Here is a 72,089-nt window from a genome sequence, read left to right on the forward strand (position 1 = left end):
AAAAAATTAAAAAAGAATTAAAAAAGAGAAATGAGACAGAAACCAGGGGCTGGTACGACGCTGTTGCCGCCCTTGTCACCCTCCCGACTAGCCCCTGTTAGCCTCTTGACCAGCCTCCTGACCAACTCTCTTTCAGCCCACCTACAGCCACCCAAATCTCACCTAATTGAAGCTCTTTAAAATCAACAGACGAACTCTTCCCCCTTCTTCTCTCTGGGCTCTCTAACAAAAAAAAAAAGAAAAAAACCCATTTGATCTACCCACGAAAACCCTCGAGCTCAGACGAACTCTTTCCCTTTCAAAACACCCTCAACAGCCCTAGATAGACCTTCATTCCCATGCATAAGAAACCAAATTTCACACAACCCAAAAAAAAAAACACCTAAATCAAAAACGAAACAGATCTGCACAAATCATAAAAAAAAACACTGTCCTCCCCGTAGGGAGGAACCTAGCACCAAGCTACCTGCAAGAAGGAAGACAAATCAATTTTTGTTCACAACAAAAAAAAAAAAGAAAGAAAAGATGAGAGATCCGAAACTTTGAAGACAGACTCGCGACGGTTAAGCCACTTTTAGGCCAAGCGAAGGTCGGATCTGGAAAGAGGGCGTCCAGAGGAATTTTCGGTGACTTTCTGACCATTTTTCGATCACCGACGACCACCGTCGATGATGACTCACACGACGATCGGTGCAGGCACGACGTCGGATTCCGGTGAGACCAGAAACCCCCCCTCAGAGCCTTTTTTTCTGTGAAACCAAACAGACTGAGGAAAGAAAAAAAAATCTGACTTTTATAGAAAAGATAGGACCAAAACGATATCGTTTTGAGCATAGGACCAAAACGACGTCTTTTCAAGTGTAGAGGATCCGCGCGTGGATCGAACCAAACCCGAGATCCCCGTAACCTGACCCAACGACCCGCTTCAGCCAGCCTTGAACCGATTCAGACGAATCGCCAGTGAATCGGTCTGAACCGCTGGTCGCCTGAACTGCCAATTCGGTCAGATCGCCCGAACTATCGATCCAACCTCCGAACTGATCAGACTGCTCAGACCAGCATTGACCGGATCGTTGACCCGTCCGGTTCAGGTAAAAAAAAATTTTTTTTCTAAATTTTTTTTATATATTATTATTTTTGTTATTTTATATTTATGCATGATAAATGTTTAAATTTATTAGGATAAATATCTAATTATTATTAATAATAATAAAATGAAAACAATATAAAGTAATAACTAAAAAATATATTAAAAATGTTTAAATAATATAGTAATAATGGAATAAGCGTTTTATTTTCCCTGTCTAGATGTTGGAAGGAATAAAAAATATTTTTTCAAATAAATAATTTCGCCTAGATGTTGAAGAATTATTATGAATAAATTTTCATTAAAAAAAAAACACAAGAAATTTTTAATTAGTTTTCAAAAATTATAAAAAAAAAATTGAACTTGCTCCGAAAGTCCGCCTAGATGATGAGAATTTTTAGAGATGTTTGTGTTTTACTTAAACCCTAAATACTTTTTTTTTAATTTTCAAAATTTTAAGTTTTAAAACCCCTAAAAATAAAAAATCCCTTAAGATTCAAAACCTCTTAAAATCCAAAGTCCTAATAATCCTAAGGACACGTATAAAAATTCTATTTGAAGCAATTTTTTTCCCGAATGCCTCCTAGATGATGGGGTATTTAGAAAATTTTACTTCGTTAAGTCTTTTCACACGAGTTCTTAATTCACATTAATAATAAGATTAATAAATAAAAGTATAATAAAATTAGGATATTAAATATAAACAGTCGCACCTAAGCTCTGCCTAGATGTTGGAGAGTCTGGGTGGTCTCATTATACTTAAGAATCCAACTCTTAAATTGCATTTCCTTGTAAATGACATTCATTAGCATACATACGTTGACATATTATCATCGATAATTGATTGCATTATTCTTTCTTTAATTTGTTGTTCGATGATAAAATATTTTATAGTAAAAAAAAAAAGGGATAATACTTTAAAAAAAAAGAAAAAAAATATTTTAGTGATATTATAAAATAAAACAAAAATAACATTCTGAATGAAATAATTCTTGGTACCCTACCTAGATGTTGAAAAGTCACTAACAATTATTTTCTATAAAGATTGTTACTTCATTTTAAGGATTATTGTGTTAAATCTTAGGCGAAAAGAATTATTTTAAATTCTGCCTAGGCGATGGAGAATTTTAAGATAATTCTTTAACTTAAAAGATTTTCTTAATAGTTCTAAATAAATATTTTAGCAAAATTTTATTTTTTTTTCAAGTGAAGGGAATTAGTGTTAAATTCCAAATTAAAACTATTTTTATCCAACACCGAAAATAGAGCGTAATTAAATGGTACCAATTTATGGGCGTTGTGGGGGTGTTAATCCTTCCCCACGCGTAAACAACTCCTGGACCCAACCGGATTTTTCGTAGACTGAAATTTATCTTTTTGATAAATTTTAAACCCGTTTTTATAGTTTTATTAAAAGGATAACCTTTTGGGTGGTCAATCACACCCTAACAAAGATTGGTGACGACTCTTTTTATTTCTCTCGATTTTAAAACTCGTTTTACTTCTGACAGTCCCAAAACCGTTATGACAGTTTGGCGACTCCGCTGGAGATGCTCACCTGGGTTCATAGCCACACCACGCACCTTAGGCCAGCAGTTCCTGTTCACCTTAAACTTGTGGTAAGCAATGCCAGCCTTAAGAAGAGGTTTCTCGGTCCTACCACCTCCTGCAACCTGGCCAACCATGGCACGACAGCCGCTTGGAACAATCTTCTTGGCACCAGATGGAAGCTTGATCCTAGTTGTGTCGTTATCAGGGTTGTGACTGATAACAATAGCATAATCACCAGAAGACCTAACGAAAACACCACGATCACCAACGTGATGTTCGACGTTGCAAACGACAGCTCCTTCAGGGATAGATCTAAGAGGCAACACATTTTCGACCATAAGAGTAGCCTTCTTACCACAGTACACGAACTGTCCAGTGTACATACCCTCGGCAGCAACGAACAGTTCCTTCTACTTCTTGTAACGGAAAGGTGACGGAAGACCACGCTGGCTAAGGGCGCGCCATGGCCCGGGTCGTGGATGACTTCAGTGAGCACGCCTTTTAGGTAACCATTTCGTTCGCCGAAGTCGAGATTGCGAAAACGGGCGGGACCCTTGCGGTGGTGGGTGTGGGCCTTGAAGACGGAACCCGCACCCTTACGTTGAGCTCGGATGACACGACCCATTCGGTGAAAGTTTGTGCGGCTACGAGGAGACCTCTCTCTCGCAGGCGGCCGATGGCAGCGAGCAGTGAAATGGGGGTTGAAGGAAAATTTTTTATAAATAATCTAATACATTAATAATATTATTTTTTTTTTTCAATTTTTAAAGCATTACTATTCTTAATACCTTAAATCTCCATAATCGGACAAAAAATTTATTTTTCATCATTTTTATTATTTTTTAAATTAATTTTTATTTTATTTAATAATTATTTAGTTAATTTTTATTTTTGTTTAATAAAAAATATTTTTATTATATTAAAAAACTTTTATAAATATTTTAATACGTTGATAATATTTAAAAAAATAATCTTCTTAGAAATTATTAAAGCATTATTACTCTGAATACTTTAAAATCTCATTTTCAAATAAAAATTTCTTTTTTTATATTTTTTCATTATTTTTATTTATTTTTGGTTACTTTTTTTATTTTCTAAATTTAAAAATATCAAAAATTTAGAAATCAATTTCATTTTTTTAATTATTGTTAGTATTATTTTCTTTAAGTGCTATTTATTATATTATTTTATGAGATTTATTTTAATTTTTTAACTAAATTATCAAGAATTCATTGTTTATCTTCGCTTATTTTTTGTTTTCACTTTTATTATTATTATTATTGAAATATAAATAAAATAAATATTTATTTTAACAAATTTAAAATTTTAAAAATACATAAATAATAATAATATTAAAAATATTAAAAATAATATTAAAAATTAAAAAAAAATTTAAACTTAATCAAACAACTGTATCAACAGTGCGGTACAATTCAAGGTCGGTCTGCCGGTCTAAAACCCTTTTTTGCAATTCAAACCAGTTCAACGCCGGTTCAGTCAGATTGGTCAATGCTGGTCAATTGCAGCATCTTCGAGTTAGGTCGCCCTAATCTTCAAGTCGGGACTCCGGTTCGCGATGATCGTCCCACTCCCAAAATGGCATCGTTTCGATTCTAACCTTTTTTTTTAACTATAAAAACCCAACGTTTTTTATCAAACCATTTCAGCCTTCCTTTTAAAAAAAAAAACTTCAAGCTCAACCAAAAAACTCTAGGCTATCCCCAGGAAAATGGCTCGTAGCTGCCGTGGTCCGTTGCTGTAACTAGTCATTGGTCGCCATGTCGGTTGCCAGAAAACTTCCAAAGCCACCCACAAACTCCTTTCAAACTCTCGATTCTCGTTCTAACCTTCTTTTTCCTTGAAATCACCTAGAAACTCCTAAATCAGCCTGTAAACTTTCGACCACATCCCTCTTTTCTTTGGTTTTTTTTTTTATTTGTTTCTTTTTCTGGGGTTGGTTCCCCACTCCACAGAATGTGGATTTTGGGTTTTTTTTTTTTTTGGCAGGTTAGGGAAATGGTTTTTTTAGTAAAGGTTTTTTTTTTGTTTTTTTTTTTTAACGGAGGCTATCCCTCTTTTTTCCTTCTTTTTCGTGGTGCTTAAGCTCTAAATTTATAGAGCTGGGAAGAATGACGAAATCCAGGATTTCTATGATTTTTGGGGTGTTCAACGTGTCGCTGGCAGCCTTTACGCTGCTAGGGCGACGACGCCTGATGTGACTTCTGTTTATTTTTTGTCTTTTTTTTCATTTTAGCTTAGACCATGTTTCTTGGAGACTTTGCCCTAACTGCCGTTGTTGAAAAGGAAGGGTGAGCCTAGTGATGCTCCTAGTGTGAAGGGCTACAGTCAGAGGGGGCTCGTGGGTGCCAGTGCGGTGCACGGCACCCACAGCCACAGGCTCTCTTTTATTTAATTAATTAATTAATTATTATTATTATTATTATTATTATTATCATTAGTCAAAGTTTGGTCCTTTATCTGGATTTTGGGCTAAAGTTAAATTTTGGATTTTAAGCCTAGTTGACATGAATTTTGGGCTCAATATCTACAGAAATGAAACCGAGGCCCATTTCTGAATTTGAATAAAATCAAATGTCTACAACATATATACATCTTTGACTCGTGGTTTAATCCCGGTCATTTCATTCTCTGACTTACGATTCAGTCCCAGTCATCTTTATTCTTTGGCTCGCGGTTTAATCTCGGTCATTTCATTAATTTTCTGACTTGTGGTTTAGTCTTAGTCATCTTTAATCTTTGGCTCGTGGTTTAATCCCGGTCATTTCATTAATTTTTTGACTTGCGGTTCAGTCCCAGTCATCTTTAATCTTTGGCTCGCGATTTAATCTCGATCATTTCATTAATTTTTTGACTTGCGGTTCAGTTCCAGTCATCTTTAATCTTTGACTCATGATTTAATCCTGATCATTTCATTCTCTAACTTGTGGTTCAGTCCCAGTCATCTTTAATCTTTAACTTATGGTTTAATCCCGATCATTTCATTAATTTTTTGATTTGTGATTTTGTCCCAGTCATCTTTAATCTTTGGCTCGTGGTTTAATCTTGATCATTTCATTAATTCTCTGACTTACGATTCAGTTTTAGTCGTCTTTCATCTTTGACTCATGGTTTAATCCCGATCATTTCATTCTCTGACTTGCGGTTCAGTCCCAGTCATCTTTAGTCTTTGACTTATGGTTTAATCCTGATCATTTCATTAATTTTTTGGCTTGTGGTTTAGTCCCAGTCATCTTTAATCTTTGGCTCGTGGTTTAATCTCGATCATTTCATTAATTCTCTCGACTTGCGATTCAGTCCTAATCATCTTTAATCTTTGACTCACGATTTAATCCTGATCATTTCATTAATTCCCTCGACTTGTGGTTCAGTCCCAGTCATCTTTATTTTTTGACTCACGGTTTAATCCCGATCATTTCATTAATTCCCTCGACTTGCAGTTCAATCTCAGTCATCTTTAATCTTTGACTCGCGGTGTCGTCCCGATCACTTTCTTTTATTCGACTTTAGGTGTTGCCTTAATTGATTCTTTTATTTTTCAACTCATAATGTCGCTTTCTTTATCACTTAACCTAACCTGTAAAAAATATATATTCATGATTTAATTTCGGACAAAATCGTTGTCTTTATCTTTGCCCTATTCTTGATTCTTAGTAATGTGCAAAGAAGAGCAGCTGTAAACATCGATTTTGTCCGGGTCTATTGTTTCCATTTTAAGTATAATAATAATAATAATAATAATAATAATAATAATAATAAATATTTAAAAATATATAATAATTAAAAAAATTAAAAAAGAATTAAAAAAAGAGAAATGAGACAAAAACTAGGGGCTGGTACGACACTGCTGTCGCCCCTGTCAGCCTCCCGACCAGCCCCTGTTAGCCTCCTGACCAGCCCTTTGACCAACTCTCTTTCAGCCCACCTACAGCCACCCAAATCTCATCTAATTGAAGCTCTTTAAAATCAATAGACGAACTCTTCCCCCTTCTTCTCTCTGGCTCTCTAACAAAAAAAAAAAAAAACCCATTCGATCTACCCACGAAAATCCTCGAGCTCAGACGAACTCTTCCCCCCTCAAAACACCCTCAACAGCCCCAGACAGATCCTCATTCCCATGCATAAGAAACCAAATTTCACGTAACCTAAAAAAAAAACACCCAAACCAAAAACGAAATAGGTCTACACAAATCATAAAAAAAAACACAGTCCTCCCCGTAGGAAGGAACCTAGCACCAAGCTACCTGCAAGAAGGAAGACAAATCAGTTTTTGTTCACAACAAAAACAAAAAGAAAAGATGAGAGATCCGAAACTTTGAAGATAGACTCGCGACAGTTAAGCCATTTTTAGGCCAAGCGAAGGTCGGATCTGGAAAGAGGGCGTCCAGAGGAATTTTCGGTGACTTTTTGACCATTTTTTGATCACCGAAGACCACCGTCGATGACGACTCACACGACGGCCGGTGCAGGCACGACGTTAGATTTCGGTGAGACCAGAAACCCCCTCTCAGAGCCTTTTTTTTTTTTGTGAAACCAAACAGACTGAGGAAAGAAAAAAAATCTGACTTTTATAGAAAAGATAGGACCAAAACGACGTCGTTTTGAGCATAGGACCAAAACGACGTCGTTTTGAGCATAGGACCAAAACGACGCCGTTTCAAATGTAGAGGATCCACACGTGGATCGAACCAGATCCGAGATCCCCATAACCCGACCCAACGACCCGTTTCAGCCAGCCTTGAACCGGTTTAGACGAACCGCCAGTGAATCGGTCTGAACCGCTGGTCGCCTGAACTGCCAATTCGGTCAGATCGCCCGAACTATCGATCCAACCTCCGAACCGATCAAACCGCCTAGATCAACGTTGACCGGATCATTGACCCGTCCGATTCAGGTAAAAAAAATTTTTTTAATTTTTTTTATATATTATTATTTTTGTTATTTTATATTTATGCATGATAAATGTTTAAATTTATTAGGATAAATATCTAATTATTATTATTAATAATAAAATGAAAACAATAAAAAGTAATAACTAAAAAATATATTAAAAATGTTTAAATAATAATAGTAATAATGGAATAAGCGTTTTATTTTTCCTACCTAGATGTTGGAAGGAATAAAAAAATATTTTTTCAAACAAATAATTTCGCTTAGATGTTGGAGAATTATTATGAATAAATTTTCATTAAAAAAAAACATAAGAAATTTTTAATTAGCTTTCAAAAATTATAAAAAAAAATTGAACTTGCTCCGAAAGTCCACCTAGATGATGGAAATTTTTAGAGATATTCGTGTTTTACTTAAACCCTAAACACTTTTTTTTTAATTTTCAAAATTTTAAGTTTTAAAACCCCTAAAAATCCAAAATTTCTTAAGATTCAAAACCTCTTAAAATCCAAAGTCCTAAAAATCCTAAGGATACGTATGAAAATTTTATTCGAAACAATTTATTCCCGAATGCCTCCTAGATGATAGGGTATTTAAGAAATTTTACTTCGTTAAGTCTTTTCACACGAGTTCTTAATTCACATTAATAATAAGATTAATAAATAAAGTATAATAAAATTGGGATCTTAAATATAAACAGTCACACCTAAGCTCTGCTTAGATGTTGGAGAGTCGAGGTGGTCTCATTATACTTAAGAATCCAACTCTTAAATTGCATTTCATTGTAAATGACATTCATTAGCATACATACGTTGACATATTATTATCGATAATTGATTGCATTATTCTCTCTTTAATTTGCTGTTCGATGATAAAATATTTTATAGTAAAAAACAAAAAAAAAGGATAATACTTTAAAAAAAAAAAGAAAAAAAATCTTTTAGTGATATTATAAAATAAAACAAAAATAACATTCCGAATTAAATAATTCTTAGTACTCTACCTAGATGTTGGAAAGTCACTAACAATTATTTTCTATAAAGATTGTTATTTCATTTTAAGGATTATTGTATTAAATCTTAGGCGAAAAGAATTATTTTAAATTCTGCCTAGGCGATGGAGAATTTTAAGATAATTCTTTAACTTAAAAGATTTTCTCAATAGTTCTAAATAAATATTTTAGCAAAATTTTATTTTTTTTCAAGTGAAGGGAATTAGTGTTAAATTTCAAATTAAAACTATTTTTATCCAACACCGAAAATAGAGCGTAATTAAATGGTACCAATTTATGGGCGTTGTGGGGGTGCTAATCCTTCCCCACGTGTAACCAACTCCTGAACCCAACCTGATTTTTCATAGACTGAAATTTATCTTTTTGATAAATTTTATATCCATTTTTATAGTTTTATTAAAAGGATAACCTTTTGGGTAGTCAATCACACCCTAACAAAGATTGGCGGTGACTCTTTTTATTTCTCTCGATTTTAAAAATCGTTTTACGTCTGACAGTCCCAAAACCGTTATGACAGTTTGGCGACTCCTCTGGAGATGCTCACCTGAGTTCATAGCCACACCACGCACCTTAGGCCAGCAGTTCCTCTTCACCTTAAACTTGTGGTAAGCATTGCCAGCCTTAAGAAGAGGTTTCTCGGTCCTACCACCTCCTGCAACCTGGCCAACCATGGCACGACAGCCGCTTGGAACAATCTTCTTGGCACCAGATGGAAGCTTGATCCTAGTTGTGTCGTTATCAGGGTTGTGACTGATAACAATAGCATAATCACCAGAAGACCTAGCGAAAACACCACGATCACCAACGTGATGTTCGACGTTGCAAACGACAGCTCCTTCAGGGATAGATCTAAGAGGCAACACATTTTCGACCATAAGAGTAGCCTTCTTACCACAGTACACAAACTGTCCAGTGTACATACCCTCGGCAGCAACGAACAGTTCCTTCTACTTCTTGTAACGGAAAGGGTGACGGAAGACCACGCGGGCTAAGGGCGCGCCACGGCCCGGGTCGTGGATGACTTCGGTGAGCACACCTTTTAGGTAACCATTTCGTTCGTCGAAGTCGAGACTGCGAAAACGGGCGGGACCCTTGCGGTGGTGGGTGTGGGCCTTGAAGACGGAACCAACACCCTTACGTTGAGCTCGGATGACACGACCCATTCGGTGAAAGTTTGTGCGGCTATGAGGAGACCTCTCTCTCGTAGGCGGCCGATGGCAGCGAGCAGTGAAATGGGGGTTGAAGGAAAATTTTTTATAAATAATCTAATACATTAATAATATTAAAAAAAAAATTTCAATTTTTAAAGCATTACTATTCTTAATACCTTAAATCTCCATAATCGGACAAAAAATTTATTTTTCATCATTTTTATTATTTTTAAAATTAATTTTTATTTTATTTAATAATTGTTTAGTTAATTTTTATTTTTGTTTAATAAAAAATATTTTTATTATATTAAAAAAATTTTATAAATATTTTAATACGTTGATAATATTTAAAAAAATAATCTTCTCACTTAAAAATTATTAAAATATTATTACTCTGAATACTTTAAAATCTTATTTTCAAATAAAAATTTCTTTTTTTATATTTTTTCATTATTTTTATTTATTTTTGGTTACTTTTTTTTTAATTTTCAAATTTAAAAATATCAAAAATTTAGAAATCAATTTCATTTTTTTAATTATTGTTAGTATTATTTTCTTTAGGTGCTATTTATTATATTATTTTATGAGCTTTATTTTAATTTTTTAACTAAATTATCAAGAATTCATTGTTTATCTTCGCTTATTTTTTGTTTTCACTTTTATTATTATTATTAAAATATAAATAAAATAAATATTTATTTTAACAAATTTAAAATTTTAAAAATACATAAATAATAATAATATTAAAAATAATATTAAAAATTAAAAATAATATTAAACTTAATCAGACAACTGTATCAACAGTGCGGTATAGTTCAAGGTCGGTCTGCCGGTCTAGAACCCTTTTTTGCAATTCAAACTAGTTCGACGTCGGTTCAGTCAGATTGGTCAATGCTGGTCAGCTGCAGCATCTTCGAGTTAGGTCGCGCTAATCTTCAAGTTGGGTCTCGGGTTCGCGATGATCGTCCTATTCCCAAAATGGCATCGTTTCGATTCTAACCTTTTTTTTTAACTATAAAAACCCAACGTTTTTTATCAAACCATTTCAGCCTTCCTTTTAAAAAAAAAAACTTCAAGCTCAACCAAAAAACTCTGGGCTATCCCCAGGAAAATGGCTCGTAGCTGCCGTGGTCCGTTGCTGTAACTAGTCATTGGTCGCCATGTCGGTTGCCAGAAAACTTCCAAAGCCACCCACAAACTCCTTTCAAACTCTCGATTCTCGTTCTAACTTTCTTTTTCCTTGAAATCACCTAGAAACTCCTAAATCAGCCTGTAAACTTTCGACCACATCCCTCTTTTCTTTGGTTTTTTTTTTTATTTGTTTCTTTTTCTGGGGTTGGTTCCCCACTCCACAGAATTTGGATTTTGGGTTTTTTTTTTTTTTTTTGGCAGGTTAGGGAAATGGTTTTTTTAGTAAAGGTTTCTTTTTTTGTTTTTTTTTTTTTAATGGAGGTTATCCCTCTTTTTTCCTTCTTTGTCGTGGTGCTTAAGCTCTAAATTTATAGAGCTGGGAAGAATGACGAAATCCAAGATTTCTATGATTTTTGGGGTGTTCAACGTGTCGCTGGCAGGGCAGCGATGCCTGATGTGACTTCTGTTTATTTTTTGTCCTTTTTTTCATTTTAGCTTAAACCATGTTTTTTGGAGACTTTGCCCTACCTGCCGTTGTTGAAAAGGAAGGGTGAGCCTAGTGATGCTCCTAGTGTGAAAGGCTAAAGTCAGAGGGGGCTCGTGGGTGCCAGTGCGGTGCACGGCACCCACAGCCACGGGCTCTCCTTTTTTTAATTAATTAATTAATTAATTATTATTATTATTATTATTATTATTAGTCAAAGTTTGGTCCTTTATCTGGATTTTGGGCTAAAGGTAAAATTTGGATTTTAAGCCTAGTTGACATGAATTTTGGGCTCAATATCTACAGAAATGAAACCGAGGCCCATTTTTGAATTTGAATAAAATCAAATGTCTACAACATATATACATATACATATATATATATGTATATGTATATATGTATGTATTTGCTAGAAAGGAAAGCAACCTGGCTGCATGCCTAATATAATTTTACTGCCTCATATTATGTTCTGAATATAGTATTGTATGTAATACATGTCTGGCTGTTTCTCAAATATAGAATGTCCCTAAACCCTTACCAAATAAAGAAAAGAAATATTTATTATTTATTTATTTATTTAAACTATTTGGATTTACAAGTGAATGATTTTGTCTTCTTATGATTCGACAGTAACTTCTTTATATTTGGCTCTTGGGATTAGATTCTCATTCATTAATTTCTTTTAACAATGCGGTGTAGAGTTAATTATACATTTGACATTTTAATTTTCAAAAAATGTATAAATTAATATTTCAAAAAAAATATATGTACAATTTGCAACATAAATTTTTGAATCATGTAATGTTAACCCAAACTCAAACATAAACCCATCAATACTCCTTTTAATCCAATTAAAACTAAATTTTATTTGTTTTGCCTAAGTGGTAAAAATCCTATCCAAAATCAGTTAATTCCTGGATGTGCCATGTGGATGTAGTCCTATTACCTCAGTATTTCATCATTTAATCCTGCAAATGAAAATTATAATTACCTTCTATGAAATGGGACTGCATTACCAAAAAAAAAAAAAAAATTACTCCTATTAACTCACTATTTCACCATTTAGTCCTGCAAATAAATTGCTTCAACCCTATAAATATGTACTCTGTTCAAGCCTTCAACAGACTTACAGCAAACAAAAACATTAGCAAAATCAAGAGTGAAGGAGACTCTGAGACAGAGAGTATTGAGTGGAGTGATGGAGGGGATTGGTTCAAAGAGAATGATGGTGAACATGATGGTGTTGATGATGGTTGTTCTAACTTATGGGCGAGGTGAGTTAGCAGATGTTCATCCAGCTACCTCGAAAAAACTCTGTGCTAAAATGTGTCTTGTCAAGTGCGTGATTCGCCTCATTCCTGCCCGCATTGCACTTTGTGTTGGTCTCTGCATGGTAGGCTGCGAACTTAATCCCTCAGAAGTTGTCTATAATTGTACAAGCGATTGTGCAACCTCCATGGTCAATGCTCACAATCCTACTGGTAAAAACACTAAAATCTATCTTTATACCCTACATTTTTAAATCTAAGAATTATAGCAATTCTTTTCTCCATTTAATTTCCTTCAAACAATATTTTTATGGGTTTTTTTTCTCTTTCTGATTTTGCAGATGCTGAGAAAGTCGAAAACTTTGTTGGTTCCTGCTATGACACTTGCAAGCAGAAGAACAACTAGGCGCTCTTTTCTTCTTTTTTTTTTTTATCACCGTTGAACAGTAAATAAGTGGAACTAAAAGTACCCAGAATGAAGTAAAATGTTATTGAGTCACCTAGACAGCTCAAGTGTTTGGGTTGAAAATAAAGTTTTAATTATATTGTTGGATTGGAGTTGTATAATTGTTTTTCCATTGCACCAAAAAAGAGAAACGTACTCTTTTATTTATGCAATCGTAATTTTAACTTTCAAGTATATGATTGTTTGATTTTCCTTTGCTTTTGGTTTCGTTTAATGAATAATAGAGAACATTAATTAATTAATTAATTAATTAATTAATATATATATATATTTCTTAGTACATTTTTCATCTTTTATGGCTCTCAACATTTCTCAATCAATCAAGGCTAAAGCATTGAACATATTTTTATATCAATTTAAAACAATCGATTTTAGTTCAATATAATGTCTACTATAAATTACTATTTAAACAAATTCATTACCATTTTATTTTATTTTATTTTTCTATTTTGTGGAGCCAATCTCTCTCCTCCTTACCCGTGCCCTGGTTCTCTACTTTATTTTCGAAGATCATTGCACATATTTTATTTTTCCTTATTTTGTTTAAAACTATTTTCATTTTCTTCATCATCTAGGAAAACAGAAGAAACAAAAATCCGGAAGATTGGCCATAACAGTAATTCATGATTGCTTCCATAAAATTGCCCCAATTCACATTTTAAGAACTTTTTAAAAAGTGCATAAATTACCGTGAAAAAAATTGTTAGAAAATAATCTTGGGCTTTGTAGTAATTAATCAATAACTCCAATCCCATGTTAATAAGAGGGAAAAGGCGGGACAAATGGTCTGTTTTAAGTGGATGGATTGCATTCATATCAACATGGAGAATATGAAGAACAAATGAAAATTTTTTATCATAAGCACATGTGAGATAGAGGAATAAAAAGGAATAATTATTTTTTCACGGAATTGGAATTTTAATTTTAGCACTCTATTAAAAAATTACGTGATTGTTGAAAAAAAAAAAAAAAAAGCGAGAATTATGGAAAGAGTAAAAATGGGAAAAGAGTAAGATCATGAGAGAGAGGATTGCCAGGTAGGTATAATTGACTTTCATTAATGTGGGCGATTAGTTGACTATCTCGGGACCATTGATTCCGGACCATTGGATTAAAGAAATATCAATGGTCAAAATTTAGTGTAAAATTGTAATATTTTACTCTGGTTCCTTCCCAGATAGTGGTAATTAGTGTAGTAACTTGCCACATATGGCTTGTGGTTTCGTTAATAATATCAACAAATCTGTTGGTAATGTAGTTTCCAGTATATTTTTAATTTTTAATTTTTTTCAAAAATTTTGTAAAAAGTGATTACAAATTTTTTTTACAAAATTTTCGTGAGAAATCTTTTTTTTTTCAACGAATTTCATGTAGTGAAAACAAATCAACTGTATTATTGAAGGAATTTCATCTTAAAAATATTTTTAGATTATTAAAAATTTCTTTGAAAAATTGGTTGGCGAATTTTCTAATGGAAATTAGATTGGATCAAATTCCGGCGTGAATAACCGATGATTTTGGTGTATTACTGACGATGTTTTGTCGCTAGTATTTTTCTTATGGTTTCTGCTTTCATCAATATTGTCAGATAATTCCGTTGAAAAAATCACGTTAGTCATTATTTTCCTACAAAAGTTTGTTGTTTTCTTGTTCAAAACTGAATTGGAGATAACGATTTATGTAGCTAATAAGTCAATTTGTTAATAAACCGATGGTGATAATAATAAATTTGTTATTCTTTCATGTTGATGCCGATGCTTTGAAAATTGGTTGCAGATGTTGTTGTGCTCTGCTTTTCTCGTGCTTGAGATGGCGTGATAGGGAAATCTAGTCGTTTAGAGTTTGGGCATCATCGGATTTGCTTTGGTTGCAGTTGCTTGTGTATGCTGTGTTTTGTTCCTTAGGGTTTATTTATTTTAAACAAAATTATTTATTTGATATATTATGTTTCTTTGTATTTTTATTTATGAATTGATAAAATTTATAATTTTATAAGTTTTATTAGTACATGTCTTGTATACATATAAATATATATTTATAAGTTTTATTAGTACATGTCTTGTATACATATAAATATATATTTATATTACTAATATAATAGGATAAATTAATAAAAAATTAAATTTTAATATAATAGTAATTGTTCCCCTCAAAATTAAATGTAAAAATTTGCTAGTGGCTGTTGATGTCTTTTTGGATTGGGACTCTATGTTTCCATTTTCTTTTACTTTGTTTATATGGTTTGCACTGGGATTTCCCGTTCGTTGGGAACTTGACTCTCCTTTTTTCTTAATAAAACCTTTTTTTTTTGTTAACAAAAAAAAAGAATTTACAGGGGACTGATAGGGCCAGCGCATGCCGAATATATACCTTTTTATGGCATTCAAAAAATACTCACCCTGACAAGTTCAATTTTCTTGAATGACTCTAGCATGGTACAGTGCTTCAGCAATTAATCCAATATTTTTTTCTTGCATTAAAAATTTTGGATTAATTAGATAAAACTACATAAAAAAAAATTAACTATATTATAATTAAAAATCAATAAATCAAAAGTTGGTATATGGTTTGATCAAAAATTAAGATTTATGATTTAACTAATTGTTAAAATTTTTTCACAAGGTATAAAAAAACAAAAGAAATTAATAAAGCAATGAAATGCCATTTGGATCTTTTTTTCTTCTAAATTATTGATCTAATTTATGATTTTATGGTTGAAAAGTTGGCCGAAAGTTGAATAAGATATTAAACGTGACATGTTTTAAAGGAAAAGGTTAAAGATACCAAAAATGATATATGATATATGTTTCGATACTTAAATCAATATGGTAATTGAAGAAAAATGGAATAAGAGAGGAAAAAGAAGAGAAAGAAAATAGATATATGATTAGAGGAAAAAAAGAGAGTAGAGTTGAAAATATGCCACAGCCCAATTTGACTCTACTTTTATACCTTATAAACATTTATCATTAAATAAATAAAATATATGGTATATACATTTATCATTAAATAAATAAAATATTGAAGTTAAAACAATGAAACTTTTGGAAGATACTTAGTCGAACAGAAAAATAATTATTTCTCTAAAAAGTCTTGAAAAATAAGACCACAACATGTCATCAATCATTATATTGACATAGAAACATACTATTTTGTTCGAATTTAATGATACGAATTTCAATCCAGCTAACTCAAATTATAATTAACATTCACCCCTATCATTTTTACTAGGATGTTAAAGTAAAATTTTATTGTTTAAAATAGTTGAACTATGAAATATTATGATTGTTTAAGTATAATATCATTTGTAAACAATGAAGAATATGAAATATATAATATTCTTTTTACTTGTTAGATAAATAAAATAAGTAAAACTAAATTTATATCTTTTTTACTATTCACTTGTTAATATTTTACTCTTTTTCTTAATTCTTAAAAAATTTTTCTTATTACTTTTGTAAATTTTCATGAAATATCATTATATCTCATGCTCCATTGATATATTGTGAGCTTACCAAATTTCATTTGTAAGCATAACCGTAGTGGAGCACATGCAATGCCAACCAGTTAAAATCTATATAAACGTCTCTCGTACAATAGAAATTAGAGCCACCAAGATTTCCATCCATATACTTTCTTTTTGCAAACAAAAGGAAAAGGAAAGCAAAGAAAAATGGAGGAAAGAGGAGCATAGTCGGTCTTTATGGTTTGTTTGGTATTTGGGATTCTAGCTGGGCAGTCCATAGCTCAACTAGGTCCTATAGCCTTGTCCTACGTGAATTGTTTCATTCCGTGCGCCATTCAATACGAAGCTAGATTTTGCGCTGTCAACTGCTTCAAGGACTGTATCCTTCCCTCCGATTCTACTGTGAGCACTATCCAAGACACCAAGCCTTCTGCAGGCTTGGTTGTGCTACTGCATTGTGCTCAGATATCAGCACCAAAGAAAATCCTGGTAACTATTTATTTTCTCTCCCCCTTTTAAGTAGACACAAGAATAAACTCATTTTTTTAATCATTTGGTTTAAATTCCTTAGCGGAGGAGAAAGTTGGATGGTGTTTGGATGATTGCTCAAAGAAATGCGCCGGAAACAACTGATCAATTACCAGATAAGAGATCGTTCGTGAATGAATAAAGCCCTATTGAATATATTTGAGTTAATCCCAATTAATGTATTTAAAATAATGACACTGTCAAAATTATGTTAACAGCTGCTGCTCCTTACTTCCTCTGTGAAGGAATGAATGAATAAAGCCTGTCAAATATTCGGGTTAATCTGAATGTAAAAATATTGGGGCTATAACTTCTGTTTATGTAATAAATATGACTCTATGCCACCAAAGACTAATGATTTGTCTGCTTTCCACTGATGAATTGTTATTTGGAGGGTCAGACTCATGTTCCCAAATTTAAATTTGCTTGTCATTAATCATGCATAAAGTTCTGTAAGAATTTCATAGCGTGCTATAAACAAAAGCATGGTGACTAAATCATGGGAAAAAGATAGTAGCAAGTTGGAGAAAATGGGGCATTCAAAACGCATGGTTACCAGACACCGCTTCCAGGCTACGTCACGTAATGTGCATGGTTTTATGTTCTCCTGTGTGTCGTAACGTTTTTGGGACCGTCAGACGTAAATTGAGTTTTTAAAATCGAGAAAAATAAAATGGAGTCGCCACTAATCTTTGTTAAGGTGTGATTGATCACCCAAAAGTTTATCTTCTTAATAAAACTATAAAAACAAGTTTAAAGTTTATCAAAATAATAAATTTCGATCTGCGAAAAAACATGTTGGGTTCGAGAGTCGATTACGTATGGGGAAGGATTAGCACTCCCACAACACCCAAAAATTGGTACCATTTAATTACGCATTATTTTCGGCGTTGGATAAAAATGGTTTCAATTTGAAATTTAACACTAATTCCTTTCATTTGGAAAAATAAAATTTTGCTAAAAATTTTTATTTAGAAATATTGAGAAAATCTTTAAGTTAAAGAATTATCTTAAAATTCTCCAACATCTAGGCAGAATTTAAAATAGCTCTTTTCGCTTAAAATTTTACACAATAATCCTTAAAAAGAAATAACAATCTTTATAAAAAATAAATGTTAGTGACTCTCCAACATCGAGACAAAGTACCAAGAATTATTTCTTTCGAAATATTATTTTTATTTTATTTTATAATATCACAATTTTTTTAAAAGTATTATTCTTTTTTTATTATAAAATATTTTATCATCAAATAGTAAATGAAAATTAAAGACAGAATAATGCAAATAATTACCAATGGTAACACACTGACGGATGTATGCCAATGAATGTTATGTGGAATGAGATGCAATTTTAAAGTTGGGTTCTTAAGTATAATGAGACCACCCCAACTCTCCAACATCTAGGCAAAGCTTAGGTGCGACTGTTTATATTTAAGATCCCATTACTATTATACTTTTTATTTAATAGTCTTATTATTAATGCGAATTAAGAAATCGTGTGAAAAGACTTAACGAAGTAAAATTTCCTAAATACCCCATCATCTAGGATTTTTAGGAGGTTTTGAGTAAAGGCTTGAGTAGAGGTTTTGAATATTTGATTTTAAGGTTTAGAGGGTTTTAAGGCTTGAATTTTAGGATATGGAAGGTTTAGGGTTTTGATTTTAAAGTTTGGAGATTTTAGGATTTGGGTTTTAGGGTTTGGAGTTTTGATTTAAGGGTTTGGATTTTAGGGACTTTGGATTTTAGGCGTTTCGAATTTTAAGGGTTCGGATTTAAGAGATTTTAGATTTTTAGGGGTTTGGATTTTAGTAGGTTTTGGATTTTAGGGGTTTTAGAAACCTAGGATTTTGAAAATTAAAAATTAGTGTTTAAGGTTTCGTTTTTAAGAAAATACGAACATCTCTAAAAATCTCCAACATCTAGGCGAATTTTCGAAGCAAGTTCGATTTTAATGATTTTTAAAAATTAATTTAAAATTTTCTTATATTTATTTTTTATAAAAATTTATTAATAATAATTTCCCAACATCTAAGCAAAATTATTTCTTTAAAAAAATATTTTTTATTCCCTCTAACATCTAGGCCAGAAAAATAATAATTTTTTTAGCATTTTTAATATGTATTTTTAATTATTACTTGTTTTCAATTTTATTATTATTAAAACAATTAAAAATCTATCATAACAAATTTAAGAACTTATCATGCATAAATATGTAAAAATACCTAAAATAACAAAAATAATAATATATATAAAAAATTTAGAAAATTCAAAAAATAAAAATAAAAATTTTTTTTACCTGAACCGGATCGGTCAACGGTCCGATCAACGCTGGTCTGGATCAGTCTGACCGGTTCGGTTCAATAAGTGACTTGGGCGATCCAGAGGTTCGGACCGGTTCACTTGCGGTTCGTCCGAACCGACTAGAGGGTGGCTCAGACGGGTTGGCGGGTCGGTTTGTGCGAATCTCGAATCAGGTTCGATCCACGCGCGGATCCTCTTATGCTTGAAACGACGTCGTTTTGGCCCTATGTTCAAAATGACGTCATTTTACTTTTATACCTTTTTTATAAAAGTAACCCTTTTTTTTGTTTCAGTACATTTTTTTGTTTCTGAGGAAAAAAAAAGGAAAGAAGAGCTCTGGGCAGAGGTCTGGTGCCCTCACCGTCCGGGCGTCGGAGCACCACGCCGGCCGCCGCCTAGTCCGTCGTCGCCGGTGGTCGAAAACTTCAAAAGTGACCAGAAGGTTCCTTTCGACGCGATCTTTTCAGATCTGATCTTCTCTTCATCGAAAATGATCTCGATCGACGTAGATCGGAGTTCTAAGTTTTCTGTTCTTTTTCTCTTTTTTTTTTTATAAAAAATACTCAAACTAATAACCTTTCTTTTTTTGTTGTAGGTACCTTCCTAGCGCTGGGTTCTTCGTCGATTCGACGAGGATTGTGGTTTCTGTTTTATTTTTTTTAGTGTGTTTTGGTAGTTTATTTTTGCAGCGTTACTCCCATTCTATCTCTTTTTTTTTTTTATGTTTTGGCTAAGAGCTCTATTTATAGAGCTCCAACCATGCATATTTGGGGGAAAGGCATAGAGCTTAGCATGAGGTGTAAGCACGAGCCCCATGCCTCTTTATTTCTTCTGTATTTTCTGGTAGTAGGGTAAGATGAACAGGGTATGGGATAAACAGGGTATGGGATAAACAGGGTATGGGATGGGTGGTGGGCCTAGTGGCAGTGGTACCGGGGATGGCACCACTGCCATCCTCGATTTTTTTTTATTTTTTGCTGTTCTTTTTCTTTTTGTTTTGTATTTTATATTATTATTTTTATTTTTTTTAGGACAAAATTGATGTCAACAACTGCCCCTTTTTGCATATTACTGAGAATTAGGAATAGGGCAAAGACAAAGACAACAATTTTGTCCGAAAACAGATCGTGGATTTTTTTTTTAAATAAAACAATTGGGATGACACCGCAAGTTAAAAAATAATGAATCGATCGAGATAATAGTGCGAATTGAATTTATGCCTAAAGGTCTTAAAAATCATACCCGGAGGTCTTACAGAATCGACTGGGATAACATCACAAGTCAAAAGATAAGAAATTGATCGGGATAACACCGCGAATCAAAATTATGCCCGGAGGTCTTACAGAATTGCCCGGAGGTCTTAGAAATCATGTCCGAAGGTCTTACAGAAATGACTGGGATAACACCGTAAGTTAAAAATAAAAAATCGATCGGGACAGCATCGTAAATCGAAATTATACCCGAAGGTTTTAGAAATCATGCCCGGAGGTCTTACAGAATCATGCCCGAAAGTTTTAGAATCGATTGGGATAACACCGTAAGTCAAAAGATAAAGAATCGATCGAGATAACACCGCGAATCGAATTTATGCCCGGAGGTCTTCGAAATCATGCATGGAGGTCTTACAAAATCATGCCCGAAAGTCTTACAGAATCGACTGGGATAACACCAAAAGTCAAAAGATAAAGAATCGATCGGGATAACACCACGAATCGAATTTATGTCCAGAGGTCTTAGAAATCATGCCCGAAGGTCTTATAGAATTGACTGAGATAACACCGTAAGTCAAAAAGAAAAAATTGATTGGGACAATACTGCGAATCGAAATTATGCCCTAAGGTATTAGAGATTATGCCTGGAAGTCTTACAAATCTCAAAATCTTTGAATGCTCCTCATAATCAGAGGCAATGAAACTTTAAAATTTAAAAATCTTTTAATCTTGAAAGTCATGCACAGAGGCTTTTAGAAATTATGCCCGAAGGTCTTACAAATCTCAAAATCTTTGAATACTCCTCATAATCAGAGGCAATGAAACTTTAAAAACTTGAAAATCTTTTTAAACATGGCTTTTGCCTGATCAGAGATTTTTGATACTCTAAAAGTCTTTCTTTGAGGAAGGTTCCCTCTAAACAGAGGCTTTGAAATCTTGATTGAAATTGATTCCTCTTAAACAAAGGCTTTCAAATCTTGATTAAAAACGGTTCTTTTTAAACAGAGACTTTAAAACTTTAAAAACATGCCCCTTTTTTTTTGGTTTTTAATTCTTACAAAGTTGATAAATGCAAACATGATACAAATGTCTATTCTTATCAAATGATGCTAATGGAAATGTCGATGCAAATGTCAATGCCAACGTAAGAATGCAAATGCTTGATACATTTGACTTTTTCACAATGTAAATGACAATGTCCTTTTCATGTAGATGCCCTTACAAATACCTTTTCTTAAAATACAAATGCTATGATGCAAATTCTTCTTATGGTGTGAATGCAAATGTCTTATACAAATGCCAATGCAAGTGATGCAAATACGAATGTCTTTCTTGTGATACAGATGCAAGCGATGCAAATGCAAAGACTTTTCTTGCCCTCTCTTTTTTTTTTGAAAAATTTCTATTTAAATTTTCATTGTTTCATTTTCACCCAAAAAATGATCTCAGTATTATGTACAAAATGCTTCAATAATCTTGAAAATTTTCAAAAGTGATAAAAAATTACCCCACATAAAGTATTTTCATAATTAATGAAAAATTTAGAACTCAAGACTTTTGAATCTCTTAGAAGTCGGTGATCACTATTTGGAAAGCTTATGGATGGAAGGGTAATTGACAATTCAACTCTTTTTACTAGTGGGCATATCTCATGAAAAGGCTCGACAATGGTTGCAAGGATTTCATCTTGGGCTCGTAAAAAAAGATAATTTTTAAAACATCTTTTTTTATTGAAAACGTGACACTCCAATGTGAGTCAAAACTAGCCATTACTTTTCAAACAAGATTTGAGAATAAGATAAGGTTGGCCATTTTTTTTTTAAGGAAGGTCTTTAATGGGTACTAGTCCTTCAAGAGGCTTTGTATCGGGACCTTTTATTTCGGATAGAACCTTGGAACTATGAAATTCATTATGAGGCCTCAAAAATGACTTTAGCTCTAAACTACCCTTTTAGGGTTTTCACCTTAGAGCTATTTTTTTTTTTATCAATGAAGAATTCAACAAGTATATACAAATTCAAGGATGTTGCTTTTCAATCCAAGTATCCACATTTGATCAAAATGGGCTTTTCAGGGTGTGTAATGTAGGCTGAGGTTAAGGGTTTTGAAAGAAAGGATAGGTAGGCTCAAAATATGTTATTCAAGGTGATTAGGCCAAGGATCCTGATGAGCATTCTCTGACTTTCTTCTTTTGACCCTTTTTTTTTTGAAACATTTGGCTTTAATTTTAGCAACTTTACTCACCCTTTTTCTTTTGCCTTGAATTTTCATTTTCAAGGTACATATTTTCTCTTTTTTTATTTTTTTTTATTTTTTGAATTCTGATTAAAGCCTAAGATTCTTATCTCCAAAGTTTCTTTACTCTTTCTTGGAAATACCCAACTTTATCTTTAGCTGTTCACTTTCCTGAATCTTGAGATTTCAATTGAAGCATTGTTCACTTTTTATCCTAGACTTTCACATTCGAAGGGCATGTTAGATGCTTTCAATTATATGATACTTTTGTATCTTAATTTTGTCCCCTTAATGTTGAAAATGATCCTTGGCTAGGGTTTATTTTGGAACAAAAAATTTAATAGGCTCAAATGGCTAGCAAATGGATAACTTTTTTATATACGAGAAGGATAGAGAAAGATGGTCATTCTTCATTTCAAACATGATCACTTGGCTAGAAGAGCAAATCATTGAATATGTCCCTTTTGTTTATTTTTTTCTCTTTTTTTTATTTTTTTTATTTTATTTTTGATGCCCCATCTTTTTTTACTCAAGGTTCTAACGATGATTAAGTCGTATAGGATCGATCGCATAGTTCAAAAAGGCTCTTTGGGCTCTAAAATATTTTTGGCATTTTCTTGGTGAAAAGAAGAGAAAAGGTATAAAGGTATGAAATAAATTGTCTTAGGCATAAAGGGATTCTTTTTTTTTTTTCTCAATATGCCTTAAGACATAGAACAAAGGTTATTTAAGAAAAAGGCTCAAGTGCTTTTGTATCTATGGTCATAGCAAAATTTTGACACACATTGGACTATCAATGGAAAAATTTGAAAGAATATCTAATTTTTTAAATTCAAAACAAACTTTCAAAATTAATCTCTTTTGTTCTTTACCTAGGAAAAGATTATCGACCCTTTAAGGTTTGAACTCAAACTCACATTCCTTGAAAGGTTATGGTTGATGAGTCCAATCATTTAAGTGATTAAGAACATGAAAGTATTTGAAAAGGTGTGGAGGTATTTGATCAGCTTTTTCCTAACAGTAATCACCATTTCCTTTAAGAATCCTTCCATCTTTATTACAAAATAAAACTTTTTTTCTCTTTTTTTTTTGAAAGTTACTTATGTGGGACTTTTATCCAAACAAATGTATAAAGAGAAAATTTCATGAAAAAGATCCAAAGTATTCAATTCTTTCAAAATAAGTTAAATAACTCCTAGAGACACAATCCACATGTCCTACATACATAGTAAAAAAAAAATCATCCTATCTTGATTTTCAAAACTTGACACCTCCATCTTCATCTCAACTTCTCACATCTGACAATTAAATGGAGTCAACAACTTTCATTGTTCTATTACCTCTAGAGTCAGAATACCATTCTTGATAAGATCTTTAACTTTTTCTTTCAACTGTCTGTATTTTTCAGTTGAGTGGCCAATTGCCCCCATATGGTAATCACACTTGTCATTAGGATTGTAACTCCTTACTGATGGATTTGGTGTTTGTTTTCAAAGGCACAGGAGTGAGATATCGACCTTTTATTAGCAAAGACAAAAGGTGAAAAATAGGGATGGGTAATTTTTCTTGATTATTCCTTTGTCTTTTTCGATTCTTTGTTGGTCGGGTGGTGGATTCAAATGTAAGAACAAGATCATGAATGACCACTTGAGGATGAAAGTTTGCTAGAAAGCTTAAATGCTGACTTGGTTGGCAAAGATATGGGTTTTGAGAAATATGGCTTATGATAAGGTGATGAGGTTGATAAGCAAGATAAGGATTGTACGGGATAAAGCTATTAGGTATATGCCCCTATATTGAGACTACTTGCACTTTTTTTTTATTTTGTTCTGATGTACTTTTCTCTTCAACATCTGTCGCATCTTTTAACTTAATCCTACCACTCTTGATTGCATTTTTTATAATTTCACCAAAAATTATCATGTCCGAAAAGTTTTTGGAGATACTCCCAATCATTCTTTCATAATAGGAAGTGTCCAAAGAATTGATAAATAGAACACTAATTTCTTTCTCTGACAAGGGTGGTTGTACTTGAACTGCTACGTCTCTCCATCTATGTGCATATTCTTTGAATGTTTCAGTTTATCTTTTCTTCATGTTCTGTAAGGATAACTTACCTCGCACCATATCTTCAACATGCTTGTATTGTGCTAGAAATGTCCTAGCCAATTCATTCCAAGAACAAACCTTAATTCGGTCTAACTGAGCATACCATCTTACTGTAGGTCCAGTAAGACTATCTTAAAAGTAATGGATCAATAATTTATCACCATAAGTGTAGCCTATCATCTTTCGACAGTACATGGTAATGTGTGTTAAAGGGCATTTCATTCCATCATACTTCTCGAAACCTGGGGCTTTGAATTTTAATGGAATAACAAGATCAAGTACTAGACTAAGTTCACTGGCGCCAACATTCTTGTACATATCATGGCTTTCAATTGCTTTCAATCTCTCTTCTAACAGATCATACTTATCTTTCATCATTATATCTTCTAATGGATCTGGCACCTTCTTCAATTTCTTCAATTTTTTATGATCATCTATATTAGTCATAGTAATGAAGTCGTGAGGAGTATGCCCAGGATTGATATTTGTCTGAACTGATGGTAACTTGGCAAAATGGCCAATATAAGGTTGATCAGTTATTGGAGGTGCTTGTGACACATGGGGATCTTGAACATATGTGAACCCAAATGGATATAATGGTGTCTCGACAGTTGTTTCCTCTATTGTCCTGTACATCTAAACAACTTCTTTTCCTTTTGTCAATTCCACTATCATCTGTTTTAATTCTGTCAGTTTTCTGTTCAAGTTTTGCTGCATTCCCGTAACTATTTCACTGATCTCTCCTTGGGTTTTTTCTACTATATCCATTCGACTGGCATCTTTATTTTTCATGATTCTGGTATTGACTCGAGTGCTATAAGTGTGCAGACTCAACTGACCTCTTTTCCTAGGATAACTATCCTTGAACCTTTTACTAATCATCAGAAGTCAGAAATGCATGGCATGAATTCTATTGTATATAAAAAAATTGCTTCGAAGGTTTGACGAAAGTATATTTACAATTATCATTTCTTGTCTTTAGCTGGTATGAAAAGTAATGAATTCAAGCAAATGATGCATAACATGCAAGTCAAATTTTGTTATTTTGGTGAGGGGAAACTTGAATTCCATCCTATATTCAAAATGGGTCATCTAGATATATCCCTTCTATCTGAAAAGTTTGGTGAAAATATACTTACAACCATCATTCTTTCTTATACTCTTTTAGACACGCCAATAAAATAAATAGATGCATCAATTCATAGAAAATCTAGGTTAAAAGAAGTTTCTATTCATTTCCAAAAGCATCAAGTTTACAAATCATGAACTATTCCAGGGCTGGGGCCAAAAAGTGCCAAACCTATTCCAACTTCCTTTTGTCTCTCCTGAAAAATAGTTGACTATGATTACTAGAGATGATAACTCTTTGCTTAAAAAAGCTTTTTATTCATCATCCTGACTAACCTTACTATTGCCTGCAGCACTACCTACAATTTCGACATGGATCAAAGAAAGGTTCTCGTGAATAGCTGGCTTCATTTTGGCATCAAAACTCAGATATCCAACTTTTATCAATCCCTACACCCTATGTTTCAAAGCTGTGCAGTCTTCCAAAGAATGGCCCACAACACCAAAATGGTATTCACATTGAGCATTAGGGTTATACCATTTAGGGAAAGGTGGTTTGCGAGGTTTACCAGGGATAGGGGCAATGAGATAATTTTTTAAAAGTAATAGGTACAACTCTGTGTAGGACATGGGTATCAAATCAACAGAAATTTTTTCTTTGGTGTTACCAAAGTTTTTCTATCCTATGGTTAGTTTGCTTTGCTAAAAAAGTCTTGAAGTGAATTGAGAAACTTTGGGTTAAAGATTGGGTTCAAAAGGTAGTGACGGTATAGCACGCTAAACAGGTAATTATGAAATATGAGATGGTGGACATGGGTTCAGGTGTGAAATTCTTGGTGGTTGCATGAAAATTGAGGGCCTAATCTTAGGTACTTGGAAATGAGGTTGAAAATGGTCATAATAAGGATTTGGGTGCGAGTTTAGACTCGGGATATGAAGGTTGTTTGAAGCCAGCTGGCTTATTTTTGAAAATCAAACTTTTGAGCTTAGTCATTTGCATGGCCAGTTCACGCATTTCTCTTTTAAGTTTGCCCAAACCTTGATCATTGTTCAAATCACCCAATGCTTTAGCATGCTCTGGCAGAGTGCTAGAACTAATGAGAGCCAATTGACCTTGACTTGACAGAAGTGACAACGGTCTTTGAGGAGCAACTAACTCAACCATACCACTACTTTTAACCATTTCTATTAATTGAGCCATTTATCATTTCATCTCTCGAAGCTCAAGCCATAATTTCTCTTGATTCAACTCCAAAGCACTAATCCTTGCTTCCAATTGATCTCCCATTTTTGTGACTCTAATTCCCATCATGACAGACAACTTATTCCAGGACTTAGACAAAAAATTCTAGATTACTACCCTTATTGAATGAATATCACAAAAATAATGACACACGAAGTATGAATACATGAATATGATGGCTAAATAATGTCATGAAATGTGTATATGCCTATGACAATGAATTTTTATATGTACAAATGACCCAAATGAAAATTTTTATCAACCATGACTGTGTATGTAAGGAATATTATATTGCAGGGATAGTGGGATATGAAATGCAACGTTTGTTCCATATGACCCCACAATTCATGAATTTATATGCATGAAATGCAATAACATGTTTACATGAATGATGAGATGTATTCCTATGACTAATACAGCATACTTGTATGGAATGCATGAACCTATCAAGTGCATGTTATATTTTTACATGGAATACAATGCTTGTATTATGCCAACCTAGTGAAACTAACACTACCTTTTATGATGCATATGGAATGGGATACATGTATTATTTTTTATGATGTATGAAATGCAAAAGATGAAACAAAATAAAAAAAAAAAATTTAGAGGGAAAAACAAAATAACTAGGACATGAAAATTGATTTTTTTTATTGGGCCAATAAACAAAGAATTTAAGAAAAATCTTTAATTTTTTGAAAACCCCTTTTTTTTGTTGGCCTGTTGGATAATCTTTAAAAAAAAATCACTTTATTCTAAAATACTTTATGAAATTGTAAAATTTGAACAATTACCAAATGAATGAACCACAAGTAAAGAGAAAATTTATATATATATATATATTTTTAAGAAAATGCTTTTCTTTTATCATCCATTTTTGGTTATTTCTATAAAAAGATCGGCAAGATTCATATGGCTTACGATATGCTGGGTTAAGGTTTATGCATCTAATGGCTCCCAGACTATTCCTCACATCATTGTCTATATAGACTAGTAAGGTTCTCCAATCCTCACCCATTATAGGTTACTAACGAAAAGGGTTCAATCTGAGTGGAAGTGTTTCACTAGCAAATGCGGAGGTTATCACCTCACGAGAGCGTAGCTACTTCACTTCCTCCTAAAAGGGAAAGAGCTCGGGTCTAGAGCTCATGTATGCGAATAAATATGCAAAGTGTGTGCAAAGTAATGTATTAATCAAAATAACATGAATAAATCATAAACACAAAATCAAAATAAAGTAATAGCTAACAAGCAATTTATTTTATTTATTAACTTGTATGTATATTTTGACAAATTAAAATAAAGAGAATTAAATTAAATATCAAATAACACTAATTAAATCCAACAGCTATTAATAGCGTATAACTAAAATTTGGCCTGACTTTCAAAAGTTTCCAGTGGAGTCGCCAAGCTGTCGTAACGATTTTGGGACCGTTAGACATAAATTGAGTTTTTAAAATCGAGAAAAATAAAATGAAGTCACCACCAATCTTTGTTAGGGAGTGATTGGCCACCCAAAAGTTTATCTTCTTAATAAAACTATAAAAACGAGTTTAAAGTTTACCAAAAAGATAAATTTCGATCTGTGAAAAAACATGTTGGGTTTGGGAGTCGATTACGTATGGGGAAGGATTAGCACCCCCACAATGCCCAAAAATTAGTACCATTTAATTACGCGCTATTTTCGGTGTTGGATAAAAATGGTTTCAATTTGAAATTTAACACTAATTCCTTTCATTTGGAAAAATAAAATTTTGATAAAAATTTTTATTTAGAAATATTGAGAAAATCTTTAAGTTAAAGAATTATCTTAAAATTCTCCAACATCTAGGCAGAATTTAAAATAGCTTTTTTCGCTTAAGATTTTATATAATAATCCTTAAAAAGAAATAACAATCTTTATAGAAAATAATTGTTAGTGACTCTCCAATATCGAGGCAGAGTACCAAGAATTATTTCTTTCGGAATATTATTTTTATTTTATTTTATAATATCATAATTTTTTTTAAAAGTATTATTCTTTTTTTTATTATAAAATATTTTATCATCAAATAGTAAATGAAAATTAAAGACAGAATAATGCAAATAATTACCAATGGTAACACGCTGACGGATGTATGCCAATGAATGTTATGTGGAATGAGATGCAATTTTAAAGTTGGGTTCTTAAGTATAATGAGACCACCCCAACTCTCCAACATCTAGGCAAAGCTTAGGTGCGACTGTTTATATTTAAGATCCCAATTTACTATTATAATTTTTATTTAATAATCTTATTATTAATGCGAATTAAGAAATCATGTGAAAAGACTTAACGAAGTAAAATTTCCTAAATACCCCATCATCTAGGATTTTTAGGAGGTTTTGAGTAAGAGCTTGAGTAGAGGTTTTGAATATTTGGTTTTAAGGTTTAGAGGGTTTTAAGGCTTGAATTTTAGGATATGGAAGGTTTAGGGTTTTGATTTTAGAGTTTGGAGATTTTAGGATTTGGGTTTTGGGGTTTAGAGTTTTGATTTAAGGGTTTGGATTTTAGGGATTTTGAATTTTGGGGTTTAGATTTTAGGCGTTTAGAATTTTAGGGGTTCGGATTTAAGAGATTTTAGATTTTTAGGGGTTTGGATTTTAGCAGGTTTTGGACTTTAGGGGTTTTAGAAACCTAAGATTTTGAAAATTAAAAATTAGTGTTTAAGGTTTCGTTTTTAAAAAAATACGACAATCTCTAAAAATCTCCAACATCTAGGCGGATTTTCGAAGCAAGTTCGATTTTAATGATTTTTAAAAAATAATTTAAAATTTTCTTATATTTATTTTTTATGAAAATTTATTAATAATAATTCCCCAACATCTAGGCAAAATTATTTCTTTAGAAAAATATTTTTTATTCCCTCTAACATCTAGGCAAGAAAAATAATAATAATTTTTTTTAGCATTTTTAATATGTATTTTTAATTATTACTTGTTTTCAATTTTATTATTATTAAAACAATTAAAAATCTATCATAACAAATTTAAGAACTTATCATGCATAAATATGTAAAAATACCTAAAATAACAATTATAATAATAATATATATAAAAAATTTATAAAATTCAAAAAAAAAAATTTTTTTTACCTGAACCGGATCGGTCAACGGTCCGATCAACGCTGGTCTAGACCGGTCTGACCGATTCGGTTCAATAAGCGGCTCAGGCGATCCAGAGGTTCGGATCGATTCACTGGCGGTTTGTCCGAACTGACTGGAGGGTGGCTGAGGCGAGTTGGTGGGTCGGTTTGCACGGATCTCGAGTCAGGTTCGGTCTACGCACGGATCCTCTTATGCTTGAAATGGCGTCGTTTTGGCCTTATGCTCAAAATGACGTCGTTTTACTTTTATGATTTCTTTATGAAAGCAGCCTTTTTTTTGTTTCAGTTCATTTTTTTTTGTTTCTGAGAAAAAAAAAAAAGAAAGGCTCTGGGCAGAGGTCTGGCACCCTTGCCGTCCGGGCTCTGGTGCACCGTGACGACCGCCGCCTGGTCCGCCGTTTTCGGTGGTCGAAAACTTCAAAAGTGACCAGGAAGTTCCTTTCGACGCGGTCTTTCTAGATCTGATCACCTCTTCATCGAAAACGGCCTCAATCGACGTAGATCGGGGTTTTAAGTTTTCTGTTCTTCTTCTTTTATTTTTTTATAAAAAATACTCAAACTAATAACCTTTCTTTTTTTGTTGCAGGTACCTTCCTGGCGTTGGGTTCTTCGTTGATTCGACGAGGACTGTGGTTTCTGTTTTTTTTTTTTTGTGTGTTTTGGCAGTTTATTTTTGTAGCGTTACTCCTTTTCTATCTCTCTTTTTTTTTTTTGGCTAGGAGCTCTATTTATAGAGCTCCAACCGTGCATATTTGGGGGGAAAGGCATGGGGCTCGGCATGGGGTGTACACACGAGCCCCATGCGTCTTTATTTCTTCTGTATTTTTTGATAGTAGGATAGAATGAACAGGGTATGGGATGGGTGGTGAGCCTGGTGGCAGTGGTGCCGGGGATGGCACCACTGCCATCCTTGATTTTTTTTTTTCTGCTGTTCTTCTTCTTTTTGTTTTATTTATTTTTTCGTATTTTGTAATATTATTTTTATTTTTTTTTGGGACAAAATTGATGTCAACACTGTGGATGGGTAGTTCTACGGGTTACTGGTAGCCCGTCAGGTGTCACGGTTCGCATCTTAATATATATATATATATATATATATTGCCAAATCCGTAAGATAGTTTAGAGTTGGCATTTTGGCATATGCCTTGGTTGCAGTTGCTTTTGTATGCTATGTTTTGATCCTCAAGCCTGGTTTAGATCACTTTGAAATCTAAAATCTCTGTTTCTTTTTTCTTGCACGTTTGTTTTTCTGGTTTGTACGGAGATTTTTAATGATTTATATCATTTTTAGCAAAAAATTAAAGGCATATTTAAATATAAAATCTTTAAAAATTTGAATAGGATAGCGTATATCCAATATGTCCCACTTGGAGTAACTGAGAGAGCATTAAGTAAAATTTGACAAAATCCCCGTGATACAAACAAGCACATTTAAGACAATTATTATTATTATTATTATTATTATTATTATTAAAAAGTTATTAATTGTATTTCGTGTGACATATTTTGTTTGAAATTTCACACTTATTTTATTTTATTTTATTTTGTATTTTACTAGTACAATATTTCAATCAATGCCTAAAGATTATGTCATCCCAAAGCATTCTTAGTAAGACATTTACAAAATCAAAGCACAATATTGTGGCAAGTGTGTTTAATTGAATTTCTATGGGCAATTAATTGATGTTTTTAAGATTAGTTAATCGGGATATTTTGGATAATTGGCAGTCAAAATTTTTATTGGTTGATACAAAACCGTCTGTTTTTGTGCTTTGGGCTACTGAACAGTTTAGTTCATATATATCTATTTTAGGGCAATTAATGAATCTTTGACATTGCTAAATTACATATGATAATATTATATAAATATGATACAAAATATATATATTATAAAATTTAAAATTTTAATAATAATTATGTATATAATTTAATAAAATTAAAAAATATATTTTATATTTTTATATTGATAAGAATTACGGATAATTAATACATTTTTATTTTGAATTTTAAAAATCAGAATCAATAGTATTTGCCCATTATATGTTCACTTGAAATTAGAAGTGAAAGAGGATTCAGTAAAAATTGACAAAACCCCACCAGCATACATACGAGCATAATTAAGCCCATTAGTATATTAAAATATATATTCTAATCTTATTTTGTGGCATGTATCATTGTCCACCAGAATTGGCATGTATTATTGTCGAAATAAAACACAACTACATGATGCATCATATAAAATTAAAAAAACACAAATTCATTTCTTAATGAAGACAAAACACTAATATATTAATTCAATGTAATAAAAAAAAAACGTCAAATAAAGTGGAACAAAAGGGCAATGAGTTGCCTACATTTTTTTCTTTCATTTATTAAATTAAAATAAACTCAATTGATGGCCAAAAAAGAAAACTCAATTATTCACAATTCACAAATTAACATCATTAACGGGGTTTATTTAAGTTAATATAATGTATGTAATGCCACTTTGATCCATTGGTGGGCTTATCGGTGATTATAGTCTTGTTTAAGTGTTATGGATTTCTTTAATATTGCCAACTTAACTTGATTTTCATTTGTAAGCATAAATGAAGTCGAGCACAATGTAGTTACCATTTAAAATCTATATAAACCTCTCTCAAATTTCTTTCTATATATATATATATATATATATATATATATATATATATATCAATCTTCTAAGTCTTGCTGCAAACAAAAGAAAAAGGAAAGGAAAGGAAAATGGAGAAAAGAGGAGTCTCACTGATCTTGATGGTCTATTTGGTGATGAGCACTCTAGTAGAGCAATCCAGAGCTCAAGGTGGAATTGTGGTCCCCATTGGCGTTGCAGCAATCTGCTTTGGGGCCTGCTTTGTCCCATGCGTTCTTCTACCTGGAACAACAGCTGGCTCTTGCTCTATCGATTGCATTAAGAACTGTCTCTCCAAATCTACTGCGGGCGGTGTCAAAGACACCCAATACTTCTGCAACCTTGGTTGTTCTACCGCCTTGTGCTCAAGTTTCAGCACCAAAGAAAATCCTGGTAATTTCTTTTTCCTCTCTACTTTTGGAAACATACAGAGACAAGATCAACAAACTCAAGGTTTTGTTTTGCTTTTTTTGTTTTTATTAATTCCATAGCTGCAAAGAAAGTTGGAAGCTGTATGGAATCTTGCTCAGCAACATGCGCCAAGAAGAACTGATCAATTCCCATATAAGAGATCCTTCATGAATGAATAAAGAACATGGCCTGTTCAGTGATTTGGGATTTAATCCCAATTAATGTATTTAAAATAATGACTGCATGTATGTCAAAATCCTTAACTGCTGCTACTCATTCTCTCAATGTGGGAATGAATTAATGACGCTTCTTAAATATTTTGGTTAATATGAATGTAAAATATTTGGTTGGGATATATATATATATATGTATGTATGTTTGTATGTATATATGTATGCAATTGAATAAGTTCAGTAAAATATCTTAAAAAATTTGAGATTGTCATTTACCGTATTTATTTTGTATTTATTTTATATTATATGCCACCTGCATATACCATATTTATCATTTACTTTATTACACAATTACAACAAGTGATTTTAGATAAAATGTCTATTTTTATATATTACCATTCCATGTTACAAATTATTCCGTTCTATTAAGGATAAAACATATTCAGTAAAATTATTTTTAAAAATTGATCAAAATTTATTTAATATTTGATTGATTAATCAAATTAAAAGAGATTTGATTTATTAACTCAATTAAAATCAAATTCACCTCTATAGATTATAGTGACTATTTGTGTAACAACAGACAAACTCCCACCTCACCCCACCCCCAACCCACGATAAAAGCTCACTTAAACCCACCCCAACCCATGATATAAGCCCACTTAAACCCATTACTTCCTCCTCCTTAAAATGTTTGTCATGTATTATTTTCATAAAATTTAAAAATAAGTTTTTTATTTTAATGTATTTAATATTAAATTTAGTATTACATTAAAAATTTTCTTTGTCTCATTTTCTGTGACAATTTTTTGTTCGACATTTCAAATTTTCAATAATGTTGTTTTGGCAATATATAATTTCACATATGATAATATTTTTTTAATATACTGTAGACATCGGTTTTGTCCGAGTCTAATGTTTTCATTTTAAGTATATTAATAATAATAATAATAATAATAATAATAAATATTTTTAAAAATATAATAATTAAAAAATTAAAAAATAATTAAAATAAAAAGAGAAATGAGACAAAAACCAGGGGTTGGTACGGCGCTGCTGTCACCCCTGTCAGCCTCCCGACCAGCCCCCTGTCAGCCTCCTGATCAGCCCCCTAACACCCCCTAACCAGCTCTCTTTCAGCCCACCTACAGCTACCCTACAGCCACCTAAATCCCACCTAATTGAAGCTCTTTAAAATCAACGGACGAACTTTTTCCCCTTCTCTCTGGGCTTTCTAACCAAAAAAAAGAAAAAAACCCATTCGATCTACCCATGAAAACCCTCGAGCTCAAACAAACTCTTCCCCCTCTCAAAACACCCTCAATAGCCCTAGACAGACCTTCATTCCCACGCATAAAAAACCAAATTTCACACAACCCCCTAAAAAAAAAACACCCAAACCGAAAACGAAATAGATCTACACAAATCACAAAACAAAAAACACAGTCCTCCCTGTAGGGAGGAACCCAACGCTAAGCTACCTGTAAGAAAGAAGACAAATCAGTTTTTGTTCACAACAAAAAATAAAAAAGAAAGAAAAGATAAGAGATCCGAAACTTTGAAGACAGATTCACGACGGTCAAGCCACTTTCAGGCCAAGCGAAGGTCGGATCTGGAAAAAGGACGTCCAAAGGAATTTTTGGTGACTTTTCTAACCATTTTCTGGTCACCGACGTCCACCGCCGACGGTGACTCACACGGCGGCCGGGGCAGGCATGGCGTCGAATTTCGACGAGACCAGAGACCCCCCCTTAGAGCCTTTTTTTTCTGTGAAACCAAATAGACTGAGGAAAAAAAAATCTGACTTTTATAGAAAACATAGGACCAAAACGACGTCATTTTGAGCATAGGACCAAAATGATGCCGTTTTAAGAGTAAAGGATCCGCGCGTGGACCGAACCCGACCCGAGATCCTGGTAACCCGACCCACTTCAACCAACCTTGAACAGATTCAAACGAACCGCCAGTGAATCGATCTGAACCGTTGGTCGCCCGAACCGTCGATCCAACCGTCCTTTATTTTGATTTTTTAAAAAATATATATATGTTAATGAATAAAACAAATTGTATGATTTTGTGGTTATGATTTATTCATGTTATTTTAATTAGTACATTAATTTGCACACACTTTGCATATTCATGCATGAGCTCTAAACCCGGGCTCTATCCCTTTTAGGAGGAAGTGAAGTAGCTACGCTCTTATGAGGTGATAACCTTCATATTTGCTAGCGAAACACTTCCACTTAGATTGAACCTTTTCCGTTAGTAGCCTATAATGGGTGAGGATCGGAGAGCCTTACTGGTCTATAATGGATGATGATGTGAGGAATAGTCTGGAAACCTTTAGACATGTAAATCTCAACCCGGCATATAGTGAGCCGTAAGGTCCAATTTTAGGATAGAGCCATACTGTCCCTTTTACGAGAAAATTACCGAAATTAGGATACAATGTATATTTTGTTATGACGTATGTTCATTCATTTACTCATTTTTATTTATTTGTTTTATTTACATTATTGATTTGTTTTATTGTCTTCAATTTTGTTGCATGCATCATATAGGTACCATATTTTTAGAGGGTATTATTTTGGACCAATCTTCAGTAAGAAAAAACTTTCAGAAAACCTAAAGGATATTGTCTGTGTGTAAGAGCTACTTAGAGGTCAAGAGCCATTCAGAAGGTACTCAAAGGAAAGAAAGAGATTGCTTAGTAGATGGTCACATATCGGTGCTACCACAGTCAGTGCATATGGATCTCAGTCAGAATAATATATCAGAATTAAAAGCCATTTATAAACAGTAGAGAACAGAGAGAAAAAAATCTTTTTCTAAGAAATACGGGGATGTGACACTGCTTATGTTAGTGAAGGTTGATGAACAGTTGATGAGAGCCGTAACATAGTTTTGAGATCCATCTTATCGATGCTTTGTGTTCAACCAAGAAGACTTAACCCCCACGATCAAAAAATATTCTTCTTTACTCTGGATAGAGTCTACCAATCAAGATAAGATTTATTGGAAAGAGCATAAGACTATCAGATATAGAAAGAAATTAGTCAATTTCATGCAAGTGGAGGTTGAAGAGATAGACAAGCACAAGAAAGAAAAGAACGGGATTGAGACCATTCCATCAGCTTTTCTGCTCGAGTAAATAAAAAAGTATATTGATACTGATCGGGGGTTGGATGTGTTTGCTTTGGCCATCTATGGACTAATGATATTCCCTAAGGTTTTAGGACATATAGAAGCATCAGTGGTTGATTTTTTTGAGCAATTAGATAAAGGTATAAACCCTTCACTAACTCTTTTGGCAGAGACTATTAGATCACTTAATTTTTGTTGAAGAAAGGGTGAAGGACGATTTATGGGGTATGTTCAGTTGCTTTTTGTCTAGCTCAGAAGTCATTTTTTAGGGAAAGAAAAGACATCATTTCGGCCATTCTCGGTGCATTTCAGTCATATCAAGGAGTTTATTGCTAAAGAATGGAGAAAAGATTGGATAAAAAATCAATGGTTGGCATTCTTTCTGAAGCTCACTAGCGAAGATATAACATGAAGGGCACCATAGATGCTTTTGATGGCTATCTTGTATAGTTGTGAAGACGAGTCATGGGTGCCTTTGTTAGGAATATGGGGGGTAGTGAGTTATGCGTCCCTTATGGTTCAAAGACAATATGATTCACGGAAGTTCATCCCTATGACTCATAAGCTCAGTTCACTCGAGTTTGATTATGGAACACCCGGTTATGTGAAAAGGGTCCGTGAAATCATTCAAGCATGAAAATAAGTCAACTGAATGAGCCCAGCTAGATTCACAGATAATGTTGCTGAAGGTCACCTTGCGTGAAGAATGAAAAGGGTTAACAAAATTAGGCCTTTACAGTTGATATTTTAGAGAAGTTACCAACTCCTGTTTCAGTATCGGTATTGTCGACTCTTGAGATCGCTCAGCGAGAGTTTGAGATTGAAAAGAAAAGGTTAGAGAAAGAAAAGATGACTATGATGGATCAGGTTAACCAACTAAGATATGATTTGATGATGAAAGATGATGCAGTACAGAAGTTGACTAAAGAATGAAAAGTATTGAAAGAGGATCTGTAAAATCTGCATCAAAAAAATAAAAAATTGAGGTTGGATAGTAGACCTTTGAAGGGATCCAAGAAAGATGTGAAGGAACTACAAGATATGGTGGAATATTGAAAGAATAGAGCTCGAGATTATAAAAAAAATGATCTCCACACTCACCAAAGAACAGCATGAATGGAAAGAAAAACTTTCAAGAGCTTCTAAAAGGGTAGCAAGGCACCAAAGAGAAAGTGAAAAGCTAAAAGCTGAACTAAGGAAGGAACGAAATAAGAACTTCGATTTGCAAAGTGAAAAAAAAAAACCTTAGAGCATGAATTAATGAGTTTGAAGCTTCAATTGACAAGTAAGCAGAGTCACATAGACAAGATTTTGACTGAGTGGCAAGATAGAGAAGATTATTGGGCTCGCACTTGCAATATGGAGGTAGACGCTCGAGAGATGTTGAGAGCGGAAAATTTAGAGAGGCAGCAATACATCGAACATCTGACTGCTTAAATCTACAAGGCTGTTCGAAAAGCAAGCAACATGGTTGAAAAGATGGAAGCACTAGAACGAAAGATTGTACCAACCTAAGGCTATAGTCAAATATTATTGCATTTTTTGTATGAAGCTAGGGAGCAATATGCTTAAATCAAATGTTTTTATGGCTTTAATGTAAGAATGATCGGATGAAGTGTAAAGACTCCCATGGTTAATGAAAGTTTCTTTTTGTTTCGATCAATCCAAGACAGTACCCTAATTTGCATTTCATTCATTTCATGCATGCATTTTCATACTAACAATAATATCAATAACATTATATCATGCGATCTAATTCATGGTTAATAAACTAAGGTTCAAGGATAGCAAAGCCAAAAAACTAAAATTCGTCAATTTTGCATAGATATAATACTCATTCTCAGACTGGAGCCATTGAAGAAGAGAATATAGCTAGATTTGAAAGGGTCAAAAGGGCACAGGAAGAGATGCGAGAAAGGGTGATGGAAATGCAACAAAGCATTGAAGCACAAATGGCTGAATTAAGATAATTGTTGATTGGATCAATGAAAAGAAAATGAGTCACAGCACATCAAAAATAGAAGATGAGGTTAATATAGAAGAGCCATTATACCCTCAGAGATTCACTCCACCTCAGGTTCAAGTTCAAGTTCCTTGGGGTATACACATCCAACCACCAAGTGCATAGCCATACCCCTATGTCAACCATTCTGTAAGTCAATAACCGACCCACTTGAATACCAATTTGAGACCCATCTCAGTCGATCCCATCATGGTACCAAATTTTGACGACCCTGTTGAATAAGAGAAGTCTCACGAAATGTCAGAACCTGTTATAAATTTAAAAATTCGAAATAAGTATGACCAACTCGAAGAGAGGCTCAAAGCAATTGAAGGTAATGACACTTATGGGGTTATTGACGCCAATGAGCTCAGCCTAGTGCCTGACTTGGTTATCTTACCAAAATTAAAGGCCTCAGATTTCAAAAAATATGATGGGACAAAGTGTCATTCTGCTCATATCACCATGTTTTGTAGAAAGATGACAGGTTATACCCATAACGACAAACTATTAATACATTGTTTCCAAGATAGTTTGTCTGGTTTAGCAGTTAAATGATACGTGCAGTTAGATCAGAGCAAGATTCATTTATGAAAAGATTTGGCCAAAGTTTTTCTTGCTTAGTATAAGCATGTCTTGGATACAGCCCCTAATAGGCTGTCATTACAAAATACGAAGAAAAAGTCGATGAAAACCTTTAAAGAATACGCACATCGATGGAGAGATGCAACAGCCCAGGTCTAACCGCCACTGATTGAAAAAAAAATAACTGTGCTATTCGTCAATACACTGAAGGCCCTGTATTATGACATATTGGTAGGAAATGCTATGAAAAACTTTTCTGACATGGTAATCTCAGGGGAGATGATAGAGAATGCTATCAAAAGTGATAAAATTAAAGGGTCTGAAAAGAAGACAGCTACTTTAAAGAAGAAAGAGCAGGAGACACATGCTGTCACTCATAAAAATCCCTCACACCATCCTTTTGTCTCGTATAATCCATACCCCCTTACTACCCTACCACAAACCAAATCTCTCAACAACCATACCATTACCGAGCACCCCAAAAATCGCTACCCAGACTAAGTTTTAACCCTCAACCATCCAATTACACCCCTACACCTTCAGCTTGATCATTTACCTGACCAACCTACCCAAACAGTAATCAAAGAAACTCATAGAATAATAACAATCGGGAAAAACTACATTTTGACCCAATTTCTATGTCTTACATCGATTTGTACCCCCAGTTAATGAGAGGCCACCTTGTCGCTCTTACTTATGCGAAACCATTAAGACCACCTTACCCAAGTTGGTATGACCCTAACGTCAAGTGCGATTATCATTACGGAGTTACAGGACACTCTATTAAAAATTGCATGGCATTTAACCACAAGGTGCAAGGTTTGATAAATGATAAGCTTTTGTCTTTTGATACTAAATTCAAGCCCAATGTCAATGGAAACCCTTTATCGGATCACACTGAAGGGAAAATCAATATGGTGGGTAAGAAAAAATATGTTTAGATCAAAAGATGCACGAATAAAGTAAGGACCCCTTTTGAACGGGTGTATGACTATTTATATGAGACGGACATAATTCAATCATTATTTTTAGATGATAGTGGTAGTCATAAAGACCCTGACCATTTTTGTAAATATCATGGGAGAACAATTGGGCATTTGATCCAAAGTTGTGAGGTTTTTAAGCAAACATTACAGAGCTTGATGGATGAGGCCATCATTGAATTCTATGATGAATATGATGGAAATAGTGTGAATACAGTGGGTGACGAGCGTCCTAGCAAGTTTTTTATCCCCAAACCCCTCACTGTTTACTATGATGAGAAACCAGAGCCCCTAACTGAGAAAACTATCTTCTCTCCTATGACACCAATGACCATTCATGTCCTAGTCCATTCCCTTATCAGACCAACAAAGTAGTTCCATGGTGATATGATTATGATGTAGTGATACGAGGGCCTAATATTACCTCGAATAATCCAAGCACGGAGAATACCACCAACATAGAGGGAATAGGAGGAATGACCCGAAGCGATCGAATTTATACCCCTGAAATGTCAGAAAGGGCCAAGAAAGAGAAAAACAAGATAGGAGAAGAAAATGCAAGGGAAAATCGAGATCCTCAACCGATGGTAAGCTCGAAAGTGCAAGTTAACAAATCGGTATAAAAAAAAAAAGCTTGCGAGTTTCTAAAGATCATCAAACATAGTGAGTACAGTGTGGTGGACTAGCTAAATAAACTGTCAGCTCATATTTTCTTACTGTCTCTACTACTGAATTCTAAGCCGTATAGGAATACTTTTCTGAAAGTGCTCAACCAAGCTTATGTCGAGTATAACATATCTGTTGAGAAGATAAACCACATGGTTAGGAATATTATAGCCTCAAATTTTATCACCTTCAATGATGATAAAATACCTCCGAAAGGACGTGATAGTGTTAAGGCTTTACATGTTACTGTCAAGTGTAAGTCCCACACTGTGACCAAAGTGCTGATTGATAATAGATCATCTATCAATGTTATACCTCTAACGACATTATCAAAGCTTCCAATGGATCTCTCTCACATGCAGAATAGCCATATGATTGTAAGAGCGTTTGACGAGACATGAAGAGAGGTAATTGGCGATATAAAGATCCCATTTCAGATTAGTCCTTGTACCTTCAATGTCATATTTCAAGTAATAGACATAACTCTAGCATATAGTTGTCTACTTGAAAGACCTTGGATTCACACGACCAGAGTAGTACCTTCATCACTACATCAAAAGGTAAAATTTATCATAGAAGAAAAATAAGTCTGTGTGGATGGTGAAGAGGACTTATTGGTAACAAAGACCTTAACAACTCCCTACGTTGAGACAGCAGAAGAAGTAATTGAATGTTCTTTCAGAGCTTTTGAAGTAGTAAATGCTACTTATGTAAGAGAAGGGTCAAGGATGCCGATTCTTCAATTATCAAAAGCTACAAATATGGTAATTAAGCAGACTGTTGGAAAGGGTTGACGAGCTGGGCAAGGCTTAGGAAAAGCTCTACAAGGGATCGCAAGAACACCATACCCAATTGAAAACAAAAAAAGATGGGGGTTAGGCTATAAGCCTACGGCTGCTGATAAGAATAATGTAATGCTGAAAAAGAAAAGAAAAGAGAATGGCACGTCTCAGAGGACAAGACTTGATTGATGAGAAAATGATTTTCCTTTATTTGTATGAAACCTTTCGTTCAGTCGGGTATATCTATCCTGGGTCGACAAGAGTTGAACAAGGAAGACTGGTAATGGGATTAGATGAAGCTTTCTCACGACTTCAAATAGAAACAGATGAAGGAGTCCTGCAAAATGAAGAGATTTTTTTTTCCTTTTAGAAGACTCAAAGAATGGTGTACCATTTTTATTGTCTTTGAACCTTTAAACTCAAAAATTTCAATTGCTTCTACCCAAAAGCATGCGGAGGTTAATTGTATGGGCTTATTTTCATTATCTTAATAAAATGATGAATGCAATGCATTTCACTTATACCGTGTTCTCTATTTTTCATTTTTCTTTTCTTTCATTACCATTCTCTTTGCCCTTGCCAAGATCAATATATATTTCTTTATGATTATACTCATTTTCAGGTTTTCTAATAATGAACATTATGGATGACCAAGGCAATAACATCGGGTTTGATTTTAAAAATTTGACTCACATTAGCGAGCTTGATAATGGTGTTGATTTAGAAGACTATGATTTACCTCATGATCTGTTAAAATGGATGAAGTAAGAGAAAAAAATTATAAAACCCCACCAGAAATCAATTGACCCATTAAATTTGAGAGATGGTGACGATAAGAAAGAAGTCAGGATCGATACTTCACTATCACCGATTGAGAAGCAAAAGTTGGTGAATCTGCTACAAGAGTACATGGATATATTTGCATGGTCTTACCAGGATATGTCAGGACTTGACACAGAGATAGTTGAGCATAGGCTACCTTTAAAACTAGAATGCCGACTAGTACAACAGAAGTTGAGACGCATGAAGCCAAAAATATTGCTAAAGATAAAAAAAGAAGTAAAAAAATAATTTGATGATGGTTTCTTAGAAGTAGCCAAGTACCCTGAATGGGTAGCCAATATAGTCTCAGTTCCTAAGAAAGATGAAAAAGTTAGAATGTACGTGGACTATCGAGATTTAAATAGGGCCAGCCCAAAGGATAACTTTCTATTGCCACCCTTATGGATAACATTGCTAAACACTCTACTTTTTCATTCATGGATGGGTTCTCTAGCTATAATCAGATCAAAATTGCTCGTGAAGATATGGAGAAAACTACATTTGTGACAATGTGGGGGAAGTTTTGCTATAAAGTTATGCCTTTTGGGCTAAAGAATGCTGGTGCCACATATCAAATAGCGATGGTCACTCTCTTTCATGATATGATGCATAAGGAGATAGAGGTATATGTTGATGATATGATAGCTAAGTCTCAGGAAGGGAAAGATCATGTTGTTAATCTAAAAAAGCTCTTCAAAAGATTATGAAGATATCAACTCAAGCTGAATCCAGCCAAATACATCTTTGGTGTTAAATCTAAAAAATTGTTGGGGTTTATAGTTAGTGAAAGAGGTATAGAAGTAGACTCTGATAAAATTTGAGCCATTCAAAAATTATCAGCACCACGCACGTAAAGGGAGGTGAAAGGCTTTTGGGGTGATTGAATTATATCTTTCGCGTCATATCCTAACTTACCTCTAAATGTGATCCAATCATCAGGTTCTTCACAAAAATAATCCTGGTGAATGGGATGAAAAATGCCAAAATGCATTTGAAAAGATTAAAGAGTATTTGATAAGCCCACCGATGTTGATTCCACTAGTTGCAGGAAGACCATTGATTTTATATCTAATGGTTCAAAAAAAATCGATGGGATGTGTATTAGAGCAAAGAGATGAAACTGGCAAGAAAGAGCATGCTATATACTATTTGAGTAAAAAGTTTACAGAGTACGAGGCCAAGTACCCTCAAATAGAAAAAATATATTATGCCTTGGCTTGGACTACTCGTAAACTCAGACAATACATGCTCTACCATACGACGTGGCTAATATTAAAATTGGATCCCCTCAAGTACATTTTTGAAAAACCATCCTTATCAGGCAGGCTAGCGAGATGATAAATCATACTCTCAGAATATGATATTGTGTATGTGACGTAGAGATCCATAAAAGGGAGTGCAATTACTGATTTTCTTACTGATTGAACTACAGAAGATTATGAACCTATGAAGTTTGACTTTTCAGATGAAGATTTGATGGCAATCTTGTAAGATGAAGATAAAGAGCCTGTAAGATGAAGATAAAGAGCCTATAAGAGAAGTATGGAAAATATTTTTTGACGGGACATCCAATATAATGGGGCATGGCATTGAAGTAGTGCTAATATCCCCAGAAGAAAATTATTACCCACGTACCGTGAGGTTAGATTTCAATTGCACAAACAATGTCGCAGAATATGAGGCATGTGTCATAAGGTTACAGATGGCCATTGAAAAGAAAATTGAAACACTAGATGTATATGAGGATTCAGCTTTGGTAATTTATCAACTAAAAGGTGAATGTGAGACCAGGGACTCGAAACTAGTATTGTACCAAAAGCACATAGTTGGCTTGAGGAAACATTTTCAAGAGATTCAATTTCAGCATGTTCATCGAGAAGAAAACCAGATTGCTAATGCCTTGGCCACTCTGGTAGTGATGTTTAAGTTAAATAATGGTGTGGGAATCCAGCCCATTAGAGTACAAATAAAAGTTTCATAGCTCACTGTTCAAATATGAAAGAAGAGGTAGATCGACAACCATGGTACTATGACATTGTACAGTATATCAAGTGTCAAAACTACCCAGAGCAGGCTTCAAAAAATGATAAGAGGATCATTCAAAGATTAACAGTAGGCTTTGTGCTTGATGGAAAAATCATGTATAAAAAGGTTAAGATCAAATTTCACTAAGGTACGTCGATGCTGTGGAAGCGAGAATGATACTTGAAGAAGTACACGAAGGGATTTGTGAAACACATGCTAATGGGCATATAATGGCTAAACAGATCATAAGAGTTGGTTCCTACTGGTCTACAATGGAAAATGATTGCATCAGTTATGCTAGAAATACCACAAATGCCAAATTTATACAGATACAATTCATTCTCCTCCAATCCCGCTGCACGTCTTGGCACCACCGTGGCCTTTCTCCATGTAGAGAATGGATGTGATCGGACCCATAACCCCTAAAGCTTCAAATGGGCATCGATTTATCTTTGTGGTAATCGATTATTTTACAAAATTGGTGGAAGCAGCTTCGTATGCTAGTATTACGCGATCAGTGGTGTGTAGATTTATAAAAAGAGAGATAATATGCCAGTATGGTCTCTCGAAAAAGATTATCTCAGATAATGCTAGCAATTTAAACAATAAAATGATGAAAAAATTATGTGCACAGTTTAAGATCAAGCATCATCATTTAGCACCATATCGCCCAAAAATGAATGATGCAGTGGAAGCTGCAAATAAGAACATCAAAAGAATATTGGAGAAAATGATCGACACATATAAGGATTGGCATGAAAAGTTACCTTTTGCTTTGCTTACCTATAAAACATCAATCCGAACCTCTATAAGGGCCACCCCATTTTCACTAGTGTATGGGATGGAAGTTGTACTGCCAATTGAAGTGAAAATTCCTTCTCTTAGGGTGTTGATGGAGATAAAATTGGATGAGGCAGAATGGGTTCAAAATCGTTTCGAACAACTGAATCTTATTAAAGAGACTCTCAACACTCAATTATGGACAAATGTATCAAAGAAGAATCATACGAGCATATGACAAAAAGATATGACCTCGATGCTTTCCGTGAGGGTGAATTGGTTTTGAAAAAGATTTTGCCATGTCAGCATGACAATAGAGGAAAATGGATGCCCAATTGGGAAAGTTCATATGTGGTAAAAAAAGCTTTTTTTGGTGGAGCCTGATCCTTACAGAAATGAACAGAGATGAATTACCAAATCTTGTAAATTTAGACACTGTCAAGAAATATTTTGCCTAAAAAAAAGAGAAAAAAAGTACAAAAGTACAAAAAAATGAAAAAAATAAAAATGAAAAAAATAAAAAATAAAAAAAAATGAGAAAGGAAGTGATTCAGATTGAAAACCCGAAAAGGGCAATTTGAGTCAAATGGGGTCATTTAAGCTGAAAACCTGTAAAGGCGGCTTGAATGAAGGTGAAGCTCGAAAAAAGTTTTTCAAAAAATGAAAGAATGACACCAAATGGACGAATTGTCACCAGAATTAAAAGAAATGACTTTTAGGAGGTAAGGTCTCATTAGTCATAGATGTGGGGCAAAGATTGGTCATATGAAATCACATGTGACAAGATCGCAAATGTAACGAGTTTTTGGGAAAAGACCTGGTCTAAGTAAGCCGAGGTCATCCAAATATTCATTATTTAGAGAATTGATATTTGATTTTTGAAATACTTTTAAGTTAACTGTTCTTTATGTCTCGAAAGGCTTATCTTTCTAAACTCGAAATATCCTATTACTAGTCATATTGCACACCCAACTTTGAACCTGAAATCATTACGTTTGTCATTTAAAATTAAGATATTGACTGATAAAGCTCATAATAGACCAATACATCACTCGAAAAGAGAATGCAATATGAGGATGACAAAAATAGTAATATGGAGGCAGAAAGAATGAAACGAAATCGATTGATTACTGAAGACAAAGAAGAAAAAAGGGATAAAGAATAAAAAATTAGAGGTTTTAGAGTGACTAAAAGCCAGATTGGTCCGTTATGAGACAGTGATTACTGATAAAAAATTTAAAGACTTAAAAGGATGAGATTACTGGAAGTGGCTTTTAAAGTTTGAAAAAATTGAACCAAAAGTTGAATTAACTTGGATGAAATGCATGATATAATTCGTTGATGGCATCTTTGTCTTTTCTTTCATCACAATCATTGTACGCATTACATGCCTCTTGATAAGTTGCATATAAGGTTTCTTTATGAGACATCAAGAATAATCAACATTTTTCTTTCTCGAAACAAAGATGATGGCCTTGAAGATGGTATGTTAGCACAATCTTTAAAATCAAAACTATTGGTCTATGGAGTACCTAATCTCTTATTTCTCAACTCACAGCTCAGTCTTGTATAATTGCCTGACTTGTGGTTCAATCTCAGTCGTCTTTAATCTTTGACTCGCGGTTTAATCCCGGTCATTTCATTCTCTGACTTACAGTTCAGTCCCAATCATCTTTATTCTTTGGCTCGCGGTTTAATCCCGGTCATTTCATTAATTTTCTGACTTGTGGTTTAGTCGTAGTCATCTTTAATCTTTGGCTCGTGATTTAATCCCGGTCATTTCATTAATTTTTTGACTTGTGGTTCAGTCCCAGTCATCTTTAATCTTTGGCTCGCGATTTAATCTCGATCATTTCATTAATTTTTTGACTTGCGGTTTAGTTCCAGTCATCTTTAATCTTTGACTCATGATTTAATCCCGATCATTTCATTCTCTAACTTGTGGTTCAGTCCCAATCATCTTTAATCTTTAACTTATGGTTTAATCCCGATCATTTCATTAATTTTTTGACTTGTGATTTAGTCCCAGTCATCTTTAATCTTTGGCTCGTGGTTTAATCCTGATCATTTCATTAATTCTCTGACTTACGATTCAGTTTCAGTCGTCTTTCATCTTTGACTCATGGTTTAATCCCGATCATTTCATTCTCTGACTTACGGTTCAGTCCCAGTCATCTTTAATCTTTGGCTCGTGGTTTAATCTGGATCATTTCATTAATTCTCTCGACTTGCGATTCAGTCCTAATCATCTTTAATCTTTGACTCGCGATTTAATCCTAATCATTTCATTAATTCTCTCAACTTACGGTTCAATCCCAGTCATCTTTAATTTTTGACTCATGGTTTAATCCCGATCATTTCATTAATTCCCTCGACTTGCAGTTCAGTCTCAGTTATCTTTAATCTTTAACTCGCGGTATCGTCCCGATCACTTTCTTTTATTCGACTTTAGGTGTTGCCTTAATTGATTCTTTTATTTTTCAACTCATAATGTCGCTTTCTTTATCACTTGACCTGACCTGTAAAAAAAATATATTCATGATTTACTTTCGGACAAAATCGTTGTCTTTATCTTTGCCCTATTCTTGATTCTCAGTAATGTGCAAAGAAGAGCAGCTGTAGACATCGATTTTGTCCGGGTCTACTGTTTCCATTTTAAGTATATTAATACTAATAATAATAATAATAATAATAAATATTTAAAAATATATAATAATTAAAAAATTAAAAAAGAGAAATGAGACAGAAACCAGGGGCTGGTACGACACTGCTGTCCCCCCTGTCAGCCTCCCGACCAGCCCCTGTTAGCCTCTTAACCAGCCCCCTGACCAACTCTTTTTTAGCCCACCTACAGCCACCCAAATCTCACCTAATTGAAGCTCTTTAAAATCAACAGACGAACTCTTCCCCCTTCTTCTCTCTGGCTCTCTAACAAAAAAAAAAAAAAAACCCATTCGATCTACCCACGAAAATCCTCGAGCTTAGACGAACTCTTCCCCCCTCAAAACACCCTCAACAGCCCCAGACAGATCCTCATTCCGATGCATAAGAAACCAAATTTCACGTAACCCAAAAAAAAAACACCCAAACCAAAAACGAAATAGGTCTACACAAATCATAAAAAAAAAACACAGTCCTCCCTGTAGGAAGGAACCTAGCACCAAGCTACCTGCAAGAAGGAAGACAAATCAGTTTTTGTTCACAACAAAAAAAAAAAAGAAAAGATGAGAGATCCGAAACTTTGAAGATAGACTCGCGACAGTTAAGCCACTTTTAGGCCAATCGAAGGTCAGATCTGGAAAGAGGGCGTCCAGAGGAATTTTCGGTGACTTTTTGACCATTTTTCGATCACCGAAGACCACCGTCGATGACGACTCACACGGCGGCTAGTGCAGGCACGACGTTAGATTTCGGTGAGACCAGAAACCCCCCCTCAGAGCCTTTTCTTTCTGTGAAACCAAACAGACTGAGGAAAGAAAAAAAATCTGACTTTTATAGAAAAGATAGGACCAAAACGACGTCGTTTCAAACGTAGAGGATCCACGCATGGATCGAACCAGACCCGAGATCTCCATAACCCGACCCGACGACCCGGTTCAGCCAGCCTTGAACCGATTCAGACAAACCGCCAGTGAATCGATTTGAACCGCTGGTCGCCTGAACTGCCAATTCGGTCAAATCGCCCGAACTGTCGATCCAACCTCCAAACCGATCAAACCGCCTAGATCAACGTTGACCGGATCATTGACCCGTCCGGTTCAGGTAAAAAAAATTTTTTTAATTTTTTTTATATTATTATTTTTGTTATTTTATATTTATGCATGATAAATGTTTAAATTTATTAGGATAAATATCTAATTATTATTAATAATAATAAAATGAAAACAATATAAAGTAATAACTAAAAAATATATTAAAAATGTTTAAATAATAATAGTAATAATGGAATAAGCGTTTTATTTTTCCTACCTAGATGTTGGAAGGAATAAAAAAATATTTTTTCAAACAAATAATTTTGCCTAGATGTTGGAGAATTATTATGAATAAATTTTCATTAAAAAAAAATAAGAAAATTTTAATTAGTTTTCAAAAATTATAAAAAAAAAATTGAACTTGCTCCGAAAGTCCGCCTAGATGATGGGAATTTTTAGAGATATTCGTATTTTACTTAAACCCTAAACACTTTTTTTTTAATTTTCAAAATTTTAAGTTTTAAAACCCCTAAAAATCCAAAATTCCTTAAGATTCAAAATCTCTTAAAATCCAAAGTCCTAAAAATCCTAAGGATACGTATGAAAATTCTATTTGAAGCAATTTGTTCCTGAATGCCTCCTAGATGATAGGGTATTTAAGAAATTTTACTTCGTTAAGTCTTTTCACACGAGTTTTTAATTCACATTAATAATAAGATTAATAAATAAAAGTATAATAAAATTGGGATCTTAAATATAAACAGTCACACCTAAGCTCTGCCTAGATGTTGGATAGTCGAGGTGGTCTCATTATACTTAAGAATCCAACTCTTAAATTGCATTTCATTGTAAATGACATTCATTAGCATACATACGTTGACATATTATTATCGATAATTGATTGCATTATTCTCTCTTTAATTTGCTGTTCGATGATAAAATATTTTATAGTAAAAAACCAGAAAAAAAGGAAAATACTTTAAAAAAAAAAGAAAAAAAATCTTTTAGTGATATTATAAAATAAAACAAAAATAACATTCCGAATGAAATAATTCTTAGTACTCTACCTAGATGTTGGAAAGTCACTAACAATTATTTTCTATAAAGATTGTTATTTCATTTTAAGGATTATTGTATTAAATCTTAGGCGAAAAGAATTATTTTAAATTCTGCTTAGGCGATGGAGAATTTTAAGATAATTCTTTAACTTAAAATATTTTCTCAATAGTTCCAAATAAATATTTTAGCAAAATTTTCAAGTGAAGTGAATTAGTGTTAAATTTCAAATTAAAACTATTTTTATCCAACACCGAAAATAGAGCGTAATTAAATGGTACCAATTTATGGGCGTTGTGGGGGTGCTAATCCTTCCCCACGTGTAACCAACTCCTGAACCTAACCTGATTTTTCATAGACTGAAATTTATCTTTTTGATAAATTTTATATCCATTTTTATAGTTTTATTAAAAGGATAACCTTTTGGGTAGTCAATCACACCCTAACAAAGATTGGTGGCGACTCTTTTTATTTCTCTCGATTTTAAAACTCGTTTTACGTCTGACAGTCCCAAAACCGTTATGACAGTTTGGCGACTCCGCTGGAGATGCTCACCTGAGTTCATAGCCACACCACGCACCTTAGGCCAGCAGTTCCTCTTCACCTTAAACTTGTGGTAAGCATTGCCAGCCTTAAGAAGAGGTTTCTCGGTCCTACCACCTCCTGCAACCTGGCCAACCATGGCACGACAGCCGCTTGGAACAATCTTCTTGGCACCAGATGGAAGCTTGATCCTAGTTGTGTCGTTATCAGGGTTGTGACTGATAACAATAGCATAATCACCAGAAGACCTAGCGAAAACACCACGATCACCAACGTGATGTTCGACGTTGCAAACGACAGCTCCTTCAGGGATAGATCTAAGAGGCAACACATTTTCGACCATAAGAGTAGCCTTCTTACCACAGTACACGAACTGTCCAGTGTACATACCCTCGGCAGCAACGAACAGTTCCTTCTGCTTCTTGTAACGGAAAGGGTGACGGAAGACCGCGCGGGCTAAGGGCGCGCCACGGCCCGGGTCGTGGATGACTTCGGTGAGCACACCTTTTAGGTAACCATTTCGTTCGCCGAAGTCGAGACTGCGAAAACGGGCGGGACCCTTGCGGTGGTCGGTGTGGGCCTTGAAGACGGAACCCACACTCTTACGTTGAGCTCGGATGACACGACCCATTCGGTGAAAGTTTGTGCGGCTATGAGGAGACCTCTCTCTCGTAGGCGGCCGATGGCAGCGAGCAGTGAAATGGGGGTTGAAGGAAAATTTTTTATAAATAATCTAATACATTAATAATATTAAAAAAAAATTTTCAATTTTTAAAGCATTACTATTCTTAATACCTTAAATCTCCATAATCGGACAAAAAATTTATTTTTCATCATTTTTATTATTTTTAAAATTAATTTTTATTTTATTTAATAATTGTTTAGTTAATTTTTATTTTTGTTTAATAAAAAATATTTTTATTATATTAAAAAATTTTTATAAATATTTTAATAGGTTGATAATATTTAAAAAAATAATCTTCTCACTTAAAAATTATTAAAATATTATTACTCTGAATACTTTAAAATCTTATTTTCAAATAAAAATTTCTTTTTTTATATTTTTTCATTATTTTTATTTATTTTTGGTTACTTTTTTTTATTTTTCAAATTTAAAAATATCAAAAATTTAGAAATCAATTTCATTTTTTTAATTATTGTTAGTATTATTTTCTTTAGGTGCTATTTATTATATTATTTTATGAGATTTATTTTAATTTTTTAACTAAATTATCAAGAATTCATTGCTTATCTTCGCTTATTTTTTGTTTTCACTTTTATTATTATTATTATTAAAATATAAATAAAATAAATATTTATTTTAACAAATTTAAAAATTTAAAAATACATAAATAATAATAATATTAAAAATATTAAAAATAATATTAAAAATTAAAAAAAAATTTAAACTTAATCAGACAACTGTATCAACAGTGCGGTATAGTTCAAGGTCGGTCTGCCGGTCTAGAACCCTTTTTTGCAATTCAAACCAGTTCGACATCGGTTCAGTCAAATTGGTCAATGCTGGTCAGCTGCAGCATCTTCGAGTTAGGTCGCGCTAATCTTCAAGTCGGGTCTCGGGTTCATGATGATCGTCCTACTCCCAAAATGGCATCGTTTCGATTCTAACCTTTTTTTTTTTTAACTATAAAAACCCAACTTTTTTATCAAATCATTTCAGCCTTCCTTTTAGAAAAAAAACTTCAAGCTCAACCAAAAAACTTTGGGCTATCCCCAGGAAAATGGCTCGTAACTGCCGTGGTCCGTTGTTGTAACTAGTCACTGGTCGTCATGTCGGTTGCCAGAAAACTTCCAAAGCCACCCACAAACTCCTTTCAAACTCTCGATTCTCGTTCTAATCTTCTTTTTCCTTGAAATCACCTAGAAACTCCTAAATTAGCCTGTAAATTTTCGACCACATCCCTCTTTTCTTTGGTTTTTTTTTTTATTTGTTTCTTTTTCTGGGGTTGGTTCCCCACTCCACAGAATTTGGATTTTGGGTTTTTTTTTTTTTTTGGCAAGTTAGGGAAATGGTTTTTTTAGTAAAGGTTTCTTTTTTTGTTTTTTTTTTTTTAATGGAGGTTATCCCTCTTTTTTCCTTCTTTGTCGTGGTGCTTAAGCTCTAAATTTATAGAGCTGGGAAGAATGACGAAATCTAGGATTTCTATGATTTTTGGGGTGTTCAACGTGTCGCTGGCAGGGCGGCGATGCCTGATGTGACTTCTGTTTATTTTTTGTCCTTTTTTTCATTTTAGCTTAGACCATGTTTCTTGGAGACTTTGCCTTACCTACCATTGTTGAAAAGGAAGGGTGAGCCTAGTGATGCTCCTAGTGTGAAAGGCTAAAGTCAGAGGGGGCTCGTGGGTGCCAGTGCGGTGCACGGCACCCACAGCCACGGGCTCTCCTTTTTTTAATTAATTAATTATTATTATTATTATTATTATTATTATTATTAGTCAAAGTTTGGTCCTTTATCTGGATTTTGGGCTAAAGGTAAAATTTGGATTTTAAGCCTAGTTGACATGAATTTTGGGCTCAATATCTACAGAAATGAAACCGAGGCCCATTTTTGAATTTGAATAAAATCAAATGTCTACAACATATATACATATACATATATATATATATATATATATGAATATGTATATATGTATGTATTTGCTAGAAAGGAAACCAACCTGGCTGCATGCCTAATATAATTTTACTGCCTCATATTATGTTCTGAATATAGTATTGTATGTAATACATGTCTGGCTGTTTCTCAAATATAGAATGTCCCTAAACCCTTACCAAATAAAGAAAAGAAATATTTATTATTTATTTATTTATTTAAATTATTTGGATTTACAAGTGAATGATTTTGTCTTCTTATGATTCGACAGTAACTTCTTTATATTTGGCTCTTGGGATTAGATTCTCATTCATTAGTTTCTTTTAACAATACGGTGTAGAGTTAATTATACATTTGACATCTTAATTTTCAGAAAATGTATAAATTAATATTTCAAAAAAAAAATGTACAATTTGCAACATAAATATTTGAATCATGTAATGTTAACCCAAACTCAAACATAAACCCATCAATACTCCTTTTAATCCAATTAAAACTAAATTTTATTTGTTTTGCCTAAGTGGTAAAAATCCTATCCAAAATCAGTTAATTCCTGGATGTGCCATGTGGATGTACTCCTATTACCTCAGTATTTCATCATTTAATCCTGCAAATGAAAATTATAAATACCTTCTATGAAATGGGACTGCATTACCAAAAAAAAAAAAATTTACTCCTATTAACTCACTATTTCACCATTTAGTCCTGCAAATAAATTGCTTCAACCCTATAAATATGTACTCTGTTCAAGCCTTCAACAGACTTACAGCAAACAAAAACATTAGCAAAATCAAGAGTGAAGGAGACTCTGAGACAGAGAGTATTGAGTGGAGTGATGGAGGGGATTGGTTCAAAGAGAATGATGGTGAACATGATGGTGTTGATGATGGTTGTTCTAACTTATGGGCGAGGTGAGTTAGCAGATGTTCATCCAGCTACCTCGAAAAAACTCTGTGCTAAAATGTGTCTTGTCAAGTGCGTGATTCGCCTCATTCCTGCCCGCATTGCACTTTGTGTTGGTCTCTGCATGGTAGGCTGCGAACTTAATCCCTCAGAAGTTGTCTATAATTGTACAAGCGATTGTGCAACCTCCATGGTCAATGCTCACAATCCTACTGGTAAAAACACTAAAATCTATCTTTATACCCTACATTTTTAAATCTAAGAATTATAGCAATTCTTTTCTCCATTTAATTTCCTTCAAACAATATTTTTATGGGTTTTTTTTCTCTTTCTGATTTTGCAGATGCTGAGAAAGTCGAAAACTTTGTTGGTTCCTGCTATGACACTTGCAAGCAGAAGAACAACTAGGCGCTCTTTTCTTCTTTTTTTTTTTTTTTATTTTTTTATCACCGTTGAACAGTAAATAAGTGGAACTAAAAGTACCCAGAATGAAGTAAAATGTTATTGAGTCACCTAGACAGCTCAAGTGTTTGGGTTGAAAATAAAGTTTTAATTATATTGTTGGATTGGAGTTGTATAATTGTTTTTCCATTGCACCAAAAAAGAGAAACGTACTCTTTTATTTATGCAATCGTAATTTTAACTTTCAAGTATATGATTGTTTGATTTTCCTTTGCTTTTGGTTTCGTTTAATGAATAATAGAGAACATTAATTAATTAATTAATTAATTAATTAATATATATATTTCTTAGTACATTTTTCATCTTTTATGGCTCTCAACATTTCTCAATCAATCAAGGCTAAAGCATTGAACATATTTTTATATCAATTTAAAACAATCGATTTTAGTTCAATATAATGTCTACTATAAATTACTATTTAAACAAATTCATTACCATTTTATTTTATTTTATTTTTCTATTTTGTGGAGCCAATCTCTCTCCTCCTTTCCCGTGCCCTGGTTCTCTACTTTATTTTCGAAGATCATTGCACATATTTTATTTTTCCTTATTTTGTTTAAAACTATTTTCATTTTCTTCATCATCTAGGAAAACAGAAGAAACAAAAATCCGGAAGATTGGCCATAACAGTAATTCATGATTGCTTCCATAAAATTGCCCCAATTCACATTTTAAGAACTTTTTAAAAAGTGCATAAATTACCATGAAAAAAATTGTTAGAAAATAATCTTGGGCTTTGTAGTAATTAATCAATAACTCCAATCCCATGTTAATAAGAGGGAAAAGGCGGGACAAATGGTCTGTTTTAAGTGGATGGATTGCATTCATATCAACATGGAGAATATGAAGAACAAATGAAAATTTTTGATCATAAGCACATGTGAGATAGAGGAATAAAAAGGAATAATTATTTTTTCACGGAATTGGAATTTTAATTTTAGCACTCTATTAAAAAATTACGTGATTGTTGAAAAAAAAAAAAAAGCGAGAATTATGGAAAGAGTAAAAATGGGAAAAGAGTAAGATCATGAGAGAGAGGATTGCCAGGTAGGTATAATTGACTTTCATTAATGTGGGCGATTAGTTGACTATCTCGGGACCATTGATTCCGGACCATTGGATTAAAGAAATATCAATGGTCAAAATTTAGTGTAAAATTGTAATATTTTACTCTGGTTCCTTCCCAGATAGTGGTAATTAGTGTAGTAACTTGCCACATATGGCTTGTGGTTTCGTTAATAATATCAACAAATCTGTTGGTAATGTAGTTTCCAGTATATTTTTAATTTTTAATTTTTTTCAAAAATTTTGTAAAAAGTGATTACAAATTTTTTTTACAAAATTTTCGTGAGAAATCTTTTTTTTTTCAACGAATTTCATGTAGTGAAAACAAATCAACTGTATTATTGAAGGAATTTCATCTTAAAAATATTTTTAGATTATTAAAAATTTCTTTGAAAAATTGGTTGGCGAATTTTCTAATGGAAATTAGATTGGATCAAATTCCGGCGTGAATAACCGATGATTTTGGTGTATTACTGACGATGTTTTGTCGCTAGTATTTTTCTTATGGTTTCTGCTTTCATCAATATTGTCAGATAATTCCGTTGAAAAAATCACGTTAGTCATTATTTTCCTACAAAAGTTTGTTGTTTTCTTGTTCAAAACTGAATTGGAGATAACGATTTATGTAGCTAATAAGTCAATTTGTTAATAAACCGATGGTGATAATAATAAATTTGTTATTCTTTCATGTTGATGCCGATGCTTTGAAAATTGGTTGCAGATGTTGTTGTGCTCTGCTTTTCTCGTGCTTGAGATGGCGTGATAGGGAAATCTAGTCGTTTAGAGTTTGGGCATCATCGGATTTGCTTTGGTTGCAGTTGCTTGTGTATGCTGTGTTTTGTTCCTTAGGGTTTATTTATTTTAAACAAAATTATTTATTTGATATATTATGTTTCTTTGTATTTTTATTTATGAATTGATAAAATTTATAATTTTATAAGTTTTATTAGTACATGTCTTGTATACATATAAATATATATTTATAAGTTTTATTAGTACATGTCTTGTATACATATAAATATATATTTATATTACTAATATAATAGGATAAATTAATAAAAAATTAAATTTTAATATAATAGTAATTGTTCCCCTCAAAATTAAATGTAAAAATTTGCTAGTGGCTGTTGATGTCTTTTTGGATTGGGACTCTATGTTTCCATTTTCTTTTACTTTGTTTATATGGTTTGCACTGGGATTTCCCGTTCGTTGGGAACTTGACTCTCCTTTTTTCTTAATAAAACCTTTTTTTTTTGTTAACAAAAAAAAAGAATTTACAGGGGACTGATAGGGCCAGCGCATGCCGAATATATACCTTTTTATGGCATTCAAAAAATACTCACCCTGACAAGTTCAATTTTCTTGAATGACTCTAGCATGGTACAGTGCTTCAGCAATTAATCCAATATTTTTTTCTTGCATTAAAAATTTTGGATTAATTAGATAAAACTACATAAAAAAAAATTAACTATATTATAATTAAAAATCAATAAATCAAAAGTTGGTATATGGTTTGATCAAAAATTAAGATTTATGATTTAACTAATTGTTAAAATTTTTTCACAAGGTATAAAAAAACAAAAGAAATTAATAAAGCAATGAAATGCCATTTGGATCTTTTTTTCTTCTAAATTATTGATCTAATTTATGATTTTATGGTTGAAAAGTTGGCCGAAAGTTGAATAAGATATTAAACGTGACATGTTTTAAAGGAAAAGGTTAAAGATACCAAAAATGATATATGATATATGTTTCGATACTTAAATCAATATGGTAATTGAAGAAAAATGGAATAAGAGAGGAAAAAGAAGAGAAAGAAAATAGATATATGATTAGAGGAAAAAAAGAGAGTAGAGTTGAAAATATGCCACAGCCCAATTTGACTCTACTTTTATACCTTATAAACATTTATCATTAAATAAATAAAATATTGAAGTTAAAACAATGAAACTTTTGGAAGATACTTAGTCGAACAGAAAAATAATTATTTCTCTAAAAAGTCTTGAAAAATAAGACCACAACATGTCATCAATCATTATATTGACATAGAAACATACTATTTTGTTCGAATTTAATGATACGAATTTCAATCCAGCTAACTCAAATTATAATTAACATTCACCCCTATCATTTTTACTAGGATGTTAAAGTAAAATTTTATTGTTTAAAATAGTTGAACTATGAAATATTATGATTGTTTAAGTATAATATCATTTGTAAACAATGAAGAATATGAAATATATAATATTCTTTTTACTTGTTAGATAAATAAAATAAGTAAAACTAAATTTATATCTTTTTTACTATTCACTTGTTAATATTTTACTCTTTTTCTTAATTCTTAAAAAATTTTTCTTATTACTTTTGTAAATTTTCATGAAATATCATTATATCTCATGCTCCATTGATATATTGTGAGCTTACCAAATTTCATTTGTAAGCATAACCGTAGTGGAGCACATGCAATGCCAACCAGTTAAAATCTATATAAACGTCTCTCGTACAATAGAAATTAGAGCCACCAAGATTTCCATCCATATACTTTCTTTTTGCAAACAAAAGGAAAAGGAAAGCAAAGAAAAATGGAGGAAAGAGGAGCATAGTCGGTCTTTATGGTTTGTTTGGTATTTGGGATTCTAGCTGGGCAGTCCATAGCTCAACTAGGTCCTATAGCCTTGTCCTACGTGAATTGTTTCATTCCGTGCGCCATTCAATACGAAGCTAGATTTTGCGCTGTCAACTGCTTCAAGGACTGTATCCTTCCCTCCGATTCTACTGTGAGCACTATCCAAGACACCAAGCCTTCTGCAGGCTTGGTTGTGCTACCGCATTGTGCTCAGATATCAGCACCAAAGAAAATCCTGGTAACTATTTATTTTCTCTCCCCCTTTTAAGTAGACACAAGAATAAACTCATTTTTTTAATCATTTGGTTTAAATTCCTTAGCGGAGGAGAAAGTTGGATGGTGTTTGGATGATTGCTCAAAGAAATGCGCCGGAAACAACTGATCAATTACCAGATAAGAGATCGTTCGTGAATGAATAAAGCCCTATTGAATATATTTGAGTTAATCCCAATTAATGTATTTAAAATAATGACACTGTCAAAATTATGTTAACAGCTGCTGCTCCTTACTTCCTCTGTGAAGGAATGAATGAATAAAGCCTGTCAAATATTCGGGTTAATCTGAATGTAAAAATATTGGGGCTATAACTTCTGTTTATGTAATAAATATGACTCTATGCCACCAAAGACTAATGATTTGTCTGCTTTCCACTGATGAATTGTTATTTGGAGGGTCAGACTCATGTTCCCAAATTTAAATTTGCTTGTCATTAATCATGCATAAAGTTCTGTAAGAATTTCATAGCGTGCTATAAACAAAAGCATGGTGACTAAATCATGGGAAAAAGATAGTAGCAAGTTGGAGAAAATGGGGCATTCAAAACGCATGGTTACCAGACACTGCTTCCAGGCTACGTCACGTAATGTGCATGGTTTTATGTTCTCCTGTGTGTCGTAACGTTTTTGGGACCGTCAGACGTAAATTGAGTTTTTAAAATCGAGAAAAATAAAATGGAGTCGCCACTAATCTTTGTTAAGGTGTGATTGACCACCCAAAAGTTTATCTTCTTAATAAAACTATAAAAACAAGTTTAAAGTTTATCAAAATGATAAATTTCGATCTGCGAAAAAACATGTTGGGTTCGAGAGTCGATTACGTATGGGGAAGGATTAGCACTCCCACAACGCCCAAAAATTGGTACCATTTAATTACGCATTATTTTCGGTGTTGGATAAAAATGGTTTCAATTTGAAATTTAACACTAATTCCTTTCATTTGGAAAAATAAAATTTTGCTAAAAATTTTTATTTAGAAATATTGAGAAAATCTTTAAGTTAAAGAATTATCTTAAAATTCTCCAACATCTAGGCAGAATTTAAAATAGCTCTTTTCGCTTAAAATTTTACACAATAATCCTTAAAAAGAAATAACAATCTTTATAAAAAATAAATGTTAGTGACTCTCCAACATCGAGGCAAAGTAGCAAGAATTATTTCTTTCGAAATATTATTTTTATTTTATTTTATAATATCACAATTTTTTTTAAAAGTATTATTCTTTTTTTATTATAAAATATTTTATCATCAAATAGTAAATGAAATTAAAGACAGAATAATGCAAATAATTACCAATGGTAACACACTGACGGATGTATGCCAATGAATGCTATGTGGAATGAGATGCAATTTTAAAGTTGGGTTCTTAAGTATAATGAGACCACCCCAACTCTCCAACATCTAGGCAAAGCTTAGGTGCGACTGTTTATATTTAAGATCCCATTACTATTATACTTTTTATTTAATAGTCTTATTATTAATGCGAATTAAGAAATCGTGTGAAAAGACTTAACGAAGTAAAATTTCCTAAATACCCCATCATCTAGGATTTTTAGGAGGTTTTGAGTAAGGGCTTGAGTAGAGGTTTTGAATATTTGATTTTAAGGTTTAGAGGATTTTAAGGCTTGAATTTTAGGATATAGAAGGTTTAGGGTTTTGATTTTAGAGTTTGGAGATTTTAGGATTTGGGTTTTAGGGTTTGGAGTTTTGATTTAAGGGTTTGGATTTTAGGGACTTTGGATTTTAGGTGTTTCGAATTTTAGGGGTTCGGATTTAAGAGATTTTAGATTTTAGGGGTTTGGATTTTAGTAGGTTTTGGATTTTAGGGGTTTTAGAAACCTAGGATTTTGAAAATTAAAAATTAGTGTTTAATGTTTCGTTTTTAAGAAAATACGAACATCTCTAAAAATCTCCAACATCTAGGCGAATTTTCAAAGCAAGTTCGATTTTAATGATTTTTAAAAATTAATTTAAAATTTTCTTATATTTATTTTTTATAAAAAATTATTAATAATAATTCCCCAACATCTAAGCGAAATTATTTCTTTAAAAAAATATTTTTTATTCCCTCTAACATATAAGCAAGAAAAATAATAATAATTTTTTTAGCATTTTTAATATGTATTTTTAATTATTACTTGTTTTCAATTTTATTATTATTAAAACAATTAAAAATCTATCATAACAAATTTAAGAACTTATCATGCATAAATATGTAAAAATACCTAAAATAACAAAAATAATAATATATATAAAAAATTTAGAAAATTCAAAAAATAAAAATAAAAATTTTTTTTACCTGAACCGGATCGGTCAACGGTCCGGTCAACGATCCGATCAACGCTGGTCTGGATCGGTCTAACCGGTTCGGTTCAATAAGTGACTCGGGCGATCCAGAGGTTCGGATCGGTTCACTTGCGGTTCGTCCGAACCGACTGGAGGGTGGCTCAGGCGGGTTGACGGGTCGGTTTGTGTGAATCTAGAATCAGGTTCGGTCCACGCGCGGATCCTCTTATGCTTGAAATGACGTCGTTTTGTCCCTATGTTCAAAATGACGTCGTTTTACTTTTATACTTTTTTTATAAAAGTAACCATTTTTTTTGTTTCAGTACATTTTTTTGTTTCTGAGGAAAAAAAAAGAAAGAAGGGCTCTGGGCAGAGGTCTGGCGCCCTCACCGTCTGGGCGTCGGAGCACCACGCCGGCCGCCGCCTAGTCCGTCGTCGCCGGTGGTCGAAAACTTCAAAAGTGACCAGAAGGTTCCTTTCGACACGATCTTTTCAGATCTGATCTTCTTTTCATTGAAAATGATCTCGATCGACGTAGATCGGAGTTCTAAGTTTTTTGTTCTTTTTCTTTTTTTTTTTTATAAAAAATACTCAAACTAATAACCTTTCTTTTTTTGTTGTAGGTACCTTTCTAGCGCTGGGTTCTTCGCCGATTCGATGAGGATTGTGGTTTCTGTTTTATTTTTTTTGGTGTGTTTTGGTAGTTTATTTTTGCAGCGTTACTCCCATTCTATCTTTTTTTTTTTTTTTTTTTTGGCTAAGAGCTCTATTTATAGAGCTCCAACCATGCATATTTGGGGGAAAGGCATAGGGCTCAGCATGAGGTGTAAGCACGAGCCCCATGCCTCTTTATTTCTTCTGTATTTTCTGGTAGTAGGGTAAGATGAACAGGGTATGGGATGGGTGGTGGGCCTAGTGGCAGTGGTACCGGGGATGGCACCACTGCCATCCTCAATTTTTTTTTTTAAATTTTTTGCTATTCTTCTTCTTTTTGTTTTGTATTTTATATTATTATTTTTATTTTTTTTGGGACAAAATTGATGTCAACAACTGCCCCTTTTTGCATATTACTGAGAATTAGGAATAGGGCAAAGACAAAGACAACGATTTTGTCCAAAAACAGATCGTGGATTTTTTTTTAAAATAAAACGATTGGGATGACACCGCAAGTTAAAAAATAATGAATCGATCGAGATAATAGTACGAATTGAATTTATGCCTAAAGGTCTTAAAAATCATGCCCGGAGGTCTTACAGAATCGACTGGGATAACATCACAAGTCAAAAGATAAGAAATTGATCGGGATAACATCGCGAATCAAAATTATGCCCGGAGGTCTTACAGAATTGCCCGGAGGTCTTAGAAATCATGTCCGAAGGTCTTACAGAAATGACTGGGATAACACCGTAAGTCAAAAATAAAAAATCGATCGGGACAGCATCGTAAATCGAAATTATACCCGAAGGTTTTAGAAATCATGCCCGGAGGTCTTACAGAATCATGCCCGAAAGTTTTAGAATCGATTGGGATAACACCGCAAGTCAAAAGATAAAGAATCGATCGAAATAACATCGCGAATCGAATTTATGCCCGGAGGTCTTCGAAATCATGCATGGAGGTCTTACAGAATCATGCCCGAAAGTCTTACAGAATCGACTGGGATAACACCAAAAGTCAAAAGATAAAGAATCGATCGGGATAACACCACGAATCGAATTTATGTCCAGAGGTCTTAGAAATCATGCCCGGTGGTCTTATAGAATTGACTGAGATAACACCGCAAGTCAAAAAGAAAAAATCGATTGGGACAATACTGCGAATCGAAATTATGCCCTGAGGTATTAGAGATTATGCCTGGAAGTCTTACAAATCCCAAAATCTTTGAATGCTCCTCATAATCAGAGGCAATGAAACTTTAAAATTTAAAAATCTTTTAATCTTGAAAGTCATGCACAGAGGCTTTTAGAAATTATGCCCGAAGGTCTTACAAATCTCAAAATCTTTGAATACTCCTCATAATCAGAGGCAATGAAACTTTAAAAACTTGAAAATCTTTTTAAACATGGCTTTTGCCTGATCAGAGATTTTTGATACTCTAAAAGTCTTTCTTTGAGGAAGGTTCCCTCTAAACAGAGGCTTTGAAATCTTGATTGAAATTGATTCCTCTTAAACAAAGGCTTTTAAATCTTGATTAAAAACGGTTCTTTTTAAACAGAGACTTTAAAACTTTAAAAACATGCCCCTTTTTTTTTTGGTTTTTAATTCTTACAAAGTTGATAAATGCAAACATGATACAAATGTCTATTCTCATCAAATGATGCTAATGGAAATGTCGATGCAAATGTCAATGCCAACGTAAGAATGCAAATGCTTGATACATTTGACTTTTTCACAATGTAAATGACAATGTCCTTTTCATGTAGATGCCCTTACAAATACCTTTTCTTAAAATACAAATGCTATGATGCAAATGCAAATTCTTCTTATGGTGTGAATGCAAATATCTTATACAAATGCCAATGCAAGTGATGCAAATACGAATGTCTTTCTTGTGATACAGATGCAAGCGATGCAAATGCAAAGACTTTTCTTGCCCTCTCTTTTTTTTTTTGAAAAATTTCTATTTAAATTTTCATTGTTTCATTTTCACCCAAAAAATGATCTCAGTATTATGTACAAAATGCTTCAATAATCTTGAAAATTTTCAAAAGTGATCAAAAATTACCCCACATAAAGTATTTTCATAATTAATGAAATTTTAGAACTCAAGACTTTTGAATCTCTTGGAAGTCGGTGATCACTATTTGGAAATCTTATGGATGGAAGGGTAATTGACAATTCAACTCTTTTTACTAGTGGGCATATCTCATGAAAAGGCTCGACAATGGTTGCAAGGATTTCATCTTGGGCTCGTAAAAAAAGATAATTTTTAAAACACCTTTTTTTATTGAAAATGTGACACTCCAATGTGAGTCAAAACTAGCCATTACTTTTCAAACAAGATTTGAGAAGAAGATAAGGTTGGCCATTTTTTTTTTAAGGAAGGTCTTTAATGGGTACTAGTCCTTTAAGAGGCTTTGTATCGGACCTTTTATTTCGGATAGAACCTTGGAACTATGAAATTCATTATGAGGCCTCAAAAATGACTTTAGCTCTAAACTACCCTTTTAGGGTTTTCACCTTAGAGCTATTTTTTTTTTATCAATGAAGAATTCAACAAGTATATACAAATTCAAGGATGTTGCTTTTCAATCCAAGTATCCACATTTGATCAAAATGGGCTTTTCAGGGTGTGTAATGTAGGCTGAGGTTAAGGGTTTTGAAAGAAAGGATAGGTAGGCTCAAAATATGTTATTCAAGGTGATTAGGCCAAGGATCCTGATGAGCATTCTCTGACTTTCTTCTTTTGCCCCTTTTTTTTTGAAACATTTGGCTTTAATTTTAGCAACTTTACTCACCCTTTTTCTTTTGCCTTGAATTTTCATTTTCAAGGTACATATTTTCTCTTTTTTTATTTTTTTTTATTTTTTGAATTCTAATTAAAGCCTAAGATTCTTATCTCCAAAGTTTCTTTACTCTTTCTTGGAAATACCCAACTTTATCTTTAGCTATTCACTTTCTTGAATCTTGAGATTTCAATTGAAGCATTGTTCACTTTTTATCCTAGACTTTCACCTTCGAAGGGCATGTTAGATGCTTTCAATTATATGATACTTTTGTATCTTAATTTTGTCCCCTTAATGTTGAAAATGATCCTTGACTAGGGTTTATTTTGGAACAAAAAATTTAATAGGCTTAAATGGCTAGCAAATGGATAACTTTTTTATGTACGAGAAGGATAGAGAAACATGATCACTTGGCTAGAAGAGCAAATCATTGAATATGTCCCTTTTGTTTGTTTTTTTCTCTTTTTTTTTTACTTTTTTTATTTTATTTTTGATGCCCCATCTTTTTTTACTCAAGGTTCTAACGATGATTAAGTCGTATAGGATCGATCGCATAGTTCAAAAAGGCTCTTTGGGCTCTAAAATGTTTTTGGCATTTTCTTGGTGAAAAGAAGAGAAAAGGTATAAAGGTATGAAATAAATTGTCTTAGGCATAAAGGGATTCTTTTTTTTTTCTCAATATGCCTTAAGACATAGAACAAAGGTTATTTAAGAAAAAGGCTCAAGTGTTTTTGTATCTATGGTCATAGCAAAATTTTGACACACATTGGACTATCAATGGAAAAATTTGAAAGAATATCTAATTTTTCAAATTCAAAACAAACTTTCAAAATTAATCTCTTTTGTTCTTTGCCCAGGAAAAGATTATCGACCCTTTAAGGTTTGAACTCAAACTCACATTCCTTGAAAGGTTATGGTTGATGAGTCCAATCATTTAAGTGATTAAGAACATGAAAGTATTTGAAAAGGTGTGGAGGTATTTGAAAAGGTGTGGAGGTATTTGATCAGCTTTTTCCTAACAGTAATCACCATTTCCTTTAAGAATCCTTCCATCTTTATTACAAAATAAAACTTTTTTTCTCTTTTTTTTTTTGAAAGTTACTTATGTGGGACTTTTATCCAAACAAATGTATAAAAAGAAAATTTCATGAAAAAGATCCAAAGTATTCAATTCTTTCAAAATAAGTTAAATAACTCCTAGAGACACAATCCACATGTCCTACATACATAGTAAAAAAAAATCATCCTATCTTGATTTTCAAAACTTGACACCTCCCTCTTCATCTCAACTTCTCACATCTGACAATTAAATGGAGTCAACAACTTTCATTGTTCTATTACCTCCGGAGTCAGAATACCATTCTTGATAAGATCTTTAACTTTTTCTTTCAACTGCCTGTATTTTTCAGTTGAGTGGCCAATTGCCCCCATATGGTAATCACACTTGTCATTAGGATTGTAACTCCTTACTGATGGATTTGGTGTTGTTTTCAAAGGCACAGGAGTGAGATATCGACCTTTTATTAGCAAAGACAAAAGGTGAAAAATAGGGATGGGTAATTTTTCTTGATTATTCCTTTGTCTCTTTCGATTCTTTGTTGGTCGGGTGGTGGATTCAAATGTAGGAACAAGATCATGAATGACCACTTGAGGATGAGAGTTTGCTAGAAAGCTTAAATGCTGACTTGGTTGGCAAAGATATGGGTTTTGAGAAATATGGCTTATGATAAGGTGATGAGGTTGATAAGCAAGATAAGGATTGTACGGGATAAAGCTATTAGGTATATGCCCCTCTATTGTGACTACTTGCACTTTTTTTTTATTTTGTTATGATGTACTTTTCTTTTCAACATCTGTCGCATCTTTTAACTTAATCATGCCACTCTTGATTGCATTTTTTATAATTTCACCAAAAATTATCATGTCCGAAAAGTTTTTGGAGATACTCCCAATCATTCTTTCATAATAGGAAGTGTCCAAAGAATTGATAAATAGAACACTAATTGCTTTCTCTGACAAGGGTGGTTGTACTTGAGCTGTTACGTCTCTCCATCTATGTGCATATTCTTTGAATGTTTCAGTTTATCTTTTCTTCATGTTCTATAAGGATAACTTACCTGGCACCATATCTTCAACATGCTTGTATTGTGCTAGAAATGTCCTAGCAAATTCATTCCAAGAACAAACCTTAATTCGGTCTAACTGAGCATACCATATTGCTGTAGGTCTAGTAAGACTATCTTAAAAGTAATGGATCAATAATTTATCACCATGAGTGTAGCCTATCATCTTTCGACAGTACATGGTAATGTGTGTTAAAGGGCATTTCATTCCATCATACTTCTCGAAACCTGGGGCTTTGAATTTTAATGGAATAACAAGATCAAGTACTAGACTAAGTTCACTGGCGCCAACATTCTTGTACATATCATGGCTTTCAATTGCTTTCAATCTCTCTTCTAACAGATCATACTTATCTTTCATCATTATATCTTCTAATAGATCTGGCACCTTCTTCAATTTCTTCAATTTTTTATGATCATCTATATTATTCACAGTAGTGAAGTAGTGAGGAGTATGCCCAGGATTGATATTTGTCTGAACTGATGGTAACTTGGCAAAATGGCCAATATAAGGTTGATCAGTTATTGGAGGTGCTTGTGACACATGGGGATCTTGAACATATGTGAACCCAAATGGATATAATGGTGTCTCGACAGTTGTTTCCTCCATTGTCCTGTACGTCTAAACAACTTCTTTTCCTTTTGTCAATTCCACTATCATCTGTTTTAATTCTGTCAGTTTTCTGTTCAAGTTTTGCTGCATTCCCGTAACTATTTCACTGATCTCTCATTGGGTTTTTTCTACTCTATCCATTCGACTGGCATTTTTATTTTTCATGATTCTGATACTGACTCGAGTGCTATAAGTGTGCAGACTCAACTGACCTCTTTTCCTAGGATAGCTATCCTTGAACCTTTTATTAATCATCAGAAGTCAAAAATGCATGGCATGAATTCTATTGTATATAAAAAAATTGCTTCGAAGGTTTGACGAAAGTATATTTACAATTATCATTTCTTGTCCTTAGTTGGTATGAAAAGTAATGAATTCAAGCAAATGATGCATAACATGCAAGTCAAATTTTGTTATTTTGGTGAGGGGAAACTTGAATTCCATCCTATATTTAAAATGGGTCATCTAGATATATCCCTTCTATCTGAAAAGTTTGGTGAAAACATACTTACAACCATCATTCTTTCTTATACTCTTTTAGACACGCCAATAAAATAAACAGATGCATCAATTCATAGAAAATCTAGGTTAAAAGAAGTTTCTATTCATTTCCAAAAGCATCAAGTTTACAAATCATGAACTATTCCAGGGCTGGGGCCAAAAAGTTCCAAACCTATTCCAACTTCCCTTTGTCTCTCCTGAAAAATAGTTGACTATGATTACTAGAGAGGATAACTCTTTGCTTAAAAAAGCTTTTTATTCATCATCCTGACTAACCTTACTATTGCCTGCAGCACTACCTACAATTTCGACATGGATCAAAGAAAGGTTCTCGTGAATAGCTGGCTTCATTTTGGCATCAAAACTCAGATATCCAACTTTTATCAATCCCTACACCCTATGTTTCAAAGCTGTGTAGTCTTCCAAAGAATGGCCCACAACACCAAAATGGTATTCACATTGAGCATTAGGGTTATACCATTTAGGGAAAGGTGGTTTGCGAGGTTTAGCAGGGATAGGGGCAATGAGATAATTTTTTAGAAGTAATAGGTACAACTCTGTGTAGGACATGGGTATCAAATCAACAAAAATTTTTTCTTTGGTGTTACCAAAGTTTTTCTATCCTATGGTTAGTTTGCTTTGCTGAAAAAGTCTTGAAGTGAATTGAGAAACTTTGGGTTAAAGATTGGGTTCAAAAGGTAGTGACGGTATAGCACGCTAAACAGGCAATTATGAAATATGAGATGGTGGACATGGGTTCAGGTGTGAAATTCTTGGTGGTTGCATGAAAATTGAGGGCCTAATCTTAGGTACTTGGAAATGAGGTTGAAAATGGTCATAAGAAGGATTTGGGTGCGAGTTTAGACTCGGGATATGAAGGTTGTTTGAAGCCAGCTGGCTTATTTTTGAAAATCAAACTTTTGAGCTCAGTCATTTGCATGGCCAGTTCACGCATTTCTCTTTTAAGTTTGCCCAAACCTTGATCATTGTTCAAATCACCCAATGCTTTAGCATGCTCTGGCAGAGTGCTAGAACTAATGAGAGCCAATTGACCTTGACTTGACGGAAGTGACAACGGTCTTTGAGGAGCAACTAACTCAACCATACCACTACTTTTAACCATTTCTATTAATTGAGCCATTTATCATTTCATCTCTCGAAGCTCAAGCCATAATTTCTCTTGATTCAACTCCAAAGCACTAATCCTTGCTTCCAATTGATCTCCCATTTTCGTGACTCTAATTCCCATCATGACAGACAACTTATTCCAGGACTTAGACAAAAAATTCTAGATTACTACCCTTATTGAATGAATATCACAAAAATAATGACACACAAAGTATGAATACATGAATATGATGGCTAAATAATGTCATGAAATGTGTATATGCCTATGACAATGAATTTTTATATGTACAAATGACCCAAATGAAAATTTTATCAACCATGACTGTGTATGTAAGGAATATTATATTGCAGGGATAGTGGGATATGAAATGCAACGTTTGTTCCATATGACCCCACAATTCATGAATTTATATGCATGAAATGCAATAACATGTTTACATGAATGATGAGATGTATTCCTATGACTAATACAGCATACTTGTATGGAATGCATGAACCTATCAAGTGCATGTTATATTTTTACATGGAATACAATGCTTGTATTATGCCAACCTAGTGAAACTAACACTACCTTTTATGATGCATATGGAATGGGATACATGTATTATTTTTTATGATGTATGAAATGCAAAAGATGAAACAAAATAAAAAAAAAATTTAGAGGGAAAAACAAAATAACTAGGACATGAAAATTGATTTTTTTTATTGGGCCAATAAACAAAGAATTTAAGAAAAATCTTTAATTTTTTGAAAACCCCTTTTTTTTGTTGGCCTGTTGGATAATCTTTAAAAAAAAATCACTTTATTCTAAAATACTTTATGAAATTGTAAAATTTGAACAATTACCAAATGAATGAACCACAAGTAAAGAGAAAATTTATATATATATTTTTTAAGAAAATGCTTTTCTTTTATCATCCATTTTTGGTTATTTCTATAAAAAGATCGGCAAGATTCATATGGCTTACGATATGCTGGGTTAAGGTTTATGCATCTAATGGCTCCCAGACTATTCCTCACATCGTTGTCTATATAGACTAGTAAGGTTCTCCAATCCTCACCCATTATAGGTTACTAACGAAAAGGGTTCAATCTGAGTGGAAGTGTTTCACTAGCAAATGCGGAGGTTATCACCTCACGAGAGCGTAGCTACTTCACTTCCTCCTAAAAGGGAAAGAGCTCGGGTCTAGAGCTCATGTATGCGAATAAATATGCAAAGTGTGTGCAAAGTAATGTATTAATCAAAATAACATGAATAAATCATAAACACAAAATCAAAATAAAGTAATAGCTAACAAGCAATTTATTTTATTTATTAACTTGTATGTATATTTTGACAAATTAAAATAAAGAGAATTAAATTAAATATCAAATAACACTAATTAAATCCAACAGCTATTAATAGCGTATAACTAAAATTTGGCCTGACTTTCAAAAGTTTCCAGTGGAGTCGCCAAGCTGTCGTAACAATTTTGGGACCGTTAGACATAAATTGAGTTTTTAAAATCGAGAAAAATAAAATGAAGTCACCACCAATCTTTGTTAGGGAGTGATTGGCCACCCAAAAGTTTATCTTCTTAATAAAACTATAAAAACGAGTTTAAAGTTTATCAAAAAGATAAATTTCGATCTGTGAAAAAACATGTTGGGTTTGGGAGTCGATTACGTATGGGGAAGGATTAGCACCCCCACAACGCCCAAAAATTAGTACCATTTAATTACGCGCTATTTTCGGTGTTGGATAAAAATGGTTTCAATTTGAAATTTAACACTAATTCCTTTCATTTGGAAAAATAAAATTTTGCTAAAAATTTTTATTTATAAATATTGAGAAAATCTTTAAGTTAAAGAATTATCTTAAAATTCTCCAACATCTAGGCAGAATTTAAAATAGCTCTTTTCGCTTAAGATTTTACATAATAATCTTTAAAAAGAAATAACAATCTTTATAGAAAATAATTGTTAGTGACTCTCCAATATCGAGGTAGAGTACCAAGAATTATTTCTTTCGGAATATTATTTTTATTTTATTTTATAATATCATAATTTTTTTAAAAGTATTATTCTTTTTTTATTATAAAATATTTTATCATCAAATAGTAAATGAAAATTAAAGACAGAATAATGCAAATAATTACCAATGGTAACACGCTGACGGATGTATGCCAATGAATGTTATGTGGAATGAGATGCAATTTTAAAGTTGGGTTCTTAAGTATAATGAGACCACCCCAACTCTCCAACATCTAGGCAAAGCTTAGGTGCGACTGTTTATATTTAAGATCCCAATTTACTATTATAATTTTTATTTAATAATCTTATTATTAATGCGAATTAAGAAATCATGTCAAAAGACTTAACGAAGTAAAATTTCCTAAATACCCCATCATCTAGGATTTTTAAGAGGTTTTGAGTAAGAGCTTGAGTAAAGGTTTTGAATTTTTGGTTTTAAGGTTTAGAGGGTTTTAAGGCTTGAATTTTAGGATATGGAAGGTTTAGGGATTTGATTTTAGAGTTTGGAGATTTTAGGATTTGGGTTTTGGGGTTTGGAGTTTTGATTTAAGGGTTTGGATTTTAGGGATTTTGAATTTTGGGGTTTGGATTTTAGGCGTTTAGAATTTTAGGGGTTCGGATTTAAGAGATTTTAGCAGGTTTTGGATTTTAGGGGTTTTAGAAACCTAAGATTTTGAAAATTAAAAATTAGTGTTTAAGGTTTCGTTTTTAAAAAAATACGACCATCTCTAAAAATCTCCAACATCTAGGCGGATTTTCGAAGCAAGTTCGATTTTAATGATTTTTAAAAAATAATTTAAAAATTTCTTATATTTATTTTTTATGAAAATTTATTAATAATAATTACCCAACATTTAGGTAAAATTATTGTTTTAAAAAAATATTTTTTATTCACTCTAACATCTAGGCAAGAAAAATAATAATAATTTTTTTTAGCATTTTTAATATGTATTTTTAATTATTACTTGTTTTCAATTTTATTATTATTAAAACAATTAAAAATCTATCATAACAAATTTAAGAACTTATCATGCATAAATATGTAAAAATACCTAAAATAACAATAATAATAATATATATAAAAACTTTATAAAATTAAAAAAAAAAAATTTTTTTTTACCTGAACCGGATCAGTCAACGGTCCGATCAACGCTGGTCTGGACCGGTCTGACCGATTCGGTTCAATAAGCGGCTCAGGCGATCCAGAGGTTCGATCGATTCACTGGCGGTTTGTCCGAACCGACTGGAGGGTGGCTGAGGCGAGTTGGTGGGTTGGTTTACGCGGATCTCGAGTCAGGTTCGATCTATGCACGGATCCTCTTATGCTTGAAATGGCGTTGTTTTGGCCTTATGCTCAAAATGACGTCGTTTTACTTTTATG

The 72,089-nt window shown here is 33.1% G+C and overlaps 5 protein-coding genes and 3 pseudogenes across 5 annotated transcripts; 5 read left to right on the forward strand and 3 right to left on the reverse strand.

Annotated features, from left to right (window-relative positions):
* Window positions 1-2,026: 2,026 nt before the first annotated feature.
* On the reverse strand, window positions 2,027-3,458 carry LOC111274498 (large ribosomal subunit protein uL2 pseudogene; annotated as a pseudogene).
* Window positions 3,459-8,674: 5,216 nt separating this feature from the next.
* LOC111274125 (large ribosomal subunit protein uL2x pseudogene) lies at window positions 8,675-9,790 on the reverse strand (annotated as a pseudogene).
* Window positions 9,791-12,391: 2,601 nt separating this feature from the next.
* On the forward strand, window positions 12,392-13,232 carry LOC149511129 (uncharacterized). The gene is made up of 2 exons (XM_089755780.1): window positions 12,392-12,805; window positions 12,934-13,232. The coding sequence occupies exons 1-2, from the start codon at window positions 12,523-12,525 to the stop codon at window positions 12,996-12,998; spliced, it is 348 nt and encodes a 115-aa protein (XP_089611906.1). The 5' UTR covers window positions 12,392-12,522; the 3' UTR covers window positions 12,999-13,232.
* A 19,847-nt stretch (window positions 13,233-33,079) lies between these two features.
* LOC149511130 (thionin-like protein 2) lies at window positions 33,080-33,695 on the forward strand. Its single transcript, XM_089754903.1, has 2 exons — window positions 33,080-33,385; window positions 33,484-33,695. The coding sequence occupies exons 1-2, from the start codon at window positions 33,085-33,087 to the stop codon at window positions 33,543-33,545; spliced, it is 363 nt and encodes a 120-aa protein (XP_089611029.1). The 5' UTR covers window positions 33,080-33,084; the 3' UTR covers window positions 33,546-33,695.
* A 10,567-nt stretch (window positions 33,696-44,262) lies between these two features.
* LOC149511131 (uncharacterized) lies at window positions 44,263-44,732 on the forward strand. Its single transcript, XM_089755109.1, has 2 exons — window positions 44,263-44,520; window positions 44,604-44,732. The coding sequence occupies exons 1-2, from the start codon at window positions 44,263-44,265 to the stop codon at window positions 44,730-44,732; spliced, it is 387 nt and encodes a 128-aa protein (XP_089611235.1).
* Window positions 44,733-44,982: 250 nt separating this feature from the next.
* Window positions 44,983-45,749, forward strand: LOC111274128 (uncharacterized). Its single transcript, XM_022858770.2, has 3 exons — window positions 44,983-45,105; window positions 45,220-45,573; window positions 45,672-45,749. The coding sequence occupies exons 1-3, from the start codon at window positions 44,983-44,985 to the stop codon at window positions 45,747-45,749; spliced, it is 555 nt and encodes a 184-aa protein (XP_022714505.2).
* A 4,668-nt stretch (window positions 45,750-50,417) lies between these two features.
* On the reverse strand, window positions 50,418-51,366 carry LOC111274129 (large ribosomal subunit protein uL2x pseudogene; annotated as a pseudogene).
* A 2,517-nt stretch (window positions 51,367-53,883) lies between these two features.
* Window positions 53,884-54,823, forward strand: LOC149511132 (uncharacterized). Its single transcript, XM_089755652.1, has 2 exons — window positions 53,884-54,385; window positions 54,514-54,823. Exons 1-2 carry the CDS (start codon window positions 54,103-54,105, stop codon window positions 54,576-54,578), a joined length of 348 nt encoding a protein of 115 aa, XP_089611778.1. The 5' UTR covers window positions 53,884-54,102; the 3' UTR covers window positions 54,579-54,823.
* The last annotated feature ends 17,266 nt before the right edge of the window (window positions 54,824-72,089 follow it).

This window comes from Durio zibethinus, chromosome 26 (assembly GCF_047325235.1).
Source record: "Durio zibethinus cultivar Kanyao isolate XHJ-2024 chromosome 26, ASM4732523v1, whole genome shotgun sequence".
In the NCBI taxonomy this organism is placed as follows: Eukaryota; Viridiplantae; Streptophyta; class Magnoliopsida; order Malvales; family Malvaceae; genus Durio; species Durio zibethinus.

What these genes read in the sequence shown, in the direction of transcription:
- LOC111274128 (XM_022858770.2), top strand. Translation starts at nt 44,983, where the DNA reads ATGGATGTGATCGGACCCATAACCCCTAAAGCTTCAAATGGGCATCGA. An exon ending in CTAGTATTACGCGATCAGTG is followed by an intron (nt 45,106 to 45,219) that starts GTGTGTAGATTT and finishes TTATGTGCACAG; the next exon opens with TTTAAGATCAAGCATCATCA. An exon ending in ACACTCAATTATGGACAAAT is followed by an intron (nt 45,574 to 45,671) that starts GTATCAAAGAAG and finishes TTGCCATGTCAG; the next exon opens with CATGACAATAGAGGAAAATG.
- LOC149511132 (XM_089755652.1), top strand. Translation starts at nt 54,103, where the DNA reads ATGGAGGGGATTGGTTCAAAGAGAATGATGGTGAACATGATGGTGTTG. An exon ending in CAATGCTCACAATCCTACTG is followed by an intron (nt 54,386 to 54,513) that starts GTAAAAACACTA and finishes CTGATTTTGCAG; the next exon opens with ATGCTGAGAAAGTCGAAAAC.
- LOC149511130 (XM_089754903.1), top strand. Translation starts at nt 33,085, where the DNA reads ATGGAGAAAAGAGGAGTCTCACTGATCTTGATGGTCTATTTGGTGATG. An exon ending in CAGCACCAAAGAAAATCCTG is followed by an intron (nt 33,386 to 33,483) that starts GTAATTTCTTTT and finishes TTAATTCCATAG; the next exon opens with CTGCAAAGAAAGTTGGAAGC.
- LOC149511129 (XM_089755780.1), top strand. Translation starts at nt 12,523, where the DNA reads ATGGAGGGGATTGGTTCAAAGAGAATGATGGTGAACATGATGGTGTTG. An exon ending in CAATGCTCACAATCCTACTG is followed by an intron (nt 12,806 to 12,933) that starts GTAAAAACACTA and finishes CTGATTTTGCAG; the next exon opens with ATGCTGAGAAAGTCGAAAAC.
- LOC149511131 (XM_089755109.1), top strand. Translation starts at nt 44,263, where the DNA reads ATGGCCATTGAAAAGAAAATTGAAACACTAGATGTATATGAGGATTCA. An exon ending in TGGGAATCCAGCCCATTAGA is followed by an intron (nt 44,521 to 44,603) that starts GTACAAATAAAA and finishes GACATTGTACAG; the next exon opens with TATATCAAGTGTCAAAACTA.